The following is a 54,681-nucleotide window of genomic DNA, read 5'->3' on the forward strand; positions in this document are numbered from 1 at the left end:
CCCCCCCGGTCTTGTAAAAACCAGTGCAGTAAAGCAAAGTTTTCCTTTTCTATATATGTAAGAAATATATGGGACTCTGTGGTATATGAATTTATTGTACAGGCTTCAGATTTCTGTATTATGTCTAGAAAGGAATGGGTTAAACACTTGACAGGCTTATACAAGGAGTCTGGGGATTTTTAGGCTTGTAATCCCTGTTTTTTACAAACTTTCAAGAAAATGAGGTAACCCTTACAGTGAAAATAGTCTATTTTTGAAGGCGACAGGAAGCCTCCAGTACTAGACACTAATAATGACCTGTGTCAAATAGGCTTCAGCTAGTATGTAACAGAAACCTTTTAAAACAAAATGTAAGAAACTCAGATGCTGGTAGGTGTTTCACAGACCTTGGAAGTATCTGTTCATTTTTCTTTAAAACTTTCTTAATATGACACTTGATTTAAGAATTTTATTTCTGTATTTAGATAACCAGTACATGATGGTTTGTTATAGAAAGGCTAACTTGCTAAACAATTACTACAGATGCTTAAGTTTCCCTTTGACATTCTTCCTCAATTCAGATCAGCCCACTAGTGAGGTATTGAAGTTAAAGAAGTTCCTGTGGTATTAAGCCCAACTTCAGAATAAAAGAGGTAGGGAAAATGAAGAGGATGAGGTTTTCTTTCTTTCTAAGAGACTAGTTTGCTTGTGCCAGGGACTAAGAATGCAAGGTACTGGAAGAATGATGAAAGATTGGGATCTAACATGTAAAGTCTTTTTTGTGGATTTGTAGTGATGGGAACTTGACCATTTATTTCAAAGGAGAAAAAGCAGACTCTTAATCCTCTGAATCATATAAATTTTTTAGATATATAACCTTGACTTCCTTGAGGAAATCTTTTGTTACATTTATATTCTTTGCCAAACCTTTTCTAATCTCTGAAGTGATAGTATTCTCTTTCTAGAACATCTGCCAGATCTGTTCCATGTGCAATTGCTGTTTCTGCTGTTACTCTATCTTCTCCTTCATGAAAGAAATTAATGGTTTGAATCTGGAAAAAGGCAGCCAAAAAAGTGTTGCTCTAGGGATCAGCAACTTTCTCTCCTCTCCCCTCTACTCTCCCCCTACCCCAGCTTCAAAAGCTTTATTACTTTTCTTCTAAGTTGCAGCACAGAAAAAATTAGAAAGCCTCTTTTCAATGCTGACAGTACAAATTATGTCTTTAAATTTTCCCAGATGTCTAAAGAATAATTTTCCAAGTTAATGCAGAGAATACAGGAGCTAAATAAATTAAAGGAAGAAAAAGCAGAGAGGAATAAATATTTGTCTTCTGTTGGGAAATGTGTGTGCAGATTACTTTTCATTTGATGGCTAAAAATGAATAAGCTATTCCTATTATGAGTGAAAAAAAATCACACACTTTATATTATTAAAGGATGATTTTGCTCTTTTCTGGATGCTTGAAGCAGATCTTTTGTATTCCTAAACAAAGCTTCCATTTACTAAGTTTTCCCCTCTTAAATTTGATAAATGCATCGTGTTAAGTCTTGTTTCAGTAAACTGTGACTGAAGGAACTCAAAACCAGAAGAAAATTGGTATTTACTCAGTCTTTGAGGAGGAAGGCATTTTCACCCTAAAGATATTGCTATAGGAATGTTTACATGAAACTAGAAAATCTCAACTTTTCAGTTAGCAAAATGCAAGTTGGTAAGGGTATAGTCCTCCCTAAATATTAGGGGATAAGATGTAAATAACAGCAGCAAGTTGGTGCTAGTTGTTCAGGAGTAGACTTAGGCTGGAAATTTCTATATATCAAAGAACTGCAGTCCCTGAAGAGCAAGAAATACAACTTCTGGAAGTGGACACTTGGTACATGTAATGGCTCAAATGAAGATGTGGTTGCATGAGACAGCAACGGACTGGACAAATAGAGCCAGGTGTTCTTCTGGGCTCCAGAATTCTCAGTATTAACAGTACTTAAATACTTAAAAAGAATCAAAGGGATATAGACATCACACCAAGAAAATTTTACAGATAATAGGAAATAAAGTGAAGTCTCAAGTAGCAGTGAGGAGGAGACTGATAGTTCAAAGCTAGATGAGGTCAGACAGGAAAATAAAAATTTAAGGTCTGAGACTGGCAACATAAGGCTAGATCTGGACAGCAGATTATGCAGACTCTGGGAACAGGTTACGTTGGAAAAAACACATTAGATGGTACAGCTGCCAACTATGAAGTAAAGGTATACCTCTTACTTGAGATATGACTGAGACAGTAATTGAGATTTAAAAAATACTACAAGGAGATAGAATCTCAGGAAAAAGATTTCTAGACTGAATATAAATGATTCAGTTGTGCAATAGTTTAAAGTCAGTGTTTCAACCTTTGCAACGCTGTGATCCCTAGAAAATGTCTCCTGTCCACCTGTATTTAATCTGGCTCAGCTCTTTCTGAAGCAGAAAAGGAAGGTTCTGCTGGTAAGAAGTAAGTTTTGCTGCCTGTCAGTCAGTGCCTTCAAAGTCCTGGAACTTAAACAGGGTGATGAACTTTCAAAAATAATGCTACAGATCTCTTCTGGGACTGAAGCAATTCAGAATTGAGAATGAGTAGAAATGGATGCCTCCTTAGCTTCTCTTGCCTCTTCAACTTGAAGCTGGGTGATAGATAGGATACCTCTTACATAGATAATAAGGAATCCCAAAGTCCAGTTGGCATTTTAAAAGGAGGCATCTGTGCATCACTATGCATTTATTTCTGAAATGCCATAAAAATTGGTTATTGTATTTTTCCTATTTTCTGATACAGATTTTCTAAGTTGAATATCAAATCAAAGTAAAAGTACAATTTAAAACTGTAATTTTAGACTTTTCATATGATGGCATGATGTACTGGTTTAGGCTGGGTGCCATGGTTTAACCCCAGCTGGCAGTTAAGTCCCACACAGCTGCTTGCTCCCTCTCCTCACAGTGGGTTGGGGTAGAGCTTCACAAGACTGAAAGTGAGAAAACTCATGAGCTGAGATAAAGAGAGCTTAATAAGTAAAGCAAAACAAGGAATTCGTTCACCACTTCCCATCAGCAGGCAGGTGTCCAGCCATCTCCAGGAAAGCAGGGCTCCATCACACCTAGCAGTTACTTAGGAAGACAAATGCCATCACTTCAAATGGCCCCACTTTCTACTTCTTCCCCCAGCTTCATATGCTGAACATGACATCATATAGCATGGAATATCCCTGTGGTCAGTTGGGGTCAGCTGTCCCAGCTGCGTCCCCTCCCAACTTCTTGTACACACTCAGCCTCCTTGCTGGTGAGGTGGCGTGAGAAGCAGAAAAGGCCTTGGCTCTGTGTAACCACTGTTCAGCATTATCAGCACTGTTTCTGGCACAAATCAAAAATATCGCCCCATAGGAGATAATAGGAAGAAAATTAACTCCAGCTAAACCCTGCACACCTGGACAGAGTTAATTTTCTTCATAGTAGCTCATATGGCACTGTGTTTTAGATTTGTGACCACAGAAATCTCTTCTGGTGCACAACATGGGACTGGAAGGGTTAAAGATAACAACAGATGCAGTGGTGCCAGCCTGGCCTTCCTGCCTGCTGTTCACCTCTTCTCTAGGGGCCATGAATGGGGTGGGGGAGGTTGTGATACTGAGGTGATCTCAGTGTCTTTCCTGCTACAAGAGTGTCAAAAAGAGGGGGAAGCTGTGACTGGAGGAAAGTTTGTCTTATATTGGACCTCTGAGCACTTTGTTTCCTTGCTTTAGGATCCACCTTTATCACAGGGTGCAATCGTAAGATACTTATATTCCTATCATAGCTGATTTGAGGATGCTGTCTGTCTTTGTAAGGAAGCTGGTGGAGCAGCTGGTTGCTGTTCTGGTACCAAACCTCCTCTCAGCTGTGCCTGAGCAGTGTGGCAATTCTCTGTGCACTAAATGTCCCTCAGGTGTCCAAAGATGGGTTCAGATCCTGACAGTATACAAGATTTTGCTCATTGGCTTGTTTTATAGAACTCTTGAGTTACTCAAACTTCTGCAATGTGATTGTTGAAGCAAAACATTTCACCAATTGTTTTTACTACTCACTCTTCTTCATAACGTGTGCTACTTTTCTTATTATTTGGATACTTCCACAAAAATGCATTTGTAACAATTTTTATTTTAAAGCTTTTTCAAGCTTCACAAAATAGTGTTCTGTATCAGTCTAAAAGAACATATTATGGTGGTAGTGAGGTTGGTTAGTAATATGTCTGTTCTCATGCCTTCTGTGATCCAAGGAAAATGTAAACATGGTGCAACAGTGGTGTGGTCTGGGCTGGATAAAAAGAGTATCATGCCTGAATTGTTTCTATTCTCTGTAAGAGAATATCTGATCACAGATATCAAAGATGATGCATTACATTCATGTGTTTGTGTTGTTATTTTTTAAAAAAGTGAAACAACTACCAAATTCTGTATCCATCTGGTTGTCTTTCTTAGAAGAAAAGAATGCTAGAATAGAAAAATCTTTGTAGAGAAGGCATGAAAATCCTGGGGTTTTGAAACACAGAAATACTCAAATGGCCGAAGAGTGCTCTTTGCCACACCCACCAGCATTCACATCAAATGTTATGATTCCTCTTCCACCAGGAACAGAAATTTTTAACAGGTCACAGTAGACATGATTTCTGCAGTCTTTTATAATAGAAGGTGTTAAAATGTTCCAGCTATGGGGAGTGTCATGTAGCCTTCCTTGAAATTACAAAACCCCCATGAGTCCGTAGGAACTTTATTCAGAAATACCTTGCAATTCTCCAATGCATTATCCTCTTTTGGAAGCTGTATGAAAGTCAAGTGAAAAGATCTTCCTTCAATCACAGAAATGCTTAAATTGTAATATGGAAATGAAGTACGGGAAACCAACAATAAGAATTATCATATCATTTGCCACTAACTATGGGGTATTTTTTGTATTGTGGCTACCTGTTAGCACCTACTTGCATTGAAAGATGAGAATTCATCTGGTGGGTTTTTTTGTGCAAAAACAATGAGATTAAAAGTTTTGAGAAATAAGACTTAAAATTAGATTTTTGTTCTTGAGAGATGACACAACATTAGAAATCTGTTATATCTGATATTTTTTCACTAGCAAAGTAATGCAGCACTAGTGCAGATTGTCCAGGGAAGCTGCAGCATTTCCATCTTTGGAGGTTTTCACAACTTGGATAGAAAAAAACCCACTTGGAATGGGAGGACGGATTAGGTGATGAGGCTCTCCAAACACCTAGATGCAACCTGTAGGTAATCCCTCTTTCCATGTCTGAAAGGCAGCAGTGTTTGTGTTTCATGGCAACACTGAAAAAACATTGATGCCAATTTGAATACTTCTGTTTATATGAGAAGATTTAGGACTAAGAAAGAGGGCAAAATTATGTTTGGTGGGGTTTTTTTGTGTTTTGTTTTTTGTTTTTAATTCAGGTAAGCAGCTCTTACATTTGGGTAGTATTCTTTTTGTAATGAATTCACACATCAACAGCATAGTCCAGCTTCCAGAAGTTAGGATCCCTGCAACATTAGTACAGGGTTAAACTGTCTCTCCATGTCAGTGAATCAAATACATCAGTAAAGTTCAATGTGTTGCTGCACTGTCTGTCATGACCAGGAAAGACTAATACTGTACTCTTGCTTGGGACTTGACAAGGGCCTAGAATCTGTTGCAGTTACATTTCCTTGTTAAACTGAGTATGGGTTAAGAGGCCTCTTTCTGGAGGATTTTTTTGTAATACCTTGATCAACCTTGACTGGAATATCGATAATCAAGTATCAGCTGGGTGAGCTGAGCTCTGCTTTCAGGGGAAGTCACACCCTGGCAGCTGCTTTGCAAGTCATATCTAATTGAGTGGTGTCAAAGAATCCCTGTAGCAGGAACACCCTTTTTGCAGGATGAGGCTGAGAGTCAAGACACACACCAATATGATTAACAGGCAAGCTTTAACTTTATTAGAAAAACAAGTCCTCATATATTCTTGTGACAGCAAATCCATGTGTTGCTCTGGCGCATGCTCATTTCAAAAACTCGTTCCTCTCAGCACTTTCAACAAGGACTACTAAGAGTGCACAACTGGTAGATAAATTTCTGCTTTGTTGTTCTAAAGAATCCCTTCTTATCTGTTTCTTCCCTAACAAGCACAAATTCTTTTGCTTTTAGCCGTCCTTAATCTAGACACCATTAGTCTTCTAACACAAGTGCATCATTAATTTAGATGTTGTTAATCTTCTAACCTGAATGCTGATGATACTTTTACATTGTCAGTGACCTGGCATACACACCCACAAATCCCAAATTTCAAAGCATGACATTTGTACCATTCTCTGTTGTCTAGACCAGATCCAAAATAAAATTCAGTGTGCCTTAAGCAAATATAGGTGCCACAGACCGAAACTTACATTCTGAAAATGATCACTGGTCAAGCGTCTGTGTCTGCAGACTTAAACCACCTCCCATGTGTCTTATGTTCTGCTACTGTCCATACCTTTAAGTGATAGGATTAAGCAGCTCACCTCCTGTTTCATGCTGCCTTCAGGCTTTGAAACCCAAGTGCTTACTTGTAGGATTCCAGATTCTACTTTGAGAGCCAAAGGTCTTGATTTGGGCACTGCAATACTCAGTGCTGTGAGAAATCTATCTCTTCTGGTCTCTAGTCCCATGGAAGCAAGTCAGGTTAATTGCTTTTGAAAAGGAAGGAAATGAAGGTTTCACTGACTTTTTTTGAAAACACTGTCACTCATTCTTAGCTTTCTTAAAGGCCTCAACTCACCTTCCATTGAAGTCAATGGTTGCTTTCCATTTACTGCAATTGGACTTTGAGTGGATATACACAGAACTGTCAGGCTCTATTAACAATAGTGCATCAGTTGAAATCAGTTTGGTAATAAAATTTTTTTATCATTAAGAATTGAATAATGCTACTCTTCTCAGCCACCTTGAGTAAGTAACCCCAGGCTCTTAACAGAAGAGTCTGTCCAACATTCTGCAGCCACCTCTTCTCCTCTTCACCTTTCTTCAGTCAGTAGCTGGGATTCCATCACTGTTCATATTCCAAGAGCCCATGTATAGGGAGTTCTATATGAGCATGACATTTTTAATGAATTACTAATGCCAGTGAATGCTGGGACAGTTAGCTGATTGTGGTTCTAGTTATAATGTAAACTGTATCAATACTTTAAAATCGATTTAGGGCTTTATTAAGTCAATATATATTTGACATAGGTTTTGTCTACTGTTTCAAAAGCACCTATACATTCTATGCTTTCAATAACAAATAATTCTGCAAAGTGTTTCTGGAGTAGATGTCCCCTTCATAAATAACATGCAAATAAATTTAGACTCAGTTGTACCTGTATTCATAGAATACTGCTGTAAAAGCTAATATATTTCGACTTCTAGAGATATCTGCCAGATTGCGTGAAAAATATGTTGTGTTTAGAATTTCCTTGCCAATATTTGCAGGACATAAATAGGCAATTCTAAATCATTGAAGTATGTATCTCTTGCTGACTACTGCTTGTTCCTAGCACAGGGGAAACTAAAAGTGTTTTTTCTTTAAGGTATTATTAATGTTATTTGTATTTTACCAAAGCCTCACAGCTTTTTATCTTTTTTTTTTTTTTTCCCCTGCTATTACCCCTTTTCAACTACATTACCACTAAATTCAAAGCCTTGACCCTTTTACGTTCATGATGCTTGTTTGCATGTGAAGAAGCCAGTGCCTCATTGCAGGCTGAATTTTCCTTGTTTGCATATTAACACCTTAATCCCAGGGTTTAAATAAGCATGATGTGGGTGTTGTATTGGGTTTATGTGGCAAGGTTTTGGTAGCAAGGAGGCTATAGGGGTGGTTTATGTGAGAAGATGCCAGAAGCTGCCTCCATGTTGGACAGGGCCAATGCCAGTTGTCTTCAAGACAGACCTGCTGCTGCCCAGTGCTAAGCCCATCAGCAATGGTGGGAGCGCCTCTGTTATAACATATTTAAGAAGGGAGAAAAATCCTAGAGAGAGGAGTGACAATCTGTGAGAGGAACCACTCTGCAGACACCAAGATCACTGAAGAAGGAGGGTGAGGAGTTGCTCCAGGCACCAGAGCAGAGACCCCCCTGCAGCCCCCGGTGCAGCCCCCGGTGGGGCAGGCTGTGCCCCTGCAGCCCGTGGAGGGCCACGGTGGAGCAGATCTCCACCTGCAGCCCCTGGGGACCCCACTCAGAGCAGGTGGATGCCTGGAGGAGGCTGTGACCCTGCGGGAAGCCCACACTGGAGCAGGCTCCTGGCAGGACCTGTGGCCCCGTGGAGAGAGGAGCCCACGCTGGAGCAGGTTTGCTGACAGGACTTGTGACCCCACGGGGGACCCAGGCTGGAGCAGCCTGTTCCTGAAGGACTGCAGCCCATGGGAGGGACCCAAGTTGGAGCAGTTCAAGGAGAACTGTCTCCCATGGGTAGGACCCCGTGCTGGAGCAGGGGAAGAGTGTGAGGAGAAAGCATTGGCAGAGACAATAGGTAATGAGGTAGGTAATGAACTGACTTCAGCACCCATTCCTCGCCCTCCCTGCACCACGCAAGTTGTGTGAATGAGTGAAGTTGGTCAGGAAGAAGGGAGCAGTGGGGGCGAGGTGTTTCAGATTTGAAATTTCACCTTTCTTCAGTCAGAATTCAGATTCTTATTTTTCATTAGCCTACTTTGTTGCTAATTAGCAATAAATTAAATTTCCCCGAGTCATGTCTGTTTTGCCCATGACAGTAACTGAATTGTTGAGTGAAGTCCCTGTCCATGTCTCATCATTGAATTGTTTGGTGATGTCCCTGTCCATATCTCAACCCATGAACATTTTGCCATATTTTTCTCTCTGTCTGGTTGAGGAGGGGGAATAATAAAGTGGCTTGATGAGCACCTGACATCCAGACAAGTTCAACTCACCAGAGTGCTCAACAAAACGTTCTTTAAGCTTGTGTTTATGTTGTCTAATTTTTTTCCTCATATCTTCATTTGCATTTAGTTTATTCCCACTGATTTTTCACATCTGTGGAGTCTCTGTATCTGCTTCAAAGAAAATAAATTTTGGGCTATATAATAACCATCTCTTACAGTAGTCCTAGCATTACTACAGTCTAAACAGCTCTTAAAACTCTTGAAAGACCTTTAATTTATAGTTATGTATTTACCTTATACTGAAAAATTAATGTCTTTATATTGTATCTTACCCCAAGTAAGCCTACTATGAGTTGAACAGTTAATAGGTCACAAGAAACAACCTTTTATGTATTGCAAAAGTTAACATGCAGATTTTGTATGCTAATTTTTACATATTGGGTAAGTTAACATGCACCCTGCAATATGTACTTATTATTTCTATATGCTTGTATTTTGCTTCTGCTCTGAAAACTACACTTTACACTGTACATGAATAACTGACTTTTTAAACAGGTATTTTTTATGACATGAAATGTCTGTGAAAACAAGAGAGGTACTACTGATTATAAAGAATTTGGTTTTGCTCTGGGAAAGCTGGACCTGCACAAAGTTTTAGTAAAACAGAGTTGGTGGAACTTGACATATTTGGTGGATACAGAAATTTTGCACCTTGCAGAAGAATTGTGGTGCCTTTAATCTATAGCAATTTCACCTAAAATGTTCAGGCCCTGTCAAGAATTAGAAAACAAGTACTGTTTTCCTCAGTATTTTCCCTAATTTTTTTGTTTGCATGCATTCAGGCATTTATCAATGTAAAGTGGTATTTTCTTTGTAATAATTGGAAAATAAGCAAATAAAAGAAAGGTTCTAAATCATCTCTAAGTGATCTTTGTATAATTTTGTTGTGGGAACTTTTAAACTTTGATCCTACATTGCCCTATTCCATTAAACTAAGATATAGTAATCTCATTAAAATTTACCCTTCTTGGACCTACAGGATATTCTGGGGCTTAAAAAAAAGTTTATTTTGTTTCCTTTTGAATTTTGGTGAAGTATAATCCTCTGCATTCCTAACTAAGCCAACTTATCCCTTAACACCCCTTCAATTCAGATACTTATCAGGCCTTGGTTCATGGCCACTATCTATTAAAAGATAACTGGAGGACATTCCATTCACTCTTGATCACCAATATTCCTTAAGTGGACATAAAGCTTGGGAATTAAAGCATGTGTCCATTAGGATTATTAAAAGGTATAATAAATATAAGTGGTTTGAAAGAAGTTGCAAAATTAGTTTTGCAGTTTTGCAGAAATATGGAAACTCTTCAGAATGAGCAGAGATTGAAATTTTAATAGTCTTTAGTTCAGGAAGAACAGGCACAACTAAAGTTTCCAGAATAACAAAAGGTACAAGGATGTATATATTACTGTATACTTTAAAACAGTGCATACAAAAAGAACTTTAAAGACAACACACATAAATCTGTTCCCATTACAGAATGTGATAAAGTTGTGCAACTCATTGTGATATGACTGATGTCAAGAGCTTTGCATAGTTAGTTAACATGTATATACTTGTCTCACTAATGTATATTCCATTGCAACAGATGTGATAAAAATACAGAGACATGAGCTGTCATGTAACTTCACATGTTAACTTCCATGTGATGATATATGGGCAGGTACTGCACTAGACACTTACTGCTTGATCTGCCCATCTTCTTTTGAAAGTAGTTGTTAAAAAAAGACATCATACTGACTCAATACAGCAGTTTCTCTGTGTGTACCAGTATAACAAGATTTTTAAGAGAATTAAGTTTGCCTGTGTGAAATTTTCCTTCCCCCTTTCTCTCTTGTAGTATTGCTGCATATTCAGTCTTGTGCTCATACACTGGTTTTCTGGCATTAGTGTCTACAGGATTAATAAAATACTATCAGTCTGTCTTTTCTAACTTATGCTGAACCAAAACTAATTACAGATATTCACAGACTATAATTTTTAATAGCCATTAAATATCAGGAGTTGTTTTTCCAAAGTTTTAACAGTTGCAAAACTGTTTTGTCTGTGTGGGGATGAGGTAAATCCTAGAGCAAGTCTATTGGTCTGCAGGCTTTTAATGAAAACATGTCAGTGCTGCCATCATTTGGACATTCTTTACTTATTACAGAAAACTGGGATCTGATTAACAAGGTCATTGTTCATGAGGGATGTGGATAAAAAGCCAAAGAACTAACTTTTTAAAAAGTCCTGTTGTGGAGTTTGATTCCATACTTAAAAATGCGTTCATGCTCACACACACAGAGTTTTGTGTGTGTAGGGATCTTCCCTCATTCAATGCTGTGTACACTGAAATCTTGAAACACACCACAGTTACCTTTTTCTGTGCCATTTAAAGATTGAATTAATTTTGCCTAGGGAAACACACAATTTCCATGAGGCCATTTTAGATTTATTTGCCCTCATTGCATTTAAAGTAGTTATTTGTGGGCCTGATCATTCAAAAATATTTTTTCTGTGTGGGAGACTGAAAGGTGAACAGATTGGTCCAACCTGGAAAAAAACAAAACATGCTGCTTTATCTGAGTGAAAAGAAACATGTCCTTCCAGAGAAATGCTGGACACTCAGTTACATGAATGTCTAAACAGGAGTGGTGTGCTGCTTCAGGAAGAAAAATTCCTGCCTTCCATTATTGGGAATTAGATCTGAATTTCTGGTGCTTGCTATAGACAGTACACTAATATTTCTGACAACATAGATGTTTCCTTCCTTTCTCAGCAAACAGCATTCTAGGAGAAAAACTCTAGAAAAATCAGTCAGATCAAACTTTGTAGTTGCCAGATATAGTTCAGTGAATAGCTATTCCTAACAAACTGCTTTGATGGATCTACTAATATCCTACCAAGAACCCACAGAGAATTTAACTGTATGGGTGTTTCCTGTGACAAGGAAACAATCCCTTCTTACTTGCCACTCTAAACCCTTACACAGTAAGAAGGAACTGGGTTCCTGTTGATATGCTGGGTCATGATGGAACAGCAGAAGGGTTCATAGTCACCTTTCTCATGTATTACTGACTACAAGGGTATGGTGACTTGCTCTGTACCGTTCCATAGCGTTGCAGTCTAACACAAGTTTAGGTCTGTTGTCATGCCTATCATCCTGAAATATCACTACAATGAGCCTGACCTATTCATATCTAATGCTGCTACCAGCTGTCATTTTAGCACTTACATATTTATCATGACTTTTTATGTGTCTTTGTAGACATACGTCTAGATATGGAAAAATTATCAAAACATTTTGTAATATTCTAACAACAAAATTAGAGGAAAAAGACATATTCTAGCAATATAACTAGAAACAAGACAACTTTTAATTTAAATAAAAAACTTTATTAACAATGTAAAACGTTTAATATCTTACAGTTTTAGATTATTCTGGCATGCCCTATAAGAGTTAATACTTAGTGATATGCAGACACCATGCTTTAAATTCTATTGGAAACAAAATGAGTTGGTATTGTGTTTTACATTGTTTATTTTAATACATCTTCTTTTAATATTTTTTTTTTCCAAAAGCTTGTAGAGATACTATCAGCTTAAAAGAAAATCTGTTGCTTCTATGCATTGCACAGTATGCAGGTACTATGACTTCTTTGTATTTACATGGTCTAAGTATTTTCATACATGGTTTGTGTATCATAAATTAAGATACTTTTCTATGAAGCTTTTAAATTGAGATACAGTGGAACACTCAATGTAAATGAGAGCACAAAAAGCAACTGGGATTTGTGCGAATTCTGTTACAATATTGTTTAAATGTTTTAGAACTTTAATACTTTTGCTGTTAAATAGTTTTCTATGCTTCAAGACTGTTAGAATATGATCAAGTATTGTAATGATACTAATAAGAGCACTGTACTATGCACAAACTTTTAGCTGCAGTTCAAACAATAAAAAAACCTTTAAAATTATCTATTAACCATAGTTCATGTGTCTTTTCTCTGAGTGGTTGAAAGTAAGCATGCAAAACATACTTTTAGAAGTTTTAAAAACATTCTGTTATGCTAGATCTATTCCACAGCTGGTTTTTGACCACCATAACGTTAAACTATTAAAACCCTTATTTTGAAAAGGGGGATGGAGGAAACGACAAAAAGAAATAGGCCAGTGTAGAAAATGTACTTTATAATCAAAAGTAGCGATGTTCATCTTTTTGGTGGTCAAGTAATAGTGGTTTACACAAAGTTATGATTTCCTTGGTGCTTCTGTGCTTAATCTTCTAACTTGAGACAAGACAACACAATCCAAAGAATCTTCGCTTTCGTCTTCTTACCAATGGATATGGAGTCAAGTTTAGGAGGCTGCTATCATCTGTGATGAAAAACACCACATTTTAATACAAGCATGTACACATGCACACACACACAAGAGTTTATATCATTTTTGTGCCCTAACAGCACCTACATGATCAAGTAGTAGATCCCATTGTTCTAGGCATAGAGCAAATAATATCCTAAGTTTTGTATGTAAGAGTCTTACAATGGTAATTATCAGGATCTCCATGATAATGCAACAGAAATTTTGGCAAGAAAAATACCAGTTCAATGATGAAACAAATGAAATTATATCTCCAGTACTGGCAGACAATATTCATTCACAGATGAATAATGTTAGGGTCCCAAATAAAACCTAAATAGAAGCAGCTTGAGATCTTGCAGACATGCAAGTTTGGAAATGTCAGTCCTAAGGTTAAATTCTGGCTTAATATAAACGTACACCACCACACCCCCCCAAACCCCCCATTTTTGGGTGGCCGTTTGTGCGTATCAGGGAGCATTTCCATTTAAAACGGAAACATTTTAGAACTTCAAGAGAAAAAGCACTTGTCCGGAAATGTTAGCACAATATGCTCACCTTATTTCTGTTTATCTTTCTGTTATTTATATTAACTCCTTTTAAATTCATACAAAATGTATACACTGGTGTCCATATTTACATTAACTCATTCACTGTCAGCAAGCTATCTTGCAAAGTCTTTAGAATTCACTTTGAATTTTTGCCATCTTCAGTCATGGTTTCAGGCTGAGAGCTATGTCTTACTATGTTCCTATTCTGGTTACATCAGGGACCTAGTTTTGATTGTGGGCTCTAGACATTAATGTAATACAAATACTTAACTATGAGAACATAGGAAAGAGATAATTTAATACTGTGACTCACACTTAAGAACCACATGAACAAAATCTCTTAGCACAGTAACCTTCCTGCTGTCACTTCAAAAGAATTTCATACAGAAACACAGGTCTGTGAGCAGTCAGTAACATTATGTAAATTTTTTGTGGGCTTGCAATCTTAACTCTGTTCTGGCTGTCACTGAAGTCAACAGCAAAACACTCCTTTATTGAAAGCAGGATTGGGTCTTGTAAAGACCAACTCATTCAGTGGCATTCATTCATTCATCTCATAATCATTCAAACAGTGCTTGTAATTAATTTACATTTCAAAGTTACAGTCCAGACCATACTAATTACCTGTAATGTTGTTTGTTCTACTTATTTATAGTGTTATCTAGCTTTAATTAATTAAAGGTCTTGGAATATTTCAAAAATGTTAAGTGCCGTATGAATAATGAATATATGACTGTCCATTCCTGAGGCATCCATTCTCAGAGGTGATCTGTAAACTATGATCAGAGTTGGAGTCTGTAGGAGTCGCAAAAACACCATTTGTGATTACCTGATCCTGAGACATCTCTCAGAGCTTTTAAACTCTAGCTGACACGTTCCCCATCCTGCTGCACAGGTGATCAGTGATTTTCTGGTCAGTGTTGAAGGGCAGTGTAGACAACAGACAGCAGAGAAGAAATCTGTATGCCTTCATCTCTGTTCTGAATTCAAGTTTTTATATGCTTTATATGCCCCAAATTTGTCTTTTCCTTATTTCTACCACACTTCTTTCTTCTAGGCTATGCACAGACTTTATGGCATTTTTCCAGTGTCTACAATGGCACATCTGTATCATATATCACAAGCAATTCCCCTTCTCCTTTCACATAGTTTTCCATCAAGCCATCCTGCTATAAACTCTTACTTGTATAATGAATTCATCCATTTTATACTCATCTCTTACCATATTATGATGAATGCTAGACTGCTTAGTTACTTGAGACAAGATCTAGCACACATTAGGCATACTTCATCAGCCGCCAATGTGCAAAGACTTTATAGCCTTTAAGAAATACACATTATGAAGAAGAAATAAAAAGGGAAAATTATTATCCTTTTAATATTGTTCACATGAAGAAAGAGAGTCCCTGTAGATGTGAAATATTTAACACTTCTGGGCCACAAAATGAAGGCCCATTGCTAAATAGATGCATAAAAGAGAGAACCTGACCCCCTGTGCATTTGTATGGGGTGTCTAATAGCTGGCTACTGGAAAAAGCAGGGTGTTAGCAGACTCAAGACAAGGGTTTTTTTCTGCATAGAGTCAGTGTTACATCACAAAACCTACTAGCCTTGTAGGGGTAAAGCAAACCCATCACTCAGTAGTATCCCTATCATAGTCTGTGCAATTTACACCTTCATCACCTTTGAAAAAGAAAGCCTCCTGATAAAGTGAACTAGTCATGCTGCTACTTTCATGTCACCAGAAAAAGCATATTATTTTATCTACAGATATCTGATCTATAAAATTCCAGAACACCTCATGTGACATCTAAGAGGTCAAAGTTCACATACTAAATTGTGGCTCCACTGGCTCAGTAGGGAAGAGATTTCTTTTTGTAACTTCTGTGAAAAAAAACCCTAGATTTTTTGGATCCACTGAAAGGCAAACCCTCCAATTATCTTAATTTTCCTTACATGAAGAAAATACAAAACGTACCTTGATTTTTCAGTGGTAAAGGCATAGTCTCCCTGAGTTTACTTAAAAGGTTTTTCATTTCTCTCATATCTCTGTGGAAACAAAAGTTGAAAGAGATACAATAGAACAGCAGTTGAAGACTGAATGGGGAATGGGTCAGATTATAGCTTTATAAGTTTTAACTTTTTAAGTCAGCAAATGTGACACCATCTACATAAAGGGCTGGAAGGAGATTCCAGGGGACTACAGGCCTGTCAGTCTGACCTCAGTGCTGAGGAAGGTTATGGAGCAGATCATCTTGAGTGCCATCCTGTGCCATGTACTGGACAACCAAGTCGTCAGGCCCAGCAAGCACAGGTTTATGAAAGGCAGATCTTTCTTGACCAACCTGATCTTCTATGACAAGGTCACCAGCCAAGTGGGTGAGGGAAAGGCTGTGGATGTTGTCTACTTAGACTTTAGTAAATAAAGACGTTTCCCACTGCATACTCCTTGAGAAACAGTCTGTGCATGTCTTGGATGTGTGTAGTCTTTCTGGGTAATAAACTCCCTGGATGGCTGGGTCCAAAGAGTGGTGGTGAATGGAGTCAAATCCAGTTGGAAGCTGGTCACAAGCGGTGTTCCTCTGGGCTCTGTATTGGGCCCAGTTCTGTTTAATATTTTTATCGGTGATCTGAATGAGGGGGTTGAGTGCACCCTTGGTAAGTTTGCAGATGACACCAAGTTGGGTGGGAGTGTTGATCTCCCTGAGGGTAGAAAGGCTCTACAGAGGGATCTGGACAGGCTGGAGCCATGGGCCAAGGCCAATTGCTTGAGGTTCAGCAAGGCTGAGTGCACTTGAATCACAACAACCCCATGCAATGCTACAAGCTGGGGGAAGAGGCTCGAAAGCTGCCGGGTGGGAAAGGACCTGGAAGCGTTGGTTGACAGACAGCTGAATATGAGCCAGCAGTGTGCCCAGGTGGCCAAGAAGGCCAATAGCATCCTGGCTTGTATCCAAAATACCATGGCCAGCAGGATTGGTGAGCTTCGTACTCAGCACCTGTGAGACGGCACCCCAAATACTGTGTTCAGTTTTGAGTCCCTCACTACAAGAAAGACATTGAAGTACTGGAGTGTGTCCAAAGAAGGGCCACAAAGCTGGTGAAGGATCTAGAGAACAAATCCTGTGAGGAGTGACTGAGGGATCTGAGTTTGTTTAGTCTGGAGAAAAAAAGGCTGAGGGGAGAACTTATTGCTCTCTACAGCTACCTGAAAGGAGGTTGTAGCAAGGTGGGTGTTGGTCTCTTCTCCCAAGTAACAAGTGATAGGATGAGAGGAAATGGCCTCAGGTTGTACCAGGGGAGGTCTAAATCGAATATGATGAAAAATTCCTTCACTGAAAGGGTTGTCAAGCATTGGAATAGTCTGCCCAGGGAAGTGGTTTAGTCACCATCCCTGGAGGTATTTAAAAGATACATGTATGTGGCACTTAGGAATATAGTTAAGTGGTGGACTTGGCAGCGACAGGTAAACAGTTGCACTCAATATTCTTAAGGGTCTTTTTCAACCTAGACAATTCTATGACTCTAAGATTTTATATGCTGAAATAATGGAGCAATAAATACAAAAATCTATCAAGCAAGCATTTGGTTCACACACACATATCCAAAGACACATATCAAAATAAAGACCAGTAGATTTAATAAGGGAGTACTTATAAACCATCCGATATTAACTAATTGCATCTGGTCCTAATTTATGATCTAATTGAGTATTCCATATTAAATGAGTTGGTGGGCACAATGTGATCCTAGTGGCAAAATAGAAACAATGCCTTAAAATTAGAACAAGCTAGTACTAATGTCAACTTAATACACCTTATCAGCATCTTGTAGCTTGTGCCATGAATGCGCTTCATTTTTCAGAAGAAAATTATAATACATGCAACTAATCCATGACACAAGCTCCCTGCACTTTAAGTGAAAATTTCGAAACAGAGCTGTCACTCTCATCCCTTTTAGAAGGACTCTGGCATGAAATTTTCTAAAAGGCAGAAGATGGAATTATAACAAAATATCATCTCATAAAACAAGTTACATTTGGATATGTTTTGAGAGAATCCAGAAGTTGCAAAAAGGTTCCTGCTTTACAGATAGGGGGCAGACCAGCAATTTCGTGTGTAGGCTTGTAATGACTTAAGGCTTTCAGGAGTTAAAACCGATGTAGTCTTGCCTCATTCATCTACATATAAAATGGTCCTTAGAAATGAAGCAGCATGACTATTAAGAAATAATTCAGCTATGTTGTCTAAGTTACTCTCTCAGTAGAACTGCATTTTATGGAAATGATAATCATAAAATCTCAGCAGCAGCTTAATATGCAAAGCCATCAAAACAGGTATTTTTTGCAAAGAAATTATGGCCATCAGGATTACTCCTTACTAAAGGATCTCATTTTTGTCTTTCAACTGCATAGTTAAGAGAGTAAGAGAAGTCCACATTGACAAACCTGTGGGTGATATTCCCTTCCCCTCCCAAAGGTTCCACATTCATAACTATGGGCAGAAACAACTAAAATGAACTAGATGCTGTGCTTTTGATTTATGGATGCAGAATGCAGGCCAGCAGATTTCAGGTACAAAATCAGAAACCACTCAAGGTGAGAAAAAAGCTGCCACTTTTAGAGAACCTGACCCACTAGAAACATAATTTCCCACCCTTTGTTTTTGACAATTACCCTCTGGTAATCAGCCTAATTAAGGATGTAACTTCTCTCTGCCCTTCTTTTAGGAGCTGACCTCAGATATGTTAACAGAAATGTTAATAGGTTATTTAATTTACTAATACCTTTTAAAGTAGCAACACTGGCTCCCTAACTGGAAAAGACTAAACCCTAGACAGAAATTTATTTTGTTTAGTAATGAAGTGCTACACATACCTTTCAGTGTTTTCAATATCTGTGGAAACCTGCCATAAATGCTGTTGAATATCTGTTGGTGATGATGATGTGTCTTCTAAAATAGGTACTTCAGAACTCTCCTCCACTTTAGAATCTAGGATCTTGGGTGGGGCAAAAGGTTCTTTTCCTTTAAAATATTTAAACAAAACATATATCCCCATTATTTATTAATTAAAATGTATAATCAGATTATATAATTGATGTTTTGAGCTTGATCTTGCACAGTATAAATGACAAGAGTGGTGAATGCAAACTCTGAGTAAGAACTGTTCAGAAAGGGAGCAGACCATGTCAATCTGCTAATCAGAATGCTGTGATATGTTACACCTACCAAACAAAGCTAAGAGAAGTCCCACGCAGGCACATGTGGAGCTTAGAATTTTACATACTGAGTGTTATGAAGGGTTTCTGTTAAACTCCAGTGGCTCACATGTGACATAAAATAAGAGCCAGAGGACAAAACAGAACAAAGTAAGGAAACGACAACATATATTCTGAAAGCAACTTCAAAAACTTTGACACTAAAGAATGTTGCAATCCATGTCTCCTAGTATTACAGCAAGACTAAGGGAAAACAAAAGACTGTACAGTTTTGTACTTGGTGATTTTAAAAGCATTACATAGCTGCCACCACTCACAGCCCAATATGCATTATACTCTGAATTTCCATGCTTACACTTGCCTCATTCGTGCTCACTATATAAAAATGAAATGGAGTGTTGGAATCGAATGGGTGCTTCATGACAGACCTGCCAGGGCTTTTGTCAGGGACAGAATGGGATAGAGAATGTGGACCATGATGGTGGAGTATGCAAGAGAGTTAAGTACTGGTGGGATTTTTTGGTATCCTTGCAAACCTCCTGTGGACTGTCTGATGGTATTCCTTTTCTGTAGTGGCAAGTACAGTCCTGGCACCAAGTACACTTAAATGAGTAAATTCAAACTGGAGTGCATCCCAGACATGTTATTGAGAAGTTAAAGTTTTTCTCCCTCTGAGTTCTCTCATGAATTGGAGTAAACAATTCCAGAAAGAAACAAATAAAACTTTCTAAGAAAAAGAGAAAAAAAAGTCAGTATTTAAACCAGTGGCATGAGGATTTGAGAAGAAAATGTTTTTTCATCTCATAATTTTTGCAATTTGAAAAATTTTTACATCAGGGCAAACCTGAGTAGTTCCTATAAGGTTTGACAGTGAACAAGAAAACCAAGAACAATAATAGAGTATTGGTCATTTAGTCCATTTTTCTGAGACACTAGAGATCAAGGCTGCAGACCATGCTTTCCACATCACAAATAACTATCCCCATTAGCAGGCTTGTAACCTTGTTTTTTTAAAACTAGAAGTTCCTGTACGTTAAGAAGCTCTTTTTGGATAGGTTCTCTAAACTGTTGTATTCTGGTAAATTACTCATTTGCTGAAAAAAAAATAATTCTCTAGCTACTTCTCTGAATGTTAAACTAGACATTACTTATACAGAAGATACTTGCTTCATGTTTTCATTACTCTTTAAAGCCTGTAGGAAGACCTTTTCCCTGCTTCCCTCACAACTAACTAAAGATTCCAAGAGATTGTATGACCTGACACAACAAGTTTAGCATCTATAAAAAATTATGCCCTGTCATTTCTCTGATGCTTACTTCAGCATCCGCTGCTAACTTGTGCCTTGCTAAATCACTGTGAGCCACTTTAAACAACTGAATGGTAGATTACTCCAATAAAAGAAAAAAATGTTTCTGATATTGCAGTGATGTATTTCAGGTCAGTTTATTTTAGAACCCTATATGTTCAAGAGCAAGTGCCAAATGAGGAGGATGACCATACAGACAGAAGCAGTGGAAGGAAGAAAGAAGTGAAGGAATGATAAGGAAGGGGAGACAGAGGGAAAGGGATCAAGACCATTCTGGTGGTAACAAGCTATTACGCTGACTCAGTTGCTTGTGGAAGAGCAGCCTAAGCCTCCTTCCCAGATTGTATGTTTCACTCTCACCCTGTAGGTATAACTTTCAAAGTTATAGTTCTAGTTCTTTCTGCAGTTCTTCTTTTCTAGTTCTTAACTGCAGCTTATGCTGTTATTTTAAGGTAGACCATATTGTACAATTGTAAATGTTCATCTGTGTAAGTTTCATTATTCATTACTCTTCCCAGTACAAGAAGCCCATAACACAGCATACTGTTACCAATATCTCACTTAGCACTTCTCTGTAAAAGAAGAGGGTTGCCCCAGGGAAGCCATCCAACTTCCCACTGATATCAAAATGTGCTGGAACTGGGTATTAGTTAATTCTGCCATTATTTTGAAGTTTTATGTTAGAACTCTGATTTGACCTTTGGTGACATGCTGTGAAAAACAACCCTGTCTATAGATGCATCCTTCAGGGATGTGAAAGGTGTTTTAATGGAATCAATAACAATACTAGATGAAATAACAGTAGAAGTTATTTTTTACAACTTGAGAACAGAAGCACTGAGACTGTAATGTTCTTTTTGTTAGCACAAAGGCAAGCTCTTGCAGATTAAGCAGAATGGCACAAATTTCTTTTCAATTGAGAAGAGCTCTTTACCAGTAATACTGTTGTATTGTGAACAATTTGTGAAGCCTTTCTTGAATTTCAGAGCCCCTGTTCAATCACTCAACAACAGTTAAAAGAGTCAGATAATAATAAAGGCTTTTCTTAAATAATGTATATGACTCAGGCATAACATTTCTACTACATGGCACAACCTGTAGAGAAACAAAAGCTCCTTAATCTTCTAATTCTCTAGTGGTAGTAAGGATATCTTTTGTATTACACATTCTTAAAATAGGGATATGAACCTCAAATTTTACTTTCAGTTTAGTCAGTGGAAAGACTTTCATTAACTTAAGCTGGAGCTTGATCATGCACACAGTGTTGTCAGGGGTGTCCACATAAGACTTGCTGTTCTTGCCAGTGGATTAGACAGATTCTTTTAATATAAAGTGTGATGTATTCTTTGTCTTCTAGCCTCTGATTTGCTTTTTTTTTTTTTGAGAAGCAGAAAATGCCTTTGGTATGAAAATAAATTCACTGAATTAAATAATGCTGAAGACCAAATTTGGATGAGGATAAATGAGAGGGTAGAAAATTAATAGTTCAGTAAGGTTCCATACATCACCTGTGATCCCTGTGTTTTATGTGTCTCACCTGTTGTGCTCCTTAATGCTTCTGTGGTGACTTCTGTGTTTGCTTCTGTCATACTATCCTATGCACCTACTTTTAGTCATCACCTGCTTTACAGAGAAACTTACATAATGAAAAAAACATCCATTATAGGTCCCTCAGAGCTAGTCAGATTTCACTGGATATAAATTGGAAAGATCTTTGAGGGGAATAACAGAATTTAACAAAGCTGAGAGAACTCCCCTCTCAAAAAGAAGGCAACATTTGCATCAGGCTTCTAACCTGGCAATTAAGAATAAATGCACAAGTTATAGATCACAGCCAAAGTAAATGAAAAGGAGAACATAAAAAGGGGAATAAGAAAGAATTATGTAGGAAGTAAAAAAGAAATATGGCAAATATGGCTAACAGCCTGATGAACTTCATTCCTGACTTATACTTAGGACATGCAGAACTCAGAAACTCTCTCAATGGAAATATTATTATTAAGGAAAATATAATAGGAAAACCAAGACTGTGGTAGAAGTTGTGTTTTCCACCTTCCATGCCTGTTTTTGTTCTCTTCATTGTGGCTTCTTCACAGTGCTCACAAGAGAATGGGTGATTCTCTGGATTTTTTAAGTGCTTGTTTCTCCACATGTGTGTGCTTCCCTTCTCTTTCATATCTTACCCCTTTTGTGTAAGTAATATGTGCAAATAATTACCCATATCCACCAGTTTTTAAATAGAATTCTGAGACTGTAGTACATCCATTAGACAATCCCGTCTTTCTCTTTCAAAACTCTAAATAGCATGTAATTTAAACAAGGTCTAATAAAACAAAAATCCCTTCACTGAATTGAGGGTTTATTTTTGTAATCTGTAATATAAATTATCACAGGATTTTATGTACTATTTTAAGGAAATATATGTTGTTATCACAAAACACGTACTGGAAAAAAATAATTATGCTATGAACTTCTTCTATGGTACACAATACAGTTATCTGTGATCTGGTATCATTCTGATGTACCAACAATGTAGGAATGAGCTTTCTGAATTTACATCACAAAAGCCTAATGTTTTCTGTACATAGTATGCACACATGATTTCCCCCTAGACTCAATTCTTCCCTTTTTTACCGAAGTATTCAGGTACCTATCACCAAAGCTAGTGCTGGTATCATTCTGCTCTCAGCTGTGTTTATACATGTCAGATGGGGCCCACACATCTCAAATACAGTGACAGAACTAATTTTTTTCTTCAGGGCTTCCAAGTAGGCATGTGGTAAGAATAAACAATGTATATTTTGCATCTTATTCTGGAAAATTTTAATGTATAAATACATCATAGAGGAACAAAGACATGGGGAAAAAAAAGACTGAGACTATTTCATACAAGAAACTGCAATATTCTGGGAATCACATGTATCCTGGATTTGTTTTTTCCCCACAGATATTAAAATTCTACTGAAATGACTAGAGCTATGTGTAAATAAATGATATCAGGAATGTGTGCACACTTCTTTTTTTTCAACAAGTTACAAACAGTACGGTAGGTTGAATTGACTCTAGACAATAAGAGTAATATATTCTTGGAACTGTACATGAGCAGTGACTTATTTTGCTGAAACTCAGCATAAACAGCTACCAGTTTCAAACCCTGTATTCCTTTGACAAGGTAGCTTTAACTAATTTTCACAGCCTGTTTTGAACTCTGGAAAACACCTCCAGTTCATTTTAACTGTGCCCTCTTGCCTTTGACCTTTCAGATGGGCTTACTCCCTTAATTATTAAAATGAGTGCCTTGATCAATTGTTGCATAGCTAGCTCATAGAATGATGTCAGTCTGCAATTTAAGGTTTTAAAAAATATTTTCTAATATATGTCATAAAACCAAACAAATCAATTACATCTGTAGATGAGCCTAAGAAATTAATGTTTTCTATTTAAACATGTATAGACATTAAACTTCAGTAATGTGCACTTCCACAGTGCCATGCTATAACAATCCAATGATGATAATAATATTTTACGGTTCCTAACAATGAAAGGCATATATTATTAGTGTGGATATATGACTCAGCAAAGCTCTTTAAACTCTTTTAAATGTTTATATATTAAAAACGTAATGAAGTTCTTTATAAGGTATCAGTGAAAACCTTTGACCCCAAAATATTTGTGGCTCTGAGGTAGTTCTGGGTTTTCTCAGTGCAGGACCTTGACAACATCAGTATTCATTTGGAAAAAAGGATAACCACATCCAGTAGCTTCCATGGACAGAAAGACTTCTTCCAAGACCTTACTAGCTAAGCAAGGATTTGTTTATTTAATCAAAAGAATATTCAGTGTTAGAAACATGCAATGTCAGCAAAGTAGACATGTAACGTTTAAAGGAATTAAAGCTGAATTTTGTAAACAATTCAGAGAGGTCCTTCAGAATATCTTACTTTCCAGGAAACTTTTTTTCAAATTTTAAAAAGTATTACTAAGTTTAAGAACTGTGTTTGACTCTACTCCCCAGGGCACAAAGCTATATAATTCAAATGAGGGAGGGAAACGAATAAAAGCCAAGATTAAGAGCGAAGCTGCAGGTCCTAGGTAAGTGAATTCATCTGTTGCTTGACAGAGTCTGAGAAAGCTGTTTCTATCCAGAGAAGTTGTGCCAGAGTGTGATAATGATGCAGAAGAAAACTAGGTGAACAAATTCAGTGAGAAGTTTCAGAAGATTTCCTGGAAGAGATGGAACATGAGCTGCCATCTGCTATATCTGCCATCCCCCCAGTAGGTGTTTTCTATAGTCACCCCCAAAAGGTATTGGCTAAGACAAAAAGGACAACAAGATCCTTAAAGTCATTATGTTAGGGACTGCAGGAAGACACAGGAGAGTTTCTCAGTGTTGCCATGAAAACTGCACTCTATACCTAACCAAGGTTTTCATGTGATCCTACTAAAGTTGCTTAAACCCAGATTCTCAAAGTTGTTATTGACAAAGTATTTCTAATTGTCTGGTTGCTCCACCCAGAGATTCTTTGCACTCAGCTGCAAATGAAGCTACTGAAAAATTAGAAACACACAGAGCACTGCATAAAGCATGCTGCGATCTCAAATTCTAAATTAGCAATCTTTAGCTTAATTGCTTTGTTCCTTCTTTACAATGGGAAAAATTTCTACTACCTCACCACTCAAGGCAGTCCTGAAGACACTCCCATCAGTGTATGAGTTACTGAGAAAGGTCAGAGGAACAGAAGGCTTCTGCCTTTAGAACAGAATTGTGTGTAATAAATACACGGTATGACACAGAACAGTCAGGACAAAAGGAAGATATGTGCACAAGTAAATATTCAACATGTGTATCAGTTAGCCAGGACCCCTGGGGCTGTGGAAAAGAGGAGTAATAAAATACATAATCAGCTAACCGATGACTTAGTAACTATAAAAGCTTGAATTAAATCTACCTGGGCATGTTTCACTGTGTCCTTTGCAGACTTTTTGAATGTTGAACTTTGCAGTCGTAATGTATTTTCAACACTGGGCTTGTGTGGTGTATGTATTTTAGAAAAATATGTATTAGACAACACTCACCTTAGTTTACTTACTGCATAACACTGGAAATATTTATGGCTTTCAGCCCCACTATGACTGTTACATCTTAAAGAAATAACAGACTATCTGACTTTTCTAGCAGAGGTTGTATGACAGTATTAAGTTAATCTAAAGCACTGTAAATATTCAAGAAAATACTGTATTTATAGGAATGTTCAGTAGGACAGAAAGATACGGAGAGATTAGAAGATCAGTGCTGCAAAAGACTGAAAATACAGAGATCTCAGTCCTTTAAATTGTAGTGTGGTGTTTCATTAAAGATCATCTGTTTCCCAGTAGGGAGCACTGGCTGAGTTTCTCTTGGGAAAAGAGCATCAGCACCAGCCCACTCCTTAACTTTAACAGTTCTATAATTTGTTAGATAATGTCTGGTCAGGACACCAGTACCCACATTATTATTTATTAGCTGAAGGCTGCCGAGAACAACCTGCATATCATTCTACTTGAATCTCTGCTGATCCAAAGTAAGAATATAAACTGGTGTAATCTCACGGAGATTTAAAAACCTAACAAACCACTTATCCAACAGGTAAGAGGACTAGGAAATTGAAAATATTACATCCAAATGGAAAGTATTACCTTCAAAAATGAGCTTCAGGACACAGAAAAACATCAGACATGCACATTTATGAATTAGGAAAAGTTTCTTAGGGTAGTACCTCTTTGAACCCAAGGAAAATATTTTTTTTATTTTTTTTTTTTTAATATGGTCACTCAGATAGTGACAAACTGGTGAAAAAGCTATATCTTAGCAAGAGAACAATATATTTTATAATGGTGAAATTACCACTCTTTCATTCCTAGAGATAAATTTGTGCATGTGGCCTACACTGCAGTACCATTCTCATTAAATAATTAAAGAAAACTATGGGTTCATTCTACTCCTTCGAAAATAGTATGTTTTGGCAGAACATAGAATAAATAGGTTGAAAGGTCATCTAGTCTAACACCCTACTGAAAGCAGGGCCAACTCACATCAGATTGATCAGGGCTATTCGAGTTATCGGTATCTCCAAGGACAGAGATTTCACAGCCTCTTTGTATAGAACAGTCATATACTGTTCTAGCATATGACTACCTTCACTGTGAAAAAAATAACATGTAACTGGAGTTTCCCTTGTTGCATGATGCTTTTACAATACTTCCAGGTGTTGTAAATACCAAGTATTTACTATACAAGAGCAATGTTCTATGGGCTAAATTCCAAAATTCAAATTATTTCAATCCCTGTGATTATATAATTTTTGCTTATGTTACGGATGCTCTCAAATAAACAACTAACCACCAAAAAAAAAAAATAAATTAAAAAATGTATTATTAACACAATTAACTAGCTCTCCATAAATTATAGGTTCAGATGTCTGTTAGAGGAAGACAGCACAGACTTCCAAGGCTTAATGGCAACCCGCAACACTTTACATAGAGCTCTATAGGGTTTAATGGCAACCCAAAACGCTGAACAAAGCCCCAATCTCTAGGGTTTAATGGCAACCCAAGACGCTGAACAAAGCCTCACTCCCTAGGGTTTAACGACAACCCAAAACGCTCTATCACTCACCTGACAAGTGAGGGCTCTCACCCTCGAGGACCTGCTCTCCACAGTCCCTCAAGGAGTTTCCTTGGGCAGCGTCCTGACCCAAGTGGAGAGTCCTTGACCGAAGCTGCTGCTCCAGGGGACGAGCTCCAAGTAGCCCCCCAGGGGACTCCTTTGATCCCCAGGACGAATCTGACCTGTGGTCAATAGCGGCTCCCTTTGGCCAAAAGCCCCAGTTGCCACGAGGCCCTGAGAGCAAAGGCAGCCCGGAGCTGCTAGACCTCAGCAGCCAAGAAGCTCTGCTTTCACTGGGCGGATGCACCTGCCACAGCCTATTATGACTTTTTCTCAAAGAGTATCACAGAAACTTGGAGCCAAATTATTGTGGTTATCTCTGTATTGGCGCAGGACAAAACCTACTCTATCTAGCAATGGCAGAATAGCTACCATGACTTCCTCTATGGTAAGATGAGGAAAAAATGTTTATCAAAAGTACTGACAGATAGGAACTAAACTGGCCTATACTGCTATGCTGTAATTAATTTTATCCAAATTTAGACATCTAATGGTTTCATGTTTAGTTTATTTATGATTACATTATTTATTAACGTAGATTCCATTCAGAGGCAAAAGGGAGAGACATGACATATTGGTGTTACTTGAGTCACCTCCAGCTACTTTTCTTCTGCAAGTTCAGAAGGTGGTTTGACAACTGTAGCCATTGCTAAGAAATGTAGTACAATCTCTCTTAAAAAATGATTCATTTTAGCAGCTACTGGCATCTTGTTATATGATGACTCTGTTAATTCTTTCTCTTCCTATTTTATAGATTTCTCTTCAACTTGAGAAACTCACTGAGATGCTCAACTGAGCAGTTATAAACTTCTAATTCTTACTTTCATAAGAAAAAATATCATTGGCTTCAGCTTTATCCTATAGCTAAATGTGAAAAATACATTAAGGGATCTTTCAGAATGACAGCAAATATATAAGGTTCATTACAAGACCTTCATTACAGTTCATAGAAGAACTTCATCTTGTCTTTACCTAGGATATTCTGCTGAGATTATCTGTGGAAAGAGTACTTACAATCAGCACAGATACAGTCCCAATCAGTGTGTGCCATCACTGAGCAATGAGGTTACTAAGTAACCTGTTCCGTAAATTATGTGCATTTCTACATTTTCCTTTCAGTAGGTGGCTAATCAAATGGGGAATCATTAGAGCATTTTCACTGAAGCAATGACATCTCTGTTGTGTGTAGAAATACTCTAGATTTCAGTTCAGAACCTAGTATCCAGTTTTACAACTGGATACTTTAAAACCGTATTTATCTGGTTTTTGCTATAAGCTGGTACTGCTGGATAAATAACAGGGATAGTAAGTGATCGGTTTAGTACTAAACCCATGCCATATTGCTCCATCAAACACTTGCCCTCAAGTATCATTCCCAACAAATACCTCTAATAAAATGACTAAGATAGGTTGCCCACTGATATGATTGACAAAAGCTAAAAGTTTTGGGATCACTCTTTCGAAACAACACTCAGACTTCTAAACTGAATTGACATTAGTGATACATGCCTGATATGACACACTTCTGTAAGAATGATGATAATGAAACAGAAATACAGCTTTTTTTCAGTAGCTGAAAAGTCTCAGAGGTATAGTTCATTTTACAGTTTGGTGCTTTGTCTTTCATAAATACCCATACATGACCCAAAAGACTTTTTTTCAGATCAGCACCTGTATATTTGTGCAATTCAATACCTTTCCGATGAAACTGCAGTGATCCTAGCAGACATATGGACTTAAGCATTTCTGTTGTGTACATTTCTAAACAACACTGCAATTGGATGTATAGTCTACAGATTTCCGGATGAATTTCACCATCTTCTGGGCTGCATTAAAAGAGAAAAATATAGTTAGGAATGGGAATGGAAGGATGTCAGAATCATCAAATCCACTCCCCTGCTCTGTAAGTAACCACATCATAATCTGCTTCACAAACTATGATTATGTGACAAAAAACCTGTCTCTACCAAACTGTATTTACAAACAATTCTTTAGCTCTATAAAGCTCTACATTTTAAACAGCTAAACTCAGGTTGTTGTTGGTAAGATTAAATGTCCTTATTTTCTCTTCTACATATTTTTGGAAAAGGGGAAAATAATTGACTGAGATGTTTTCTCCTCTTTAAAAGCTTTGGATAAGTACTTGCTGGTAGACTGAAGTGTGCCATCCAGTTTCAGTTACCCTTGGTCCTGGTGCAGATGCAAGAGACTGCAGGGCCACCTTCACAGCCACAGTTGAGGTTACAAATCCTGGATCGGGCATAATCAACCTTACTTCGAAGACACTCATCAGAAACAAGTCAGTTGTAGCCTTTTGGTTCTACAGTTTCTGCCTGAATTTCTTTTCTCCCACTGTGTTTAAATTAGTAGTCTCGTGTTAGCCCACTGTGAGGAGAACAGGATGTTCAAGATTTTTTTCAGGACTGTAGTCAAATTAAAAAAAAAAAAAAAAAAAAAAAAAAAAAAAAAAAAAAAAAAAGAAATCAAGAGTAACCCTACACCTCCAATTAATTGCTTAGGACTCTAAGATTTTTTACCCAGATTCAAGAACCAATTCTCATTCATGGCTGTAAAATCAGACATTAAATCTCACTTTTGTACACTAACAATGTTGCATGGGCATAAATGTACATTTTTATAAACCTAACTGTTTCTTTAAGTAGTAACAAAGTGATTTACTCAGTCATAGCTGAGAATTAGGTTTTCAGTGCTCCTTCTGAAGGTACTTTCAATAGGGTAGTTTAAGACTGAAGAGTTTGGATTTCAGACATTTCATTTTCAGATATTCTTGCCATTGGTTTGCTACATAGTGATGTTAAATGGCAAGATAACCCTCAAAACTGGAATTTATAACAACTGCAGAAACCTGCTTTTCTAAACAACCTGAATCTAATGGCATTTCTGAATATTAAGAAATGAAAAATATTTTTCAGCATGCTTGCAGATTTCTAGCCTATGAATAATATAAATGAAACTTTCACAATAAAAAGATTGCTAGCATTCTTTACAGTGATTGTCTTTCCTGTGGTTAAACTGATGCTTCAAAAGACCTTCCTGTATATGAATTGTGGATTTCTTCATGGGAACCAAAGCGACTTACCTGAGAAATTATTTGCAGTATCACTAGATTGGGCTGCTATGGTCAAATACTTTCTTAATACCAATCTAGACCAAAGACATACAGCAGACAATATCTAAGTAGAAAAGCAGGTTCTTTCTGACCTAAGGTAAGAGGTAATTATATTTACACCTAGATCCAGGGTTCAGTCAAAATGTTAAGTCCAGCTCTTTTGTCAAGAACAAAGCTTAAAATCTCTATTTTAAGGAAAATCTTATCAGTTTATGCTGATACAATCTTACTGAAGTTCAGTTTGAACGAATACTCCATGCTAAAATCTGTTAATTCTTGTTGTGCTGGGTTTGTGTGGCAACGTTTTTTGGTAGCAGGGAGGGGGCTACAGCAGTGGCCCCCTGTGAAAAGCTTCTCAAAACCTCCCCTGGTTCCAAGTTGGACCCAAATCTGGCTAAGGCTGAGCCAATTAGCAACAGTGGCTGAGCCTCTGTGATAACGTATTGAAGTGCTCTCAAAGGAGTATTTGATGCAAGGACTTGCTATAGTCTCCCTCCAATGAGGCATAAACTGTGTGGTTTTCCAGGGTCCTCAAGGGTTCCTGTCTCTCCAAGTGACATCAGAAATCAAATGGGACCATGAAGGTTTCACAGAAATGGCAAGAACCTTCCTGAAGGGAAAGAGCAACCCTAGAACCTCCACAGTATATGAAGGAGGACTACTGGTACATGCCAATAAAACTGGTGAGAATCACAGCAGTGGTAAAGCTGTACCATCAAGAATACTTAAGCAAGCAAAAAATGCAGCTAAAAAATAAAAAATGACAAGATTGGAAAAGATTGAAGATTGAGAAGACATCATGCTGGACTTAGAAGCGACAAAGGAAGATTGTTCCCACCTGCCAATCCATTACAAAGTAAATCTTATTAAAAAGGCAGGAAATGACTGGCAAAGAAATTATAATTGCTGTGGTCTGTGTACTTCAGGAGAAATACCCTACACATGATAATAAACCTGTCCATTCTAGGAGCTTTATTTCTTTTGGCTAGACTATAATATGTGCCTTTCTCTTAATCCACATCTACTTTTCTACTTTTAAAGTGAAGTCTGTGTTTGTTGAAGATCTATACCATGCACAATATGCTATTTCCTGCATCTTATAAATACAGAATAAAGCTATGGTGGCAGAACACCCAAATACTCTGAAGATGTCTTTTCAGATGCTTCCTATTTCTTCCTAGTCTCAGTGATTCAAACTCAACATTTTGTTAGATTTAAGACTCTGAATAAATGCAGTAGGTCTTCAGAAGTAACTTCTTTCTAAAGCACACCAGCATTTTCAAGATCAGTGTCTAGTCCTTCATTTTGCATGTACTCCTTCTAATGATGTCAATATTTCCTGTAAAAGAGTTACTACAAAATTGGATTAATTTTAGGGCAGATGTTTGATATAATAGGCAGTTTCAGGTGTAAATACAATTCATCTAACCAAATACAGCAGAAGTACATCAACACTACATTTTCTTCCCCTGAAACAGTATTTTAACTTTCTGAATTTAGGGTCTTATTTACCTGGTTTTATTTACATGATAGCTAAATTTAAGAACCATGCAATATATATTTAAATAATACATGGCCTCTTAGAGGCTCTTACTATCCTCGTTTGTCTAGCCTTTTATCTTACAGATAAGATTTTTTTATACCCCTTAGTGTCACATACTCCTACATGTGCATTGAATGTTATTCCCAAGTTCAGCACCATGGAATTACTGCAGTAGATGGATATACAGTGGTTTTTTGTTTTTTTTTTTTTCTTTCCCCTCCATCATCTGCATCACTTACTGTTGCAGCTTGTTGTCCTGTGAGCACACATACAGTAATTTCCTTTTGAGACACCCTTACCAATAGAGGGATTACAAAAACATTTAGGAGTGAAAAATTCCATTTACTTTTCATATTTAGCACCTACGTCCAAAATCTAGCTCTCCAAAACTATTACTAATTTTATGTAATACCCAAGTCCTGGAGCCCCACCAGTATACACACAAGCACATTCAGTTCCTGCCTGAGTTTCCTAGATGTCTAAACTTTTGTTTCTGAGCATGTGTCCTGAAGATGAACAGTTGAACAACTAGTAATGGATAAATGAGTCACTGATTTGCCTATTCCACCTGCAATGCACTGACCCATAAATGTTCATGTACAAAGTGGAACCTGGAAAAAATAAAGTCACCACAGATGGTAAGGATGACCTTTTTCTGTTCAGTGATGAGAGCTCTTTATGATAGGGAGATACAGATCTACTCCACCTCTTATGCAAGTAAAGCTGAATCTGTCTAGCTATTCTGATAGCTAGACTTCTTTAACCACAAGTCTATCACTAACAGGAGTACTGAAACTTAGATCATGAGAACATGATTTCCTTGTAGCAAATTTAGATAAAACTGGATTATGGTTGTCCTATTTTTCTCTGCATTGTTTCAGGTGCTAGAAATCCTTAGATTTTTCAGAAGACATGGCCATTACAGGAACTTTATTTACAATGTTGAATATATTTCTTCCTTTTTAGCTGTTTCAGGCAAAAAGACTGAGGTTCTGCACACAAGTGTAAGAAAACAGTATATTCTTCATACAGCTATTTAAATTCTAAGAAGCAAATACGGTGAACACATTTATTTAATACTTTTTGGGGGTTACTGACAGAATTTTTAATTGTGCAGGCAATTAAGCACGTTGTATGTAATTGCTTGTGCTAAGCAAGTAGCAATTATATACAAGACAATTGGCTCATAAGCCAGTTTGAATTTACCCTTGGCTTCCTATTCACAAATAATCTGGAAAAGTAATTGGAAAACATAGTAATAGGTATTTTAATTGACTTTTCTGTTGTAAATCTAAAGTATTTTTCTTCTAAACTGTATTTTTGAATAGCATAAGAACTAGAAACATCTATGATATATGCATTTTCTGACACATTCTTGTTTTTTCAAGAACATGGAGCATCTGTAATCGGGCTGTGGACAAAACTCATCTCTCATTTGCAGCAAATCCACAGTAACTGCAGTAACATCCAAGAAAAATATTTTAATTAACCAAAGTTTATATGAGAATTATTTCCAGGCTACTACCCTCATTGATTGTCTCAAACTGTTTAGTTAGTGTTTCATTGCAATAATGACCACAAGAATTTCATTAGCTTGCATCCATCAATTTTTTCCAATTTTAATCTCTGAAAGCTACATACTATGATGCCAATGCACATAAAGATTTCTTTTATAATCCCTGAAGTACATGCTGTGTAGTGGGATTAAAATTCCCCTTTAAAGGGAACAGGGGATTAGTACAGACATAACTTTCTGAATGCTGACTATGATACGTTTATTATTAAATAGCGACATACCAAATTAATATTTATTTACAAAGTTCATGCAAACTTGTATTATTATCCCTCAAAGGCAGCTGCCTCTGTTTTAGCTACTCCAGCTGATTTCTTTATGAAGACCAGTTAGTCATTCAAGAGAAATCTCATATGGCATAATCTCACACAACTACTGAGCTAAATCCTGTTCTCAACAGAGCTGTTTAATAGCTTATGTGCAGCTGGGCATATGAGAGCTAGCACAGAACTGAGCACCTGCCCATGAGCTGAAGACCAGTTCCTCGCTGATGGCTTCTGAACACAGCTGCCACAAGGCTGTGAATAGAAATTGTGCTCACTTCCCGCATCCATTGTGGAGCAGAATTTTTCTTGCTTCTCCCTATCCACTTAGGTAAGACAAATAGGTACTGCTAACCTTTACAGAATTTGGATAAACATGTTGTGGATTTTTGGGGATACTTCATCTGGCAGGGGAGCACTACTGCCTTTCACAAGATGAATGCAATGAATGGCCTGTGTCGGAAGGGACCAAAGGTGGAATTTATGGGATTCTACAGCTCTGAGAAAGCCTCTTATCTTGCCAGTGAAGCTGCAAGATGCACTTTTTCCCATATATGAGGGAGTGGGAATGGTGAGATGAGTGTACATGTGCATATATTTTGCATGTTGGGTAAAGATAATAGGTCCATACAAGCTGGCATATTGTTTAAATAACTGTCAGGCATCACTACTGTCCAATCTTCACTAGAAAACTGTAGGCTTTGATTAGATAGAACTAAAAAAACCTGGTTCCTTCGTACAAAGATTTTTTTTTTTTAATTTTTAATAATAAAAAATGTATGAAAGAAAGCCAGATGTTAGTTTATTACTACCAACAATGACGGCATCATGAGGTCTGTAGGATTACTTATCGGACCTAGAAACACTTGCTGATGTCTAGGGAAAACTGGCAAATCGTTTGGTTCCAATTTTCCTTTTTTCTCTCTGATAAATTATGCTGATAGCTATATATTAAATATTTTCAGATAACCTGTCCCTCCCTTACTAGGAATTTCTGTAGTTATCACGTGGACACCACACCACTAGGGTGCCATAATGGGTAGAAGTCCTTATTTAAAGACATGAATACTAAGTTGATGAGAAACGCATACTACTGTGTGAGCCATACTTCTGCAGTCTGAGAGCTCTGATATCTACACATATTAAAAGTAGTTACAAAAGAAAAAATGCTGGTTTATTCCTTTATATAACAGTACCTTAAGTTATGCAGTTTATCAGGCTGCTATTAAAATTAAAAGTATACATTTTTGTAAATAAAACTCATGGGTAAAATCGATGGTTTTCTTTCCATAAAATCCTGCTTTTAAAAAATCAGGGTTATGAAGCACTGACAAGAGGGAATTTACTTTCCTTTGTATTCTTCTAAGCTGATAATTAAAATAAAACCTATAGAGGGAGCTCTTAGACCAATCATAAAGTACCCCGTGTACTTGAGAAAGGTGAATGCAGCTCTTTAGATAATAATTTTAAAATGCAAGAATAAACATGATTAAAATGCTCCTCCTTAACATGAAAAGGTAAAGAGTGAAAATTCAATTAAAATGTTGATTTTTTTTCCAAAATATTTTATAGATTATTTTATTGTACTGCCAAAATTTTGTTGACAGCCGAAAACCACCAAATTTTCCTGAATTCCCACAGGTGTCCAGCATTCATAGTTCCACTGAAAATAGTGAAACTAAAGACTACTAAACTAACAAAGATTGAATTTAACTTAAAAATTTTAGTCACATATTTACAACAGAGCAGTATTTTACTATTACCATTCAAAAACACATAGTGATATATTATATCTGGTTAAAAGAGTAGCTAAGTTATATCAAGGGTACTACTTATCAAAGAAGTATTATTTTGACAAATTCTATGCATAACTCATTTATATGAACAGTATCAATATTTCTAAAATATAAGCTGAAAGAATTATCTAGACATAAGGAAGATTGCTTGTCTTCAAAAGCTAAAGGAAAATAAACCTTTAGCAAATCAAAAGTGAAAACGAATTCATCAAATTCTGCCTTACACCACATATATGTACTTCCCATTAAAAGGAATGTAAATTGGCTTGATAAACTATGGAAAAAACTCTGTACTTTTATTTATTTAATTTATATTACCCTGTAGATTGTCTTTTAATTTACTATCAGAAACACGGTCGTTTAGAAATCTACAAAGATGATCTGGAAAGAACATCTATGTCAGATATCAGGGGTTGGTATTGGGACCAGTGCTGTTTAACATCTTTTTTGGCAACATGGGCAGTGGGATCAAGCGCACCCTCAGCAGTTTGCCAATGACACCAAGCTGTGTGGTGCAGTCAATCCCACTGGAGGGAAGGGATGGCATCCAGAGGGACCCGGACATGCTTGAGAGATGGGCCTGTGCAAACCTCATGAAGTTCAGCAAGGCTAAGTGCAAGGTCCTGCACATGGGTTGGGGCAATCCCAAGCACATATACAGGCTGGGTGATGAGTGGATTGAGACGGAGGGGCAGTGGATGGAAAACTTGACTATGAGCCAGCAATGTGTGCTCGCAGCCCAGAAAGCCAACTGTATCCTGGTCTGCATCAAGAGAAGTGTGGCCAGCAGGTCGAGGGTGGTGTTTCTGCCTATTTAGTGTGTTCCCATTAGACCCCACCTGTAGTCCTCTGTCCAGCTCTGGGGCCCACAACATGAGAAGGACATAAACCTGTTGCAGAGAGTCCAGAGGAGGCCACAAAGATGATCGGGGGGCTGGAGCACCTCCAGTATGAGGACAGGCTGAGAGCTGGGGTTGTTCAGCCGGGAGAAGAGAAGGCTCCAGGGAGACCCTACAACAGCCTTCCAGTACTGAAAAGGGGACCACAGGAAAGATGGGGAGGGACTCTTTATCAGGGGTGTAGGGATAGGATGAGGGGTAATGGTTTTAAACTGGAAGAAGGTGGATTCAGATTAATTATAAGGAAAAAACTATTTCCTGTGAGGGTGGCGAGGCACTGGAACAGGCTGCCCAGAGAAGCTGTGGCTGCCCCCTCCCTGGCAGTGTCCAAGGCCAGGCTGGACGGGACTTTGAGCAACCTGGGCTAGTGGAAGGTGTCCCTGCCCATGGCAGGGGGTTGGAACTAGATGATTTTTAAGATCCCTTCCAACCCAAACCATTCTATGTCGCTATGATTATGGTTCTCCTGATGGAATGAAAAATGTGACAAATACTGCAGAGGAGATACGCTCAATCCCCTTAAATACTGAGGGCAAGAGGCCCTTCTGATTGTGGCTCATTTGCAACAGCCTACTAAACCTGCCCCTGTTTTTGTATCTTAAATACATCATTTATTTCTTCATCACTTAACTATTCATCTTTAAAGGTAACAAAAGACACTGCTGTCATCCAGTGACAATGTTTTCTTCTAACCAGATCTTGAGAAAACATTCTTATTTGTATTCCTCCCATCTGCTGGGGTTATTTTTTCTTTAATGTATGTGTTTCACACAAACTACTGTCAGTTTCAGTATTGTGTTGTTTTTTTGTTCTCTACCAATGTGCTGCAATAGTGTGATACAACTGCCACGCAACTTTTCAGTATAGCCAGAGGAAAAGCAGGGCTAGTTCTTTCTAGTAGTCCTGTAAATGGTTGCAATTCTGCTTCTGTTAAATCAGATTGTTCTTCTGAGGCAGTTACAATAGTACTCTCACTTACAGAAGACTTGTGATCATATTTTGTTTAGTTAGGCAAGTGAAAATCTCCAGTTACTCTGACAAGGCTGATGGAGTCAATCTGGGTATATGATAATACAAGCAGAATAAAAGCACAATGCAGTGACTCATATTGTAGAGGCATTTCTAATGCCAAAGTTGATGATGGTAGTTTAGTTATATCCATGCTAGAACAACTTAGCTACAACTGTAACAGTAGGAAATATACTTTTCTTATTCATTCAAGAAAATCTCACTGACTTCCATAGAAGTTATCTGATAAATCAAGAGCCATGTATGGTTTGCAAATTACAGTAATTTTGAATGTGGTGTTGTTTGCTTTTTCTGATGGGCTCCCCTCTTTCAGAAATACACTTATTGAAGTCTTCTACTTTTTTTTTAACGTTGAAATCCTAAAAGTCTTTTGGAAACTTACGATATGAGATCATTACTACAGATGCAGTAATCTTGCCTTTAAAATGGATTCACTAATTACTAATTAATTAATACTGTGATTCTTCCATGCCCCTGATGTGATGTTCTCAGGAGAACAAGTATCACACGTTGTTTTTTAAGAGCTGTACATGTACTTAGCAGTGTATCCAGTATTTGCAGGGTCAGAAAACATTTTTTGAAACAAGCAGAATCACAGCCTGAAATTTTCTAGACTTGTTCTCTCAGAAGTGAATTTTACTGGCCAAACTAAGTCAAGTCTGGTCAAGAAGTAAATTATCTGAGGACTATCCAAACTATTCCACTAGAGGACAAAACCAATTACAATCACTTGGTAAAACTTCTTGGACTTCAGTAAAATGGTGTCAATGTTAAGAAATTTTATTCAAACTCACTCCACTTTTGGTAGGACTAGATGTATTGGGTGTAGGTGGCAAGGTTTTGTTAGTGGTGGTGGCTACAGGGTGCAGCCTGTGGGAGTAGGTGAGGGGCTGCTCTGTGCTGGACACAGCTGCTTCCATCAGGTTCCTGCTAGATACACAGGAGACCCATGGCAGAATACAGCTGAGCCCATCAGCCAAGTGTGTGGCACTTCTTTGAGCAGGTATTTTGAAAAAAGGCAAAAAACGCCACAGGGAGAGAAGAAGAACAAGAGAGGGAACGTCAAGGTCAGAGGAAGGAGCTGGTTCTCCAAGGCAGAGCAGATCTTCCCTGCAGCCCGTAGAGAGGAACACACCAGAGCAGATGGATTTTCCCGAAGGAACTGCCACCTGTGGTGAGCCTATACTGGAGCAGATTTTCCTGACAGGACTGCAGCCTGTGGAGGACCCCACGTCAGAGCAGAGGAAAAGTGTGAGGAGGAGGGAGAGGCAAAGTGAAACTGTTATGGACTGACTGTAATCCCCATTCCCCATCCTTCCTGCACTGGTCGGGCTGGGGGTTGGTTTGGTTGTCTGGAGTAAAGTTGAGCATGTGAAAGGGGGCAGAAAAGGTGTTGTTTTAATGTTTGTCTTTTTGCTTCTCATTACCCGAATTAGTACTTATTTTTCTTTTAATTGGCAATAAATTAGGTTAATCTTCCCCAAGTCAAGCCTGCTTTGCCCGCAGCAACAGTTGGTAAGCAATGTTCCTGTCTTTATTCCCCATCCCCCGCAGCTTTCTCTTTCCTGTTCTTCCTGGTTTCTCCCTGTGTCCTGCTGAGGAGTGAGTGAGCAAGCAGTTGGGTGGGAGTTTGGCTGTTGGGCAAGGCTGAACCATTACATAACCAAGCTTAAAATCCCCAACAGGATATTTCTAAGCACTCTGAATTACAGGTGAAATTGCATATGTGTTTTTAATTATGCTTTTGAGTTACTACAAGATTTTAAAAAAATAAATGCAGGGTTTGACCATCAAACCTTTGCAGAAACTAACTCTAAGCCCCCTTTCCATCATTCTTTCCTTCAGCTGGCTGTCCCTTGCCTTTACTCTAGGGAAATCTGTAAGATGCCTGGACTAGCCAAAGATGAGCTGAACAGGGCCTGTCTCTCTGCACATTATCAGGCTCCCTGCTGCGATGAGGTGTCCAGCTAAATGAAAGAAATCTTTGGATGACTTTGCAAATCAGCCTTCCTTAGCTCTAGCCACAGCTGGACAAAAAATCTCACAGCCTCACTGCCTTAAATTATACGACACTAAATAATGGATAAACCCAAACCATGACACAGACCTTCCAGAAGAGATCCGTGCTAACCAAGGAGGCAGTCAAATTAATTGTATATGCAACAATTTTTCAGTTATCTGAAGAAACTCCTATTCAGCACCCTGCTTTGTCAGCACGTGCAAGTTGTTCTTAAATAAATTTCTCTGATAAACCAGGAATAACAGCACAGGCAGGTCTGTGCCAGCCAACGGGCTCAAGCTCAGTATACCTCCATGCTGCCTCTTACAACTTGACTGCAGACAGCTGAAACTCATGCTGCCTATGGATTTCCCCTTTGATTTTCATTAAACTTCCAAGTTCTTTAAAGTGTTCCTTAATCACTTACTACTTTTTAATAAATTATTTATAAACTATCTTTCAAAAGTCCACAAAAATTAAAGGGTAATAATTCATGCCTACACTCCTGTGCAGTTCCTTTAGTTAATAGCTGGAAAGATAATGTTTGAAAACTATCAAAACAAGTATCTCATGTGGGATGATCTATGAAATTTGTTCTGACCTGTATGGACAAATAAGGTCAGACTTCCCAGAAAGGTTTGAAAATGAATGAAATGCTTCAGGTATTTGGTGCTGTATCATCTAGGTTACAACAAACTACTAACATTCGTGAATTAGAAGTAACTCTGCTGCAGGCAAGTGATGCCATCTGCTGTTGACCATCCGCGGGACACAAAATCAGATGACTGCTTTGAATATAAATTTCAATATAAAAATTCTTCCAAAGGGCATTCCATAAAACACTTGTGTGATCTGGATACCTGCTATCTATCTATAATTCAAATTTCTGATTTTCCATATTTCAAAGTTGGAAAAACAGAACAGAATGTGAAGAAATGGTAAAATAAGAAGTGGTAAGGAACATTAAAATTTGCATTTCCTTAAAAATATGACAAAACATTAAGTCTGAGAACTACAGAAAATAAAGGGAAAATATTCTGTAAGCTTCACTGTGATTTGGATAAGAGCTATATTGCATTAACAATTACTTAAAAGATCCATACATTCTCATAATCCTTTATGTTTTTTCTTTTAGTCAGATAGTGTGAATGCTACAGTTCTGAACTAGAAGGAAAACCATCCACCAAACAGTTCATTACTAAGTTGCTCAGAATAAGATAGTATTTGGGATTCTGGATGTAATAAATGTTTCTAGGAGTGCTTTGAATAGGTCATTCTTAAGCCCTGGAATATTTTTTTAATCTTTTTAAAAACAAATACCCAAATACCTCCATATAATAGTATTCCAAGTGAAAAATAAATTGTGGTATAGTGTCTGTGGAAGTATTTCACACAGCCCCACCAATTTCACAGATCAAATCTGTATGACTAGTTAAGTTAAAAATCACAGCAAAAAAGAGAGAGAGAGAGAGAGAGAAAAGAAATAGATTAGCTTCCTGAAATGTTTAAATTCATATATGGAGAAAGAAATTTTTAAAACCATCTGTTGATAAAATGTGTTCAGGAAGCAGTATTTTAGCATAAAGAATTTTGCATGTTTTTCACTTCAGATTTTTGAATCCTGCTCTGGTCTCCATTTGACATTGTGAACTGGTGTTCTTTCCTTTCATCTTTGAAATATCTCTTTTTGCTTGGGAAACAAGGATGCCCCTAGAAATTCTTCCTTGGGCATCCAGTATCCTGTATCAGCACCTGCACAGGCATACTACTCATTTCCACATGTTAAATGATGTAAAATGAACAGCAAAGCTGTACACACACTACTTTGGGTAGGTCTGCAGCTAAATTAAATGCCCACACTTTGGAATGTCTGTGGCTTTGGGGCTCTGGTGTTCTTCAGCCTGCATGAAGAGACTGCTTCCTCAGCACACAGCCTCACATTGTATAGGGCTATGGTTGCAGTAGTCATCCTATCCCAAAATACAAATCTCTGTTTTGTTGGTGTTCTTTTGAAGGGGGTGTAAATACATATGGGTGGGTAGTTCTGCGTCACCGCAATAACAGCTACAGAACTTATGGAAATAACTGGAGGCTGATGTATAAACATAGCACTTTCAAATATTTTGCCACTTAATCATTTGCCATGCTGACAAAGTTACCAACAGTATTTGTAATGATCTGTATGCCATGATAGACAAAGTGTAAGCTTTTCGTTGCTCACCCAATAATGCAAACTTGTTTTCTTCTGCAATGGGAAAGCAGTTTCTTCAACTTCAAGCACATAATTTAATGTAATATGACAGTATTTGAATTTTTATGCCAAATCTGCTGGCAAGAAATGTTCATGCAGAAAGTATTCATATGAAAGATAAGAATAGCAAGGTAAAAAATGGAACATAAGAAGGAAAAGGAAGAACTACAGTGAATAACTGTTCATATACAAATAACTGAGTGTATTATTTCTCTATATTTAAAAATTATGTAGAAGATCTAAATATAAATCTGCAAATGTATCCAGCAAAGAGGAAATAGCATTCAATAATAGCCAGCACTTCAGTATGTTTAATTTAAAACATAAATATAACATTAATTAATTGATAGTACTCGGCATCTTACTAGTGCAGACCTCCATGCACCAAAGTTCATGATAAATGCAGTCTTTTCTTGGATTACTCTGCAGGAAGTCTAGCACTTGGTCATGACAGAACATGGGTTATGAGAATGATATGCATTTGATTGCATCGTCCTGCACAATTAACTTAGCAACTGCACTTGCCAATTTCAGTGGGGGGTATAGTATCAAAACTGTTTTTACTAGAGAAAAGTATTTCAGAATGTTGACAACTACTCAGAGTTAGTAAAAATATTTCCATTAACAGAAAAATTTCATTTCAAAATTTAAAAAATGCGTTAAGAAATCACAAGCAAAAAAGGCAGTATACATGGAATTCTAAGAGCCCATGTTGAAGTCTTTTCTAATGCACAACTTCATTATCTCATATTCTCACTTCTCTTAAGATATATGAACATATTACTAATATAGTCAGTCTAGATTTATAAGATTCAGTGAGAATCAGAATTTTCTGAAAACAGTATAACCAAAGCTATACAGAACCAAGGTAAGCAGTGTGTCTAACACCAAGAAATGCAGCCATGTGGGACTTCTTAATCAAACAGTATTTGAGAATGAACGTGACGGGTCTGGAGCACCTCCCTTATGAGGACAGGCTGACAGAGTTGGGGTTGTTCAGCCTGGAGAAGAGAAGGCTCTGGAGAGACCTTACAGTGGCCTTCCAGTACTTAAAGGGGGCTACAGGAAAGATGGGGAGGGACTCTTTATCAGGGAGTGTAGGGATAGGACAAGGGGTAATGGTTTTAAACTGAAAAAGCATAGATTTAGATTAGATCTAAGGAAGAAATTCTTTCCTGTGAGTGTGGTGAGACACTGGCACAGGTTGCCCAGAGAAGCTGTGGCTGCCCCCTCCCTGGCAGTGTCCAAGGCCAGGCTGGACGGGGCTTTGAGCAACCTGGGCTAGTGGAAGGTGTCCCTGCCCATGGCAGGGGTTGGAACTAGATGATCTTTAAAGTTGCTTCCAACCCAAACCATTCTATGATTCTGTGAAAACTCATGACTAAATTGTCAGCTTTGGCCTCAGATGTGTTTCAGTAAAAATCTAGAGAACATTCCTGAAATATGCTGGTGAGACAGATCTCAAAGCAGTGGACCTAAAGGGGACATAAAGGTGCTCTTCTTGACTGTCTTCGTTATAGATCAGTGCAACTGCAACTTTTAATCATATCTGTGAAGCCAGGCATGAAGCTTCAGTATACTTTTTTTTTTTCCAAACTTCACCAATAAAGACATTTTCTCTCAGAAATGTTGAAATAAAAAAACATTTTGGATTGGTCTAACATTAATTTTGAACCATGTAGGCTAATTTTTGTAGGCACAGGGTCATTAGCATGACAAGACTCATAATTAGCTGCACTTATATACCTTATAAAATGTAGTTCTAAATCCCTTTTTAAAGCACTATTTACAGATTTAAGTTATTATCAGGTTTTTGCTCAGTAAGAGCTTGTTAACTGATTCCACTTGTGACATGCCAGGATACATACAGGAGTTGCTATGTGCTGTTAAGTGTTAGGGCCTAAAATTCCAGCGAATTGACATTTAAAATAAAATTTTAAAGAATTAATTTAGGAAAACAGTATCATAAAAATATAATCTTCACATTCTTTATTAGGAAACACTATAGCAATAATAGAGTATTTGAATATTATGCCTTACCTTGAAAGACTGAACTATGATGTAGAAGAATTAAATAATATACACAGTATTGTTCAGAAATAATAAGTACTGGTACACCTATTTAATAAACGATTCACCTAAAACATCAGTCAGAGGTTGAATGAAAGATTTTACAGACTTTTACCAAACATTAAAAAAAATAATATTCAAACCATTAATTAATCATTTTTATTAAAGTAATGCCACAGATCTAAAGGTAAGTGGATTCCAGTGGGCTCGTTTTAAATACATTCAGGTCTCTGCCCTGAAGAGTTTCCAAATAGTTAGTGTGATAGCAGCAAATCTGATGTTAGTTTCATTACTATTCGGAGATGGACTAAGAGTAAAAAAAGGCAAGAAACAGAAACACTGAAGAAAAGGGATGACAAGGGAGAGGAGGGTATGAGAAAATTGGGAGTGAAGCCAAGGTAACAGCAACCCTCAAAAAAGTCAACAATCGCAGGCTTCTCAAAATTCCCAGAGTTCCTGCTTCTATGTGTGTGCCTAACAGCTGGATTTTCTGGCTGATTACTCACTGAGAAAATTGCTTTTGAAGTAGTCTGAAAAGCTTTTTGTGTCCAACAGTGATAGCAGGTATTTTGAGGGAAGGACAAAATGGGGCAGAAGGGCACGAAGTTAAGAGAATGCTTGCAGAAACAGAGTTGTCTGAACAAGGTCAGCTCTGATGCTGCAGCAATTCTAAAGGGATCCTGGCAATGTAATTCAGTCCCCATAACTCTCTGGCTACCTATGTTGTTTTCCTTCACTCCAGTTTCTGATGTAAAAGGTTTATATACCTCAAAATAAGAGTAAAACAGAGTGGTTATTTCAACCATTGCACTGCTGCACTGGAAGGTGCTGTCAATGTGCTAGTTGAGTGTGAGACGGAAGAACGGGGCAAACAAGTGATTGACAATGATGTCAATCAGCTCTCACTTTCCTCTGTCTGTAGTCAGGGCATTTTTCTGTGAGGTAGGTGCAAGTGGTCTAGAAATCAAGTGACACACATTCAGCTTTGGTTTAAAAGAAGTGGCAGGTGCCATTGTGTTTTGTGAGGAGTTTGAAATTGTCAATGTCTGTTGGGCTCTGAGGACACTCTGACAGGACCTATGGGATCACGCTTGTCAGAGTCTGGACAAGCAAGAATACCTCACTTCTGCCTGCTGATTAATTTTACTGCTAAACAAGGTGCTAAGCTCTTCCACTTTGCCAAAACCAAATTACACTGTGTCACCCCAGAGGTAGGAGTTTCAGGCTTCTCAGAATCGCTGTTTTGAACATAGAGAAGTAAATGTGGAATTCACTTTTGAATATGTTTGCCCTTTACTAAATCTGGCCTCCAGTTATGGAAGGCAGATATATAAATGGAGATATTAATACCTTGTATCTTCAAGTCCCAACTGCGTATGACAGCATAGTTCCAAAGACAAAGGTACATAGGAAAAATGAGTCTGTAGAGGCTAGCTATTTTGAGAACTCTGGCTTTAGTAAGTAACCTTGTTTTCTTCTCCATTATTTGATTTCTGAATTTGCCTATTAGAACTTGAGGTATCTGACTTAAATGATTTGTCAGCTTGCAAATTCAAAATTGAGTTTTATTCTCAACAATAGAACGCACCTTAACTCAGTTACACAGAAAATGGTCTTAGCTTTTCAATGTCCCTTTCCATCATTTTAGATGCACATGGCTTGTATAATTAGAAATTTTTTTTGCACAGGAATCTAGCGAGAACAATGTATGTGTGGCTTATTTTCTTCAGAAAGGAGTAAGCTATGGTATACACTGCATTATTGTACACTAGTTTGTCCATAGAGTATGTTCACAAAATATCCATATCTGAGCTTCTCAAAACATTCCTACGTAGACCAACTCCCAATAGTCAAAAATGGGATTTGAGTTATGCTAACAGGTGCAGTCTCTGATACAAAGTAGTAAGTCTGGAATCACTTCATGACTGAGAAATCAGTGAAGATATTCCAAACAAAGTGGAACATAGTCAGAATTTGCCCCTAAATTTTATATGCTCAAAATCAGAAGAAAATTGTAAGCATTTAAGGAAGTTAACAGTAAATGTTTACAGAAGCTGAATATAAAGGCTATAGGAAAATGAGACTTTATACAATAAGAATGCTCAGAAACTAACTTGTTCCAGATCCTGAAAGCTCTTCTTTGGAGGAAGACAGAGATCTCCCTGACTTTTCTCATTTAGGACAGTCCCAGTTATGTCTTGAGGGCAACTTGCTGAGTAAGGTATTATTCAGTTATTGTAAGAATTGTGGGATCTGGCCCTCCAGACTGGAACAACTTATTGACATGATTTTGGGAAGTTTTGTATTTTCAAGTTTTCAGAAGTGAAGAATCTCAGCACTTTGTACTTACTTAACAGGATTACTAAGGTCTTACTGTTTTAAATATCTGCATTATTTTGGAAAAAAAAAAAAGATTGTATGAATTCAGGGGGCTTTATGCTGATGGTATTGTATGTAACAGTATTGATTCTTGCAGTGAATTTTGACTGTTTTCTTTGTTCTCTTACATGTTATCACATTATTTTTAATATTTAATCATACTCTTATGAGGCTGCATTCTGGTTATCATGGTGTAACCTCTGCAAAGCAGCAAAGCACTTACCTTATTCTTTCACCTGGCTGTTGAAGCAATGCTAACTCTAACTGAGGTAGGATACAGGGGCAGTGCGGGTAATTCAGAACTCCAGGGATCAACATTAGTTGATTTAATGATCACTCTCCCCACCTCTGTCACATACACTTACAGCAGTACAATGCCAGTGATTATAAAGACATCTAGGAAGGGCAGAGGTCTCCATACATGCTGCTTGATTGGTATCTAGCTTGGGCAGAGCTCATTTGTTGCTGTCTGCTGGCAGTACCTTGGTTTTGATTCACAATTGTAAAAATTGTTGAGCTAAGCATTGATGCGTTTTGTTTCAGCTCAGCAATACTGCCTGCCAGCAGTGCTTTATTTATCATCTGAAGTTACAAATGGTTTGTTACCTGTCTTAATGAAGCTTTCATTAAATTATAAGCCTGAAGTCTCCTTTTCTCTTAATTTGTAAAATATTTTGAATCAGTCTTTTTTGTTTGATTGTGTGCATTAGAAAGCAGATAATAATTTTAAACTGTTATAATTTGGGGAAAATTCAGACAGTTTAATAAAAATTTGGTCACAACTGGGTGTCAACAGAATGTTTTAACACAACTGTAGGAACTGTCTACTATTAATTAGGTCCAAGAAATTATCCTCTATTGCTTATTGAAAACAACAGAAATCTACTGTAGATTGCAAAGAAAAACAAAAGTAGAAATTAATCGAAACTACATTCTTAAAGCAACATTATAGTAACATTTTTGTGCACTGAAATAAAGACAGGAATGAGATCAGGATGTGAATTTTACGACTACTTCCTTAACTTTTCTTTAACTCAGGGGAAGTTACATCAACTGTTTTATAAAAGTAACAGATGCACCTCAATGTCAAATAAGGAAACTTATCTTGGAATTTTCCCAGTGAGAGATTGACAGTGACTTTTGTCACAGGACAGAACAGACATCTAGAACTAATCTATCCAACCCCCTTGCTCAAAGCAGTGTCAGCTAGAGCAAGTTACTAAGGACCATGTCCATTTTAGTTCTCTAAGGATGGAGACTCCACAACCTCTTGAGGCACTTGTTCCAATATTCTACCAACCTTGAAGTAAAAAATGGGGTTTAAAAAATGCTTAAACCAAATTTTCTGTATTTCAACTTGTGCCTGCTGTCCTATCACTGCCTGTGATAGGAAGAGCCTGACTATGTCTTCTTTACACTATCCCATCAGGTAATTTTTATGCACATTGGTAAAATCCCGTTCTAATCCTTCTTTTCTACAGGCTGAACAGTCTCAGGTCTGTCAGCCTCTCCTTGTATGTCAGATGTTAATCATCTCCATGGCCACTGACTAGACCCACTCCAGTATGTCCCTTTCTCTTCACTACTGTGGAGCCCTCAACTGGTCACAGTACTCCAGATACGGCCTCAACAGCACTGTGTAGAAGGGAAGGATCAACTCCTTCAACCTGGTGGCAACACTTCCTAAATGTACCATAGGAGGCTGCTGGCCCTCTTTGTCACAAGGGCACAGTGCTGTCTCGGTGTTCACCAGATTTGCCCATGTCCTTTTCTGCAAAGCTGCTTTCCAGGTGCTTGGCTCCCTGAATGTACTGGTGTATTCCTCGTTAGATTCAGGACCCTGCAACACCAATCTGAAGAACTGAGGATGACTACTTTCAAAGCTATGTTCACACAGATGTACATTGCCATGTGCCCCTGAGCTCCTCACACAGTTTCATTTCATACAAAAAAAAAAAAAAAAAAGCCACTGTCAACACACGTATCAGACTGTCACAGAGATACTGCCAGTTCTGGTTTCAGTGTGCCAAGTGCACACAGAAGTACTTGCGTTATGTAAGCATATCAAGTGCTTGAGAATATGAAAGGGGCATTTACAAGTGTGTGCAGTTGTGCAGACCTGTATCTTACAGTTCAGTTCTTTCTGTTTATATCCCAGACTTACTGTACTTCACCTATAAAGCTGTCCCCCTATTTGATGACTTTTAAAGTATCATGAGTCTTTATCACCCCATAAAGCAGTCCCCCTTCCAAAACAGAGATTTGCACTTTTTCACCCCATCTTTCTACTGTTACAAGTATTTTTCCTTCCTTTTCCTTTCAAAAAAAAAAAAAAATCATGGCATCTCATTTTCTTGCTGCTTTACTTTCTTCAGTTTTGACCATGACAGCTGATACTGCAAGGGTACACACTGTAATTACTCTGAGATATTTAATTACTGATAAATTAATACAGCAGAAAAAGCAATGAAAGGACCAAATCTTACTCACTTTCTTCAGAAGACAGTTCATTAAAAATAACGAAGAGTGTGGTGAGCAGGAATTGTCCTGAAGTCCTAAGAAAACCAACACTGGAAGAAGAATTTACTTTGACTCGCATTCCTAAAAGATCAACTAGAACTAGGATATTTTAATTAAAATTATTTTAATTTCTAATCTTTATTCCCTGAAAGCCGTGATAGTGTTGCCAAACTCAGGCATGTATGTGCTTTGATAAAATTTCATCTATTTCTACAAGAAAATTACATAAGAGAGAAAATTAAGAGGAGGATGTAATAGCTATGAGGCCCTATTAAACTGGAGATTGAATGTGAAGTTTCCTTTCTCAATGGGCTTTTTTTGGTAAACTAATTATTTTACATTTTTGAACACACCACATTGTAAAGATGTCATTATTCATCCTCAGCACGTTCTGAGTAAAAGACCTTCCTATTTAGGTAAATCCTGAAATCTTCTGTGAGAACTCATATTTGTCAGATACAAATAGCTCACATGCAGCCTTTGGCTCAGGAAACAACTAAACTGATTGCTGGGTAGTGACAAGTATACTTGGGAAGGCATCAATCTAAGTACAGGTCCTTTATCATATGCTTTTATTTTACAAAATCTCTGCTACTGGCATCCTTTCTACTTCTTTATCTTTGTCAGCATCTCCTTTGTTTTTCTTTCTCCCCATTTTGAAAACGTAAGTGTGGCTTTCACTTCTGCCATTTCCCTCGCTGAATCTCCTGGGTTTTGGCATACCAGTGTATACTTTTTCTACAGCTACACCTGCAGTCTTTTCTGCTTGTTTGTGTTACACCACTGTCCAACTCTGATGTCCATCTAATATTCCAGAACTGATATGCCCATGAACAAATTTTTTTCCTCCTCATGACTTCTATCCTGTTCAGTTTCTAATGCATTATTGCCAGATCAGCATTTCTTTCCCTTTCCACAATTCCCAAATTTTCTTTCAAAGCTGTCTTTCTCAGCACTAGTGGATCTGCTCTTGTTTCTTTCCTTCCAAGTCTCTCCACCCTACCTCTTTGTTACCTTTCCTAGTCTTGTAGGACAGGTGAGTTAGGCCTCTTCTAGCCACCTGAATCAGGAGTGCATTTAAGAGTCTCAAATCCTGAGGTATTCAAACAGGAAGCATAAAATACAGCAGTTTGCTAATTTTCCAGTCAGCACAAACAAGATTAATAATGTCATAGACAGTGATGCCAACTTTTTGAAAGAAAGAGTGCTCTGCAACAGCTGAGGTCACTTAGAGACTAACTGAACATTACTGATTACTTAAACTAATAGAATGCCTATACGTAATGAAAATTTATAGTCTAGTAACATAATTAGCTGATTGCTATAATTCTCTCTGGGTGGGAAGGCAATAGGCTTTCTTTAACAAGCTTTGGAAGACAGAATTGGTTGTGTTACCCGGACCACAGTGCAGTGCTGTGCATTCTGAACTAAAGCTGTACTAAACGAGCCTTTGTCCCATCTGCTGACTATCCATGGTTTCTGAACAATACACTACACTCCTGACTATTTAACACTGAGAATAAATTAATAAAATACCTTTCTGTCCCCGAGTATTTTTCTGCCTGGTACTTTTTCTTCCTACCAAATTACGTTCCCATTCCAGACCTTATGCCATATGCACTACATCGTTCTTCCTGCTGAATTAAGAAACTATTCTCTTATTTCTTTTCTACACTGAATCCTTGCTATACCTTCCTCTCCCATCTTTCCTCACAGATACACCAAACAAGTTAAGTTGGCTCATATGGCTTTCCTCAGCTGTAGGAGGGTGGGGATGTGAAGCACATCTTTTAAAATGTCTGTCAAACCAAACAAGTAATTTCCAGAGGGTTTCTAACACCTACCAGTTGTTATGGATATCACATTATTATCACAGTTATTTAAAACAGTTTTAGATTAGCTAAATGTCAATCTCGCTGCAACTGCACAAACTTCAGGACATGTCTGTGTATATGACAGACTCCCAGTTGTGAAACAATTACTTAAAAACCCTCCAAACTTTTAAATGAGTATGTATCCATGTATTGATGGGTTTCTTCATGGGGGGAATAAAAAAAAAATATTAAAAAATCCAAGTTCTGTTCTGCTATTCAGAATTATTATTTTAGTTTGTATTAGTCTCTCATCTGAGTCTGAAAGTGCACAAGATCAATTTCATTACTGTTTGCTTACACATTTTCAGTACACTGGTTAAAAAGAACTGTGTCTTTTGGCTGGTTGTTGGTTTTTTTTTCTTTAAATTTTCAGACTTTAGTGACTTAAAAGCAGGTATTTTATTTGAGGAACAAATCAGAAGTCACAATATCAACTTAAGTGTCTTTGCACAAAATCACATCTGAAAATGTTGGCAGTTCTACTAAAATGACCAAGTGTTCCCTTTTGTTTGGTTTGTTCATGCAGTCTTCTCTTATATACTAAACATATGACAGATTTCTCGTATACATTAAAGTGATGAATGAACTTCAGTAAGGACTAAGCAGAGCTGCAAAAAAAAAAAAAATTTTTTTTCCAGTGGTACACAATGGTTTACGGTGGATAAGGCAGGCGCAGAAAGTTCTGATGAAGTGTAGTCAGGGAGACACACAAGGTACATGTGTTAATACAAATGCCCCAGTCACCACACTGTGAAGAACCCGCAAAATAATTAGACTTTGTGTAAGCAGCATGAATTCCCATTTTGTAAGACACAGCTATTTATGCTGGTTTATCTTGTACTGAGGCATAGTCTCAAGTATGTGATGATACATTCTGTCACCATGGAAAGGGATGTATATAATGTAATTTCAAACAATAAATGAGAGCATTATATGTCGGAAAAGCTTCAATCCTTATTTCAACATAAACAAGGATTTAAAAACAATTAGAATGTAAACACAAGTTCTCACAATAGTTTTTGTATTCCCCTTCCTTATGTAATTTTCACCTAATTATTTTTTTCATCTGATATTAAGTCTCTAGTTGAGCTGAGCTGGTTGTCTTTAACTATATAATTAGGTATACCCAATGAAGGGCTGGACAGAAAGCTATTGTTATTTCACCCTTGAAAGGCAAGGCTTCTCCCTTAGTGATGCAGAGTAAAATCCTATTCATCTTATATAAAAGCATCCAGTGAAATCAGTAGGATACCATCTTCGTAAGGGGACCAGGATTTGACCCAAAATTCCACTATTTGTAAGGGTATGAGCACTCTGTAGAATCTGTGGTCATATATCTCTATGCCTAAACCAGAAACATGTTAATGGTTTTGCTGAAAGTTTCCATAATGTTGTATTTGGCAATGATGTGCATGTAAGTACAGCTTTAATTAAACATAAGTGGACTCCTACCCAGAAATTGCTGCTAGTTTTTGATGAGCCTGATAGGCCATCTCACATCCCCGGGTTCGAGTTTTGTGCATTTCCGCGTGCAGAGATGGACAGGTGACTGAGACATCCCCAATGGAAATTACCAGCTCCCGATACAGAGCCACCTGGGTATTAAAATCCTGGACAAGCTGAAAAACAAAGAGTATTTACTTACACAAGACATTTAACTACACTGATAAAAACAACCAAGTTTTTAAAAAACGTGCCCAATCTAGGGCTTGTTCCTGCTGCTCCCAGTTTCATGGTATACAAGATCGAGTGCCCAATATTTAGTAAATGACTAAGGCCTCCATGACAGCTGCCTCTTCTGTGAGCTATAAGTGTTCATTTGCAGGAAAGTAGTGTTTCTGCTTTTAATGTCTGAAAATGTTTGAGTTATTAGTCTTAAATATTAAGCAGACAAAGAACCAGCTGTTTTACTAGTAGCATGAGGTTATTTTTTGCTACCATAAAAGACAAAAATATCTCCAGAAATTAATGCCTTTGCTCCTCCTGCTTCCTGACTAACAGCACATTTAGGGATTGGAATGTAGCATTTGCTTTTACACTGGTGATTTTGCTAATTTATTTTGTAATGGCTTCTGTTCTGTCAATGGCCTCTAACTCATATTTCAGACTTAAAATTGATCTGAAGAGGGTGAAGAATGATTGGCTGAGAAGATGTACCAGGCACTTTACAGTTAGGATTCTAGAAAGCACTTCTTCCAATGTGTGTGTGGGAAAAACAGACAAAGAAGTAAATAAATCCCTCAACCTTTACAGAAATCTAGTATCCAGCAGATACACATGGATGCTATTGGATAAATGGTTAACTTTTAAAGTGATGGAAATATCATTATTGTTTAGTTCCACTGATCACATATGTGGGATTGTATCTTAAGAAAACGAAGCATTAGCTGTCTTCTGAAATAGAGCACATCAGACCATTTGCTCCACATGGTGGCGGGGGTGGAAGGCAGGGAGCAACAGAAGAGAGTATTTATTTATCTGTGTTTTGCTAATTTGACCTCAATTTCCAAACTACATAAAACCAGGCAAGAGTAACTGTTCATAATTCTGCAGCCATCATTAGCACCAGGAGTTCAACATATCCCAACATACAAGCATGCAAAAAATGTGGATTCTATCAGATCCACCAAATTTTAAAGTCAAGCCCTTCAATTTTCATACTCAGAAAATAACTGACTAGCTCCTCCTGCAGTAGTACATTCTGACTCTTCATGCATCCCACTTAATTACTTTGTATAACTGAGAACTAGTATCGGGACCTGTTCTTTGGCCATGCTTTCTTAAATTTCATTGCAAGAGTAGCAAATAGGTTTCCCTCCTTCTGGAGCAGCAAAACAATCCCAATGCATTCCAGTATGTCTGTACCCTCCCACACTCAAACCCCAAACAAAACGAAAAGCACACATCAAACGAAGCCTTAGGCATAGTATTTGCTAAATGTGGCTTCAACTCTCTCATTCTGTTGCTTAAGAGAATGCATGAAAGCAATGGAGAGAAAAAAAATTTTACGACGTTGTGTCATAGTGTAATTATTCTGCATTAAGTAAAAGCGGAATGAGTCTCATCCTGCAAATGGTAACTGGTTGCGCCAGACACATTTTGCCAGTTCTCACCTGACATCCTGTCTGAACAGTGGACACGTTCAGCCACCTCAGCATTGCCAAGGAAAACAAAACCACACTGATGTTGCAGCTTTGAGACAGAGAACAAGGAAAAAACCCATTGGTTTTATCTCCTGAATCCTACTGCATCCTGACAATGCATCTGTAAATCGTATTTTATTTTTATCAGTGAATTCTACAAAGCTAGCACTACTGTTTAACCGCATTATACTGTCAGGAATGACAAAAAAGGCAGGACCCAGTAGGATCCACTTGTTGGGTGTATTTATAGAGCTACTGTGGCAGCTTTTGTTCTCGGTGCACTGGGAGTTGTTCCCAATTCTGAAGTATCATAGTGGATATCTGCCAGGCAAATTTGCTGTATTAGAGGAAAAAAATTGCCAGAATCCAGCAAAACAGAAGTAGCAGGTACATTTCCAATGCTACCAGACAGAGCTTTAGCAAGATACAGACTTTTCAAGTGAAGTAGCAGCAACTTCATTTGTTTTCTGTCATTGGTTAGAGGAGCAATTTTGGGGCCCAGTATCCAGCTGACTGTAGCTCAAGGAGCCAGATAAAGGGTATGTGGTGCGAGGTTTGGTGGAAAGCGTCAGGATCCGAGCATTTTGAACATGAATGGAGAAAAATGTCACACCATAATGTGACAGTCTGAAACAAAAATAACATGGATGCAGGTGCTTGATCTGAGGTTTTATGATTACAACCAGCTACTCTGGGGAGACTGGGAACGGGTACCACTGTATGTCAGGGACAGGATTTCAGGGTCCCCGTTTAGCAGGTTTTTAGGGCAAGAGTGTGGTTACTCCACAAGACAGCAAGCAGAGCGTGCAGTGAGGCTGTGGAGGCAACTATTTACCTATTCAGGCTCCAGTGCGCGCAAGCCTAGGGACGGATTTGGCCGGATCTTGCAAAACGCGATTCCAGCTGCTTGGCAGCGCCGCGACGGCGGCGTGTGCTGCTGGGCCAGGGCTCCTGCTCCGGGTCCTGCAGGACCTGGCGCCCGGCCCCGGCCCCGGCCCCTGCCCGGCAGTCCCGCGGACCCAGCCGGCTCCCCGCAGCTCTCGTTTTCCCTCCCCTCTCCCGCTGACGAGCCGCTACGAGTCAGGCAACGGGGCAGCACCCCCGACGGGGACCGCAGTTTTAAAAATAGTGCAACTGCACGTGATA

The 54,681-nt window shown here is 38.0% G+C and overlaps 1 protein-coding gene across 1 annotated transcript; it reads right to left on the minus strand.

Annotated features, from left to right (window-relative positions):
- Window positions 1-12,296: 12,296 nt before the first annotated feature.
- RGS7BP (regulator of G protein signaling 7 binding protein) lies at window positions 12,297-52,006 on the minus strand. Its single transcript, XM_026865526.1, has 5 exons — window positions 51,845-52,006; window positions 28,762-28,892; window positions 18,712-18,859; window positions 15,814-15,884; window positions 12,297-13,299 (listed from the first exon to the last, which is right to left on the minus strand). The coding sequence occupies exons 1-5, from the start codon at window positions 51,913-51,915 to the stop codon at window positions 13,208-13,210; spliced, it is 513 nt and encodes a 170-aa protein (XP_026721327.1). The 5' UTR covers window positions 51,916-52,006; the 3' UTR covers window positions 12,297-13,207.
- Window positions 52,007-54,681: the final 2,675 nt, after the last annotated feature.

Source organism: Athene cunicularia (genome assembly GCF_003259725.1).
Source record: "Athene cunicularia isolate RWA chromosome Z unlocalized genomic scaffold, athCun1 chrZ_part1, whole genome shotgun sequence".
Lineage (NCBI taxonomy): Eukaryota > Metazoa > Chordata > Aves > Strigiformes > Strigidae > Athene > Athene cunicularia.

Excerpts from the sequence above, each read along its gene's own strand:
- RGS7BP (XM_026865526.1), bottom strand. The coding sequence starts at position 51,915 with ATGCACAAAACTCGAACCCGGGGATGTGAGATGGCCTATCAGGCTCAT. Across the intron at positions 18,860-28,761 it reads ACTGCAGTTTCATCGGAAAG|GAAAAGAACCTTTTGCCCCA; the intron begins GTATTGAATTGC and ends AATATTTTAAAG. Across the intron at positions 15,885-18,711 it reads GATATTGAAAACACTGAAAG|AGATATGAGAGAAATGAAAA; the intron begins GTATGTGTAGCA and ends TTGTTTCCACAG.